Source organism: Phaseolus vulgaris, chromosome 9, assembly GCF_051622355.1.
Source record: "Phaseolus vulgaris cultivar YP4 chromosome 9, ASM5162235v1, whole genome shotgun sequence".
Classification (NCBI taxonomy): domain Eukaryota; kingdom Viridiplantae; phylum Streptophyta; class Magnoliopsida; order Fabales; family Fabaceae; genus Phaseolus; species Phaseolus vulgaris.
The window spans coordinates 16,922,803-16,979,021 of record NC_143506.1 but is presented as its reverse complement, the minus strand read 5'-3'; the positions used below and the strand labels follow the sequence as shown (position 1 = coordinate 16,979,021).

Genomic DNA, 56,219 nt, shown 5'->3' with positions numbered 1-56,219 from the left:
TTCCCATGCTAAACGACGTTGCCATAATTGTTGAGTAGCAAAGCAATTTTGGGGAAGGAAAAGGAGGGTGACTCAATATAATGAAAACCAAGATGAAAATAAAGAACACGGGGAAAGCAATTCTTATCAATGTCTACATTATGAATTTGTGTGATATGTGACGTCACTCACAAAATGCGCCATAAAATTTATGAAACTTTTTTTTTGTCAACAACAAATCTATATAATGGCTATAAGGATATATATTTAGGGTTTAGGGTTATAACAAAATCATAAAAGTTGTCCTTACGACACAAATTTCAAACCCACCTACATTATAGGAAATTCTTCTTGCACCTGATTTCTTCTTTCTACACCTTAATAGAAGAAGTAAAATGATAAAAAAAATCATTTTTTATTAAGCATCCTTCTTCCTTTTTTTAGTTGTAGCAACCCATTTTAACTTCCACCATTGCAGTAGTTCTCCACCTTCAGCACCACCATCCCAGTAGTTCTCACCTCCACCACAACACCTCCCACATTTAGCACCATCATCGCAACAGCCCCTCAAGTTCACCAGATAATTGTGTTTCGAATTCTCATTACATACAAATTATTATATATGAATAAAAATTTATATGTAAAGTCAATATTACATACAGATATTTGCATATGTATATAAGATATTTAACATTTAATTAAAAAATAGAAATTATTACATACAAATATAATTCGTATGTAATTTATTTTAAATTTAATTAAAAAAATAATAAAAATGTTACATATGAATTATATCTGCGTGTAATATATTAAAAAATTAATTAAAAAAAATTGTTACATACGAATTAAATTCTTATGTAACTTATTTAAATTTAATTAAAAAATAAAAAAGTGTTACATATAGATATAATTCGTATGTAATGTAAAATAAAGAAAACTGTTACATACGAATAAAATCCATATGTAACCTATGTAACTTATTTTAAATTTAATTAAAATATAACTAAAAAATTATTATATACGAATAAAATCCGTATGTAACTTATTTCAAATTTATTTAAAAAATAATTATTTATAATATTAATAATTTCATATTTTTTGTAGTTAATACAAATTAATGGATTTAATGTATTCTAGGTTCTAGAATTTTGAATACAAAATTTGTATTCCATATTCTAGAATTCGGAATACAATGTATTATGGATTCTACAATTCGATCCAAAATACATTGTATTATAAATTCTAGAATACAGAATACACTACATTCTAAATTTTATAATATGAATACAAACTAGAATTTATATTTTGTATTTTAGAATTCAAAATACAAATTTGGTGGTTGAATGAAGGGAAAACTTATGTAATTAATTTTTCCTAGGTTTATTTGGTGGTTGAGTTTGGTTCAATCTCTATTTTTTTGGGCTTCTCGAACCCTTTATTGGCTCAAACCTGACTTTGAAATTCACAAGAGTTCTTCCAATTGCGAATAGCCATGGTTTCAATGTTGTCACCATGTCATGGAGAGCCACCTATGAGTTGAGGTTTTCAATATTTAAGGCTACCCTTTTTAACCTCTCAATGAATAGCCTTAGTGACCTCCAACTCCTGTTGAATATTAACCAAGGTGATTGATGTCATGTGGTATGGTCACCTTGTTACAAATTGTGTTTTTGCTACCTAAGTCTCAAAAGAATCGATAGAGAATGGTGGAAGGTGGGTAAACCAGCTTAACGTTGTTCTTTTCGGGGATATAGGAGAAACACGATAGAGTACCACATCGTTTGAGGCGTAAGGGCCCATTTGGGTTGCATACACATCAACATGTTCATCGAAATTGGTTGTCCCGTCATATCAATCTATACTTAATTGTGTTTTTGCTACCTAGGTCTTAAAACAATCGATAGAGAATGGTGGAAGGTGGGTAAACCAGCTTAACGTTGTTCTTTTCGGGGATATCGGAGAAACACGATAGAGTACCACATCGTCTGAGGCGTAAGGGCCCATTTGGGTTGCATACACATCAACATGTTCATCGAAATCGGTTGTCCCGTCATATCAATCTATACTTAATAGTGTTTTTGCTACCTAGGTCTCAAAACAATCGATAGAAAATGGTGGAAGGTGGGTAAACCAGCTTAACGTTGTTCTTTTCGGGGATATAGGAGAAACACGATAGAGTACCACATTGTCTGAGGCATAAGGGCCCATTTGGGTTGCATACACATCAACATGTTCATCGGAATCGGTTGTCCCGTCATATCAATCTATACTTAATCTCTTTCAGTTGGGAGAGAGTTCGACAACCATTATTCTTTCAACAAAAGAGTGTTGTTATGCACTTTCCAATGTCATTGAAGTGTTCGATGATGTGTGAAGTTGCGATTCTACCTCCAATTTATGGGTTATTGTAACTACGGGTGTTAGGAGTCTAAGGTACATTGTTGTAATTTATTTTATCGGTTCTCGGTAATCTTCTTCTTGAGGTCGGGACAGGTGGATTCTTTCCAATCTTCTTTTCACTTTCTCATTTTCCTATAAGACAGATTTGTCAACATTTATTTACTTCATCTCGATCATCTCCTTATAAAGAACCAAAAGCAATGCCATGTGTTCAGTCTTGGTTGCTTTTGCGTCTGCTGACCTCTAATCATTAGTCATATTTCTTGTAAATATCATCAAAATTTTCAATATTGTTCCTTCACAGTCCCATGATATGTGCTAATTCTTCTTGTATGAACTAAAAATGGATATTCTTCTCTACCTTGCTAGTATTATTATTTATAGGTTACTTCTCAAGTCTTGATTGAAATGGAGGATATCTACTAAAAGTTATCCAACTCGAAGTCAATATTCAATAATTGAAATATTGAATGTTATTATATATATTAATATATATATATATATATATATATATATATATATATATAAAGCTTTCATGTTAGGCATCATTATGCAACTTGATATCTTAGCTAGACTGACGCCTCAAGTAACAACAATCATCTGCAATCACATGAAAAAAGTATTATTAAAAAAAGAAAAAAGAAAGAAAATGCAAAAAAAAATATGGGAGGACTAGATCAAAACCCATATGTTAACAAAAACGATATATAGGTAGACTATAACTATTCATAAAGAATTCTAAAAACAGACTAGATGAAAGCCTATTATACCAATGAAATGATTTTCTATGAATAAATCATAAATTAGTCAACTTATTAGCATACGCATCCCCTTCACGAAAAACATGAGTAACCCTAAACCTGATTTTCCTACAGTAATTAAGACAAGTATTCCATCAATTACGAAGCAACCACAAAACATTAGTCTTAGCCGTAAATGTAGCACAAACCAAGGCAGAATCACATTCAAGTCATACGTTAGTGAGCCACATCTTTTGAGTTTCTTCCATAGCATGTATAATTTCATAAAACTCTGGAACCATAATAGTCTGAACTTAAAAAAATGCAGAGAAAACACAAATAAACTCCTTTATACTCTCACTCTCACATAAATATTGAATATTATTTATTAACAACATACCTTTCAAGAGCTAACCTCAATCCTTTTTATAAAAACTTTTTATAAAAGCAAGTGAAATTAGTATTTATTCAATATAGAGTTGTATTATTACAATTTTTGATTTTTTTAAATTAATCTCATAGTATAAACTGATTAAAAAATTTAATTAATTTTAATTATTATTTACTTATTTATCGTTTTATGTGGCAATAAAAACTAGCAAGCGATATAAAATTTGATCGGGGACAAGTCATCTTCAATGACTCTAATATTTATATCGTCGTGTTAGTTTTTCTTTTCTTCTTTGAACTAATCTCATAGCGACAGAGCAGCAAAAAATGGAGAACGTGGAGCTTAGTCTACACTATGACGCAAAAAGCGACAAACAGCTAATTCAAAATGCAAGATGGTGGTTTTTTTTTTTTTTTGAGTAAGAGGTAGATGAACCATTTTAAATTTTAATGCAGTGGATTTTCGTCCTCATCAAATAGGCTAAAATTGAATATAGCTGGCAAGAAATAGCGACAGAAATTGTAGCAGGAGGTAGAAGAGCAATATTATAATACTCAAAGGTGTTAAAGGAGCCAAGAAGAACAAAACTTCGATGCCACAGACACTGAAACAGTATGTTGCAAGACAACATGCACCGATAGACCTTCTTCAAAATATCAGAGCAAAAGGCTGTTCCTGTTTACACTTCATAAGGGTAAATATGATGTTCAAATTGTATGGTACGAAGTATTTTACAGAGTAGTAAAAAACTGATTGAAGCTAGTTTAGTAAAAGAACAGGACAGACAAAGTGAATAAACCAGATAGAAGATAATAGCAAAAATGTGAAGATGGATGAACTGAGAGAAAGACAAGGAGTGTTTATTTTGGTTTATAAATTCTTACGTGAACCAGACTCAATCTCCTTTGGTGGTTGTTGAGCAGAGTGCGCTTTATTACCTGAACTGCTGCCAAAAAATAGGGACACCAGCAGTCACAGAAATTGGACACCAAAAATATGTAAAGTATATGATTTCTGTTAATCTTTTTTGGAACATCAAATGTATTTCATGGCATTGCGATCATCTGCTCAATCCTGTTTCGAGAAATAAAAAATTTACAAGTATCTTTATACAGACATCACGTTAAAGTTTTCTTAAAAAGTTGAGTTCGTGCATCTTAAATATCATGTTTTCCTTTTCCATAAAATGAAGTTTACTCAATTTGACGATGGCATTTACATCAGCTTGGATTTAATAAGTTGTTGATAATAAAGTTTTTTTCTCCGTCCACCCAAATCCATTAATTCTTTTTCCTTGTTCAATATGCTGGGAACGCAGGAGAGCCATGCTAAGCCAGCCTGAATAAGAAATAGAACTCTTTTTTTTGTTTATATTGACTTTCACGTCCACAGATTACGTCAACATCAAACACTGAATTAGTTAAATATTGTATACCAAAACGCCACTTATTCACACACATGGATTATTATAATTGAATTCGCTTTTGGGCTTTCTGTCGGTGAGTATCACGCTACGGAATCTTGTTGTGCAGCAAACGAAAGCAGAGCTAATATGCCACCAACTTGTGGTTGATAATGGTCATGATCACTAGCTTCGAGATAGTCACGCCCATAACACTAGATGAGTAGCTCAGTGTGTACCACTGAAATAAATTCATTGATGATACATGTGTTTTTTTCCATAAATGGTAAGTCAGCGTTAATGGCTACCAACCACTGTCTAGTAATTAATACACCTCTTCGGGGATATGAATGAGCATCTACTAGGCAAAAGTGAGGAAGTGTGTTGGATATTAGCAAACCAAAGAAAGCAGAGGAACATTGAGTGTTTTTATCCTAGTGTTTCAGCTGATACACACTTCAGTAAAAACAACAAAACTATGCACTTGCTTTCAGCTGTATCTCTCCCTTGGATAAAGAAACTCTTGAGTTACATTGTTGATCTTAGGTTTAAAACAAGCGGTGCTACATGTAACAGTTGTAGACAAGCAAAGGCAGACAATATCGTATACAAATAAAGGTATTTAACAGTTTGATCACTATTCACTGAAAAAGAAAAGCAGAAAAGTGTGTAGCCTTTTCCCGTTTGTAGGACAGAGAAATATCAATGAACATGCCATTTTCCCCATCTATCAAACAAGTACTGTAGCCATTCATCAAGCATTGAATATGCAGATTCCAACAAGGACTGAGTGCAACATATTAACGAGTTTTCAACATCAAAATCAATTTACAGAATACTAACGTCTTGAATCGTTCTTCATAAACAGATGAATTAAATTTCTATAACGATAATAGCATTAAAATATAACATCCAAGTGTTTCCGCCGCATCTGACCTAGTCCCTGGCTTCGATGTGGGGCAATACAAAGAACCACACAGTACAAGAGAAACAACCATAATTGCAAGAGATCAACAAGTCACTTCTACAAACACTCAACTATGAACAACACATCCAACCAAACATACTCATCAGTGTTAAATCACTGTCAGTTTCTCATCCGCTCGCAGTTAAGATAAATCCCAAATTCGCAATAGCAGAAGAAACATCACATAGTAGAAATGTACTAAGAATTAATAACCATGTAAACTCCATAAATCGAGTTCCTACAACAACAGAACACAACTAAACCACTGAAAATGCAAATGAGATAAAAAATTATAATAAAAAGATAGGAGACTCTGGCTCCAGTAACACATAACGTTCTCTAAGGAAAAAAAAAACAGGAATTTGAAATCGAAACCTACTGATTAACTACCCACGGCCACCATTAGCAACGAGAAGAGGATCTGTAAATAAACCCGAAGAAAAACCGTACCGAACCGGCAATTCGGACAGCGAGGATGATGCCATTGTGATTTCCATATTCGCCTCAAATCGAAACCTCCTGGTTTTATTTTCCTCGTACCGATTTTTTTTCTCTGGAATCTGTGTAAACAAAACAGGAAACGAATTAATGAATTAATCAATTAATTAAACCAATTAATTCTGCTGGTCGTTTCTCTTGCCCATTCCGTCGGCCTCTCTCTCCTCGAGCAACCTCCCTTCCTCCTCATCGGCCTGGGCGGTCTTCTTCTGCGCCTCCTTGGCCTTCAGCGCCTGCAACTTGGAGTGGTTGTAATACGCCACGCCAAGGAACGCGAGCCCGTACCCGAACAAATTAATCGGCGTCACAGTGTCCTTGATAACCGACCACGAGAAGGCAATCAGGAGCCAGTCCTTGACCACGCCGGCGACGTTCATGGTCAGCGCGGAGGTCTTCCCGACCAGGAGAAAGACGGCGAGGTTGAGCGCGAAGGCGCAGAAGGAGTTGGTCCCGAAGACCACGAAATCGAACTGGAAGGTGGAGGATTCTCGGAGGATAGGATACTCCACGAAGATCCAGGGGACGGAGAGGAAGACGAGGCAGCAGGGGGCGACGTAGTAGAGCGAGGTGATGGGGTTGAACGAGATCCCCTTGGAGGTGAGGAGGATTTGGATCATGACCAGGCGAGTGGCCTCGAAAGCGACCGCGCCCAGTTGCAGGAGGACGCCCCAGGTGTCGAAACGCGCCTCCCCGTAGGCGGCGACGCCGACTCCGAGGGAGATGGAGAGCATGTTGAACATGGTGTCGTTTTTGTAGGACTCTTTGCGGAGGAGGACGCCGATGGAGTAAACGGCGACGGGCATTAGAGCCTTCAACATCTGGATGAAGGAGACGGAGAGGTAGATGTAGGCGGAGTTGGAGAGCCACAGGGAGAGGGAGTAGAGGGCTCCGATGGGGACAACCGATGAGAGGTAGACATCGCGTGACATTGAGACTGGCTCAACGAGGCGGAAGACGCGGACGAGGAGGAAGGCGAGGGTGGCGCAGAAGGACATGTGGATCATGGTGAGGGAGACGGGGTAGGGCCAGTTGTACATCTTCTTGTCCAAGATGTACTTGTTGTACACGATTACCGTGAAGCTCAGGAAGATCCATATGGCAACGTAGGTGTACGATAGCACGATCTTCTTCACCACGCCATCGCTCAGAGATCCACCTTTTCCCATTCTTCCACACTCTCAGAGACAAAGAACGGGTCTGCTCAACGCGATACACAGATATATATATAGAGAGAGAGAAAGAAAACCGATGTGGGATGCACTGCCTCTTCCACACAACAACACTTTCTCTCACACTTTTTATGCTCTCACAACCTTAAATAAATAAATAAATCAAACTGTTATTAATTTACGTTAATCAATTCTATTTTCCCTTTCACCTTCCCAAAATTAATAACATACACTTTTATTTTATTTTATTTTATTTCTTTCATTTGTGAATGTGGTAAATTTCCCTCATAACATTCCACTCTATTAATAACATATAACATTTTCCCAATACTCAATCAGACCTATTACTTAATATTAGGGAGATAACCACCCATGCCAAGTCAACATTTGGTGTATAATTTATTTCTTTTTAAATCAAATATTTATAATAATGTAAATTGTCTATAACTTTCTAACTCTTTATGAATAGGTATTCAATAAAAATAAATACATTAAAGGTCTAAAGAAAATATTTATTCAGAAAAAGACAAAAGTTAAATTTATGTAGATGTATTCTTGTTTACGTTTTACCGTGGTAAGATAATTATTTATAGTTCTTACAAAATATATATATATAAAAAAAATAAAGAAAGAAAATGTTTGGTTCTGATGCATAACAAAAGCTAGGTCAATAAAGGAAGTCAACACCAAACCTATATTTCGTAGGATTCGGATATGTGATTTTAATGTTAGAGGAAAATCGATTACAACGACTTTTGGTGTGAGAGGTATGACACTTAATAATGTATGGTAAATCTCAATATTAGGAGACAGATCCATATTTTATTTTTTCTTTTACTGTAGTATCTTTCTAAGATATATGCTTTTATTTGATAATATTCATAATTTCCTCACTTTTTTTAGTTATATCTAAAGTGTTTTTAAGAATAATGAAATATAATATTTTTTTTATTTTAATAAGATAGTTGTACAAATTTATTTACTATGTAACATCCCGAAAATACATATAATTATTACAATACATGTTTTATATATTTCTATACAAGTTTAGAGTGTTTCAAAATATTTCTATTACAAGATTATAACTTATAAAAATACAAATATTAATAATATAAAATTCAAAACTACATCTTAAAACCCTTCAGACCCTCCGTCACCATATTTATACATGTTCATACAACATAAAATCAAACAATTTTATCAATTAACATCCTGCAAGAGAAATTGAAACTTGGGATCACGTTCCCTTCACATTTATGTCTTCTAGCCTAGGGTATTATTGAAAGTTAAAGTTAGTTTCTCTTACCTGAAATTCTACTGATGGAAATTCCAAAATTTAGGAACCTAAAGGAAGTTATCTAAACATTACCAAATTTTAGTATGAGCTTAATCAATAGAAACATTTTTCTCAACTGGTCCCATTAAGATTGATGGCTAAATCATAGAGAAAAACAGAGAATAAGGGGTCTTGATCTTTAGAGCAAAAATGAACTTGTTCTGTTTGAAAATTTGATCGGGTATTAATGTACTCTAATTTCTCAACTACAACGTGATCAAATTTTGAAAATAGATGATGTATGAGAGAGAAATTGAAGAGAAAAGAGAGAGGAAAAAAAATGGGAAAAAAGAAAGTGATAAGCACCTTGAAGAATTTGGTGTTATATATTGTCTATTTTTATTTATCTAACCCAATAAATACATATAAATTATTTAAAAAAAGTGTGAATACTAAAGGAATAATATAATAATAATAATAACAATAAATTTATTAGAAATTTAAAGAAATAAATCAAAAGAAACAAATTTTATTTTAAAATCGAGACAGATAAAAAAAGTAAAGGATATTTTCTTGTCATTTATGCATTTATCCTTTATCCAATCTTTAGCTAATATATATATATATATATATATATATATATATATATATATATATATATGTATGTGTGTGTGTGTGACGTACAAATAAAGAAGATAAAATATAAATAAAATTGAAATATTATTTTATTAAAGTCAAATTATTTTATTGCATTTTTAATTTAAAAAAAAAACTTAAATAACACTTACTCTTTACTTGCATCAAAGAGGGGGAAAGGGTAATGTTGTTTTCATTTATATGCATAATTGTGTTTAAAATTGAAATAATCTAACTCAATACCTAACAAATTTATAACCAGTGAAAAATCAAATTTAATGTATAGTGTTTTTTTCTAAACCACTTAGTTTGATTGCAATGTTTGTTTGAGTCCAAACGAAGTCTAAATCAAACTTCATAATAAGTCAAATTAATGCATGTTGTGTTTTTTTTTTTTCTACAAATGGTACAGTTTGAATTAATTGTTTATTTGGAGTTGAAAACCAACCTAAATCAAACTAACATAATGTATTATATCTACTTTTTCATTAAAATTTAATATTTTTAAGCTATGTTTATTTTTTAAAATTGAAAATAAAGTGTTGTTGAATTTAATTAAACTTAATTTGTTTAGATATAAATTTAAGTTAGTAATGTTTTGCTTGAAATTCATTATGGATAATAATTTGGTAAGATTTAATATTTTTAAGTTGAATGATTATCAAACAAATAATGCATATCAAAATTGATTTAAAATTACAAAAAATATATATAATCCAAAGAGCAAAATTTTGAGTTGCTTTGGATTATTTAATTAATTTTAACCGAACTACATTGCACTATATTATTATTTTTATTAGTTTGTGTGATTTTTAGTTTAGAACTATATCAAATTATAAAAAAGAAAAGTGGATGAATCAAGAAGGAAGAACGTGACAAATGTTCACACAGCATAAAGAAAAATAAAATAAGATTGATATAATGGATTACTTTGCAAATATTTTAATAATATCTATTTATTGTGTAACAAAATCAATTTTTTTTATCAACAAAATGAATTAATAAATATGAATCAATATCCAACCCTTAATAAATATAAATACTTATTATGTAACAAAATCATGTAATAAACATTTATGCTTTCCATTATAATTATTAAAAAAAATATTAAAATAAGAAGTAAAAGAAATAAAAATATTAATAATAATAAAATTATTTATTTTCCACTCATTTTTACACTTTTTCATTTAATTCAAACAATCTATTTTCATTTTTTTTTACTCTCTTTCTTTCTTTTATCTTTCTTCACTCTTTCCCCTTTCATAATTTAATCTAAATTAATAAAAAATTATATCAATAATAATATAATAAAAACAATTAATTGAAAAAATGAAATTTACTGTTTTTAGGTCCCCTCACCCACAAATTTGTACTTTAATAAGGTGCAATTTAAAATAATAATAATAATAATAATAATAAATATACTAATGGTATCCAGGCGTTGACAAAGTCAAGGTCAAAGTCAACGTCGGAGGTCAAAGTCAACATAAGGCGTCGCCTAGGTGAAGAGACGTCAAGTGCCAGCGTCGCCAAGAAGAAGCATCGCCAAGGTCAAGGCGTCGCCTAGTTAAGGCATCGTCCAACCAGGGCGTCGCCAGGGTCAAATCTCACAAAGGCAAGGCAATCACGGTGTGGCTCCCTGATACCCATGGGTAGGAAAGACCGTGGAGGGAGCGACGTCGTGGGAAGGCCTCAAGTCCCGATAATCCGGGGTAGTAATAAAGAGAAGAGAAAGGTGGCTTCAAGGCCATAGTAATAGCGCCAGTGTAGGGCAGCCTGACTCGCGAAGTGCCCCTGCCGCCCCAGAGACACCCTTGGGATAGATACGACTCAAGAGGAGGGTCACGCCCAGGGTAGCCAGGTGCGGGGCACGAGAGGAAGGCAGATACGCTCTCAAAGTGAGTGACTAGATGTTTGGGGGCATGAGTTGGCACCCAAAAAGTCACCTCTAGCGCAGATGCACTCCCAGGTAGAAGGACTCACACGAGGAGATACCCTCAGATGGGGTCACGGCGTTGTGAGGCCCTTCACGTGTACAGCAGCCAGGTCAGAATAGAAACGCAATTTTGTCAGGTACAAGGTAATTAAAGTTATTTAATACAGTTTCCGTTTCGAACGTTTAAGGTACTATAAATGCTCCCAAGCGTTTTGAACGTCTTAAATGCGCTACGTTTTATAATTAAATGCGCTTTAAGGCGCTTTGAATGCGGAAGTAGCTTAAATAGCGCTTTGAATGTTGGAAAGGGGGGCTTCGAACTTTTGGCAAATTTTCCAGAAACTCCTCTAGTTGCTTGCTCGAGCCTTGATGTTACGCACAAGGGACTAGGGAAAGATCTTTGCCAGAAGGAGAAAATATACACTAGACACAGTTTATTTAACCACCTTCAGAGTACCCTTCACGGTCCGAGACGAAGGTGCATAGTTTTTTGGTGTTTCTTGCTGGCTGACTTGAGCGTCGGAGTGCAAACGGCCGTTAGGGCGCCCCTTTGTCTTCTTTTGCAAGAATCCACAGGTAACCAGTGGGAAGGAGTCCCTAACTGACGGTTAAGGTCGCGTACAAAGACGTTTCAAGTAACCGAACGGAATAGGTCCAGTTTATTACACATATTTTTTTTGTTTGAATAATTCTCATTATTTTTAACACATTTACTTAAAATCGATGAGATTTTATTCATCTTAAAACGTCATAGAAATTTGATTGTATAGCTGTGGCTATGGATTAGTAGTGGGCATAAATGAATTACTGAATTCATGCGCAAAGCATAACACTGGATCTGTTTTGGGTAAAAGATAAATTTGTCATTTAGTAAATTAAAAATAATACATTTTGTAATGATATAATTAAAATAATATTCAAATATTTTATTATTGTATCCTAAAACCTAAACACTTTAACATTTTGTAATTATTTCGACAAAAACTTTGAAATTGTTTTAGGAATCAGATGGGTTAGCTGATGAGACTTAAATTTCTATATTTTTCTCAATCGAAAATAGAATAAAAATTCAAGTATTGTCTCAGCCCTATTTTCCCTCAAGACATTTTTGCTTAAAAAAAATAGTACTCCAATTAAATCTAATCCTTGTTTCAGTCTTATTTTCGCTTAAATGAATAAATTTTTCTCAAGCTAAAAAAAATTGTTTGTTGATTTTTTTTGTTGCTTTAATTGATATTTATATAAATTTTAATTTTTACATGTACATGAAACATTAATTTTATGCGAGTTTTTTTGATATTTTTTTAATTGTTTTTAAATTTGAATTTATATGTGATAGAAGGGTATGTTTATATGTGATGCGAACTATGAATTATATGGAGGTATGATAGAGAGCGTGAAGAAAATACTGTGTTAAAATTATTTATGATGTGCATTGAATTAAATATTCATTTAGAATGATATATTATGACTCTACTAATATATTAAAATCATATAGATAAAAATTATTAGGTGTTGAAAGCTGAAAAAAGGTTCATATGACCGAGTTTTCAATTGGAAAGATAACTTGTTTGGTAAGTCATATGAATTTACCTTGTCATAGGAGTTGACTTAGTTTATATGTCCATGTAGTTATGTGGAAAGATAGCACAAGGAAGATAGTATAACAAGTGCATTAGGATAAAGTTTTTGGAAAGTAAAGTATAAGTGTATGTATATGTGAGTAGATTTTTTTGTAGTTTTTTTATAATATGATAATAATATAAATAATATATATAGTGGATGGGGAAAAATACAACAAAAGAAGTTTTTTTTACAAAAGTATGCCCTATTTTAATTCGCCATTGAAGCGTATTAATGTTCTGCCGTTGTAATAATCAAATAGTACTATTAAACAAAAGATAATAATTATTTTATAATATTTAAAATATCATTCATTTAATAATTGCGAATATGCAATATTTATTATTAAAAAATGAAACTAAATTAAATAAGTCTTAACATTAAGTTTATCTTATAAGAATTTACAACACCCAATGGTATTGATTAAAAGTATAATGAACATAATTGTTAATAATCCTAGTAATAGATTAGTATTCAATCAACATAATCTTTAGTTTCTTAATTAAAATTAAATAAATTACCAAATGGTGAAATTGTTGCTGTTTTAACCTGATTTGTTTGTAATGTCCTTTTTCTTTGTTGATTTATACCTGATTTCTATCAAATATTTTTTATAGTTAAAACAAAGTTAATCATCTTGTAACATCCATGTTTTTACCACAACTATAAGAAGTGTCAAATGTAAAATAAATATTTAGATGTATATACATATATTCACAGTATTTTAAGTATTTTAAGATATATGATTCTTCATAGAGATTTTAATATATAAACATTATCAAATCAAAATACGTAAGAAAACTAAACATTTCATCTACTCATTGCGAAGCTCTTTCTCACCTGCAACATCATTTGTTCCAATGCACACAATCTCAATCTCATCGTATGACAAGGTTAATTCATATGACCTAATAAACTAGGTTTTTTTTTTTACATCCCAGACAGAATCATATGAATCTCTTTCGACTCTCACCACCTAATACTTATCATTTATATGATTCCAAAATACCATTAGAGTTAGGATCGTCCATTTTCAGAGTACATCACAAATCAATATATTCTCATAACAATCTCAACACAATATTTCCTTTATGAAAATAATATGTCTCAAACACATTTTCACATCATTACATACTTCATTTAACACCTAAATACACCATTAAATAACGTCAAAGTTTAAATTTATAAAGCAATTCAATATATACCACAAATTTCGCATAAATGCATAAATACTTATTTTTAATCACATTATTAAATAAAAATAAAATTGTGTACTCAATAATAATAAAAATATAATAAACCAAGCTTGCATAGGAAAAAGTAAAAAAATTTAAGTGTTTTTTTATTTTTTTAGCTTGAGCAAAAACGGATCCAAGAGCACCACAAATCTCATTCCATTTTTTCTTGAGCGAGATCACTTCTTGCTTAAGCGAAAATGAACTCAAAGACACCCTATTTTTTCACCTTATTATCGTTTGAGCGAGAATTTTCTCCCTTGAGCGAGATATGCAAAAAAAAAAAATCATAAAAAAAAATTAAAATATTTTATTTTGTTTATTTATTTTTATTTTACATTATTTTATTTATGAATTTTTATTTTACATTATTTTAATTAATTAAAATGTACATAAAATTAACTGATATTTCATTTTAAATTTTTATACAATGGTAAATTTGTTATCTTGCATTTTATATCATTAAAAATAATTCAAAACATCTTCGCAACCATATTTCAATAAATTTTCTTCACACATTCACTCTAACATACCTCAATCCAAATACAAACTTTCTTCATATTATCTTCTCAAATCTCTTCCACTCCCTCAAATCTTCACTCTTCAATCCAAACATAACATAAAAAATAAAAGATAGACTTAGTGCTTCCTCTACCTTCATTGAAGAGATAACATAAAAGATAAGGTCATTGCTTCTTTACCTCGTTGGAAGAGATGCCAGAAAAGCAAAATATATTTATATAAACCTTAAAATAATATATTATTTTATGTTAAATACATAATTTGTTGTGAAAATAAATTAATATTTTAATAAGTAATGAACCATTTAAGTTTTATTTTCGTTTTATTTTGAATCAAAATAATTAATATTTTCATTTAAATTGTTATCTATTTTTTCTAGCATAATTACTTTTGTTTCCTCAATTAGGGGTGGCAAAGCGGTCCAGCCCGCTTCGCACTGGCCCGCCCCGCGTTTGGCCCGCAAAAATGTGGGGCAGGCCAACCCGCCCCGCAAAGTTATTGCGGGCTATAATTCCCGACCCGCCTTGCATAAGAGCTAGCCCGTGGGTTTGCGGGCCAGCCTGCGTTTTTTTTTTTTCATTTTGTTCTTAAAAAATTGTCAAATTAAACCTATATATTTGTTACTATCAAACCTAATTTTTTTTTTCTTTTTCAAACATCAAAACATTAAACATTAAGATAAATATCAAATATCACTATTCTTCCATTTCCAAAACATTAAAAATACCTAATTCCAAAACATTAAACATAAACATAAACATTAATTCAAAAACATTATTGATATTATTTTATTTCAATAACATTGGATGTCACCTTAGAAAAACTTTCATCCATTTTTTTTTCTTGCGGGTCAGCGGGCCAGCCCGCCCCGCCCCACCCCGCTGCTGGCCCGCGCGGGTCGCGGACTAATGCGGGTTAGCGGGTTGAAAAAGTCAATCCACCCCACGTTTTTTACCAGCGGACCGCAGACCGACCCGCACGCCCGCCCCACTTTGCCATCCCTATCCTCAACTATGTCAAAATACATCTTTTAAAGCATTATGTGGTGATCTATTTTTTATTACAACAAAAATGATCGAGGTATTTTTTTTTATATTTTCTCACTTCGTCTAATATACTCTAATGGATGATACCATTTATTTAAGTTTATATAATCAAATTTAAATTAAATAAATATAATTTTATAAAATCATAAATATATTTAACATATTTTATTCTTCATTTATTATAAGATTTCATCTTTTTAAATCTATATTTTTTTCCTAAATTTATAGATTAGTAGTTTACCATTTTCACCATTATCATATCGTTAAGTAGATAGTTAAAAACAAGTCATAATATGTTCAATATGATCTCAATATCGGTAAGCTACTCATTTTCCTACAGTTTGTGTTTATCTATTTTTTACTCTCTTTTTTCACATTCGAAAAATTTATATCTTATTACCTAAATCAATTGAGAAATAGAAAACATTTAGTGGCTAAATAAGTTGAGGTATTGATTTTATAAGCTGGAGTTTTAAAAAATATGATAGGAAGTTTCTTAGAAAATCTATGCATTATAGGAGCAAAAGGTTGAAAATTTGGTAAGCACCAAACTACTTTTAGGTATGATGAGGTAACCTAAAATTGTGGATGATTTTTGGTTATATACTTAAAATGTGTTAAGTAATGTGAAATTGAATTGATTTTTCTATGAATTTAGAATATTGGAATTGTTGGTGATATTATTTTTCTCTTTTATGTTACTCTTGACTTAATTTAGACTTGATTTTTAAGTAGTCATAATTGACTTGAGTTAGTATATAGGTAATAATGTTTTAAGAAAAAAAATGTTGTTTTTTGTGTTAAAAAATTGATCAATGAATTGGAATTGATTTTATTTTGGATGATATATTTAAATGTAAACTATGTCATTTTGTGATTTTTGTATACATAAATTAAGTGTCAAAGTTGATCTTTCAAACACCGTTCAAATGATGACATTCATTGTTAAGACTGATTATTGTTGTTAAAACATTATTTTGATAACTTAATTGATAAAGCTTAATACTCAAATTAAAACTTATAATTTAAAAGTAAAGAAAATTTCAAGACAATTATTTACTTTTTAAAAATATTATAAAAAAAATAAATTATCACTTAAGAAATAAAATGTCAGAAACTTGAGAGTGACTTTTGTGACTTAAAAAAACAAGTCATGTTGCTCAAGTTATGATTTATTAGTTTAACAAGAGTTAATGTTTATTAATTTTTCATTCGAAATTGAATATTCAAGCGCTCAATTCACAGGTTTAGTAAAAAAATATCAATATTAACTTTTTTTCTATAAAGATATTGTTCCAGGGATATAACTCAATTAAATAATATTTCTTTATTTTTAAACGATGATTATTTTATAAAATTGTTTTAAATTATCAAAGCTTTATTTTTTAGTGGAAATTTTCCGAAAATATTTTCTTAAATAAACCTATTATATCTGACTCGACTTTGTCTCAAAAGCTTTTTATATTGTTTAAATGAAATTAGTTTGTGAAGTGAAGGACCAAATCTCCATGGTTCTGAGGCTATGTCTTCGCTTTGAGTTGTTCTTCTCACAAATCAAAGAACGAGTATAATAGAAAAGTCTCAATTGCAAATTTTATAATTAATTATTATAACGTGAAGGACCAAACTTCCATGATTCCAAAGCTTCTCACTACCACACTATTCTTGCTATTTTAATATTTTATGTTCTATCTTTTATTTATTGTCATTGCCAATTAGAATCTTACTTCATATATTTACGTAAAAAATATGTGAAATGAAATTCCAATGATTGCTTTTTTATTATATTAACTCAATACATTTAAAGTTATTTTAGTCTTATTATTATGAAATTTAATAAAAAAATAACTTTTTACTTTTATCCGCTTTAACATTTACTAGTTTGACAATAAAAATATAGGAAAAGGGATGAAAACTTTTAACAATTTTTGTATTATATTGACACCTAAGGGAAATTAAAAAAATATCTTCACTTTTTTCTACTATAACATTTTAAATGTTTGACAATATGAGTGTAATAAAAGTTGAAAGAGAAAGATTGAAGAGAAGCAATAAACATAAGTGAAAGAATAATACTAAAATCAATTTAAGAGGTAAGTAATAAATTAGGGGTGTTTAGATAAACTGTGTTTTTTTGTCATGTGTTTCTATAAAATGGTTCCATTATTTATTTAGTATATATTAAGCATATCATTTTTATGTATCGGATAAAAACAACATGTTTTTTTCCTTCATTTTATATTTATTTACATGTTTTTATAATCTGATTTTGTTATAGATATTATGCTAGTAAATTTTGTTGGCTATTAAATAAAATATACTTTTTCTTTTATTTTTATGTTTGTATAACCTAACTCTATTATCTATTGACATTATGTGATTTTTTTAAGTATTTTTATTTTGATAATACTTCTTTTCTTTATTTTGATTTTTATTGATATGTTAGCATTATTTAATTCTATTGTCTAGAATTTAGGTAATCACTTTTTTCTTTATTTTATTTTTTATTACCATGTTTTTATAATGTTAGATATTTCAATTGAAGAAAGAAAGACCAAAGCTTCTATAATCCGAACATGTTTCTTTTAGGTTTAGAAAATACACACTTTTCATTTTTTATTGGTTTATTTCTATAATATGATTTTGTTATATATAAATATCATGTGAGCAAATTTATTTATATATTAAATATAATATAATATCACTTTTGCTTACTTTTATTTTCCATATTTATAACCTAATTCTATTAGTTTTCGGCATCATTTGAACTGTTTTTCACGTGTGTAATTAAACATCTCTTCAGTTGAAAATATATTCATTTAATATGTTTCTAAAAATATTTACAATATCACATATGCTACAAAAACTATAATTACAAATATTACCTAAATATAACAAATAGCCAATGAACATATTAATTAGATGCTAATTTGTTATATTTTTAACAATTAAATAGTTTAGTTTGTTTTTCATACACGCGGATTCCAAAGTTAGAAAAATAGGTTGTAAGAGTTAGGTATTTGGGATTGGACCTGTGACAACCCTACTATTTTGTAGTATTTTTAATTAAACTTTACTTAAAAAAGAGTTTTTGAAATGTTATCTTACCTTTTTGCTGTATTTATTTCCTTTTTATTAATAAATTATTTATTAAATTTCAATGTAAGATTTTAATGTAAGAGTTTTTTATTATATGTATATTTTTTTACCTATACTAAAAAAATTATTAAATAGTAACTATATATAAAAACCAAAAATAATTATTTACTATATTAATTAAATTATATATTAATTTAAAGATTAAAAAATATTATTTTTAAATTAATTTCTATTATTAATAAAAATTTATAAAATAATTTTAAATTTTAAATTTAAATTAATTATCTAAATTTTAATGATTAATATTTTAAATTTTAAATTGATATCTAATATATTAATATAGACTAATTTAGAATATAATTAAAATAGTAATTGACTAATTTAGAATATAATTAAAATAGTAATTAACTAAAAAAATTGATAGTTAATGATTAAATAACAATTTAGAAACTATTTTATAAATTTTATTAATAATAAAAATTACTTTAGATATAAATAATTTTTTAATTTATAAAATTATATTTAATTTAATCAAATGATTAATTAATTTAGTTTTTAAATTAATTTCTATTTAATAATTTTTTTTTAGTACTATAAGATAAAATTTGATTATTTTTCATTTCACATATTTTTTTTATTACATAAGATATTCATAATGATTGATCACAATAACTTTTTTTATATTATATTATTTTACTCATTATAAAATGCTTTAAAATTGTTCACATTACATCCAAAATCTTTCCTTAATAATTGCGATTATTTTATTTAAGCAACCAAATCTTCATTTTTCATGACAAGTTTTTTAGTACATATAATAAAGAAGGTTGCTGAAACTTATCTTAACTATTGGACATGAACAACAGATTCTTATTCTACAAAGTACTGTTGGGCTAAACCAATTATTTATTGATTAGTTATATTATTATATTTAAACTTTGTGTCTAATAATTTGATACACGTCCATAGATGTCGGTAGCAAGGCACTGCTGAATTTTTTAATTATTTCTGGTGTATGAACAGAGTACAAATAATGGAACAAGTTCTTCAACAACTCTGTTCAATATACTAGTTAATTTCAAGTTAAAAAAAAAAAATCATTTTTCGTAAAATATTTTTCTATCATTTTTTTAAAATAAAAGTTTTTATGACATTTCACTACACTTCAAATAACAACAATCATTTATTATTATGAAAAAAATATTATTAAATTTTTTTTTAAAAAAATACAAAAATATAAAAAAACTAGACCAAAATTCATATGTTAACAAAATCGATAGGTAGACTATATTTATTCATAAAAATTTCTAATAAGAGACTAGATGGTAGCCTATTATACCAATAAAAGAATTTTCTATGAATAAATCTTAAATTAGCCAACTTATCACCACATGCATTTCTTTCCCGGATTTTTTCAAAGTAATTAAGACAAGTATTCTATCGATTACGAAACATTTAAGGAACATTGGTTCTAACAATAAACGCGACAACAAATCAAAACATAATCACATTCCAATCAGCCATTAGTAAGTCTTATTTTTCATTTTTTTTTCTATCATTGATTTTCATTTTTTTTATTAATTATTTATTTATTCTACTTGTATTTACGTTCAACTAACAAAGCAAAAGTAGATGCTAAGGCATGTGAAGTCGTGGACGTGATAAGTTTGTGGAAAGCCATCGTTGACTGGTTAATTCATTTTGCTATGAAAGTAAGTACGAAAGCTGCAGCGATGGTGAACGTGTTGGCCACTTCGAGTTCATTGGCGCAAATGTAGGGTTCAACCCAAGTGTCACCAAATAGTTTCTTTTTCCTTCTTTTTACAATAACATTGAAACAGATTAATTACGGTTAAAAATAATACTTAATTTGGTTTTAATATTATCAACTAATTTTAGAAGATTGAATTAAACTTAAAATTTTATGATACTAAAGTCGTATATTCTAGTGAGAATTTGATTTTTTTTTTATCGGCAATAAGAAATAAATAAATATGAATCACTTAAGGGGTGATTAACTCAACCATAACCTTCATCACAAGACTTACTTTAAAGTTGGCCTAAACAGAACTTTCATAGCTAACCTAGAGGAAGACATCTCGAAGAAACAGTCATTTAATACCTCATGAGATCATCCTCATACAAACCAACGAATTTATGCACCAATCAGAAAAGGAAAAATTCGCAAACTATGACTTGGATGTAACTCATGACCAAGCCTTTAATTGAACCAAAACAAAAGCTTGCAGTACACTCACTACTTCCCCTTTAAAATTTGATTTTGTACCCACTATTAGATTATCTATAAATATATAGTCACATGTAGAAGTTAACAAATTTCAGTATTTAGAGTTTATCATAGTGAGAGTTTATTTGACTTATAAGATCGTTCGCTATCATATCACATAAATATATAATATCACACACAACGAGAGAAATGTGTTTAAAATATTACATCAATTATAGATAATAATATTTCATAATATAAAATGAGTATATATCTAATCTTATAAATCGATTTTATAATCTATAATAAAATTGAATTAGATTTAAAGTATATTTTTTTAATTTAGTTACATAGTAAGTGGTATGAATAGTTGATTAATTAATATAAGGTGTGACAGCTTAGCTTATTAGCATTTGTCAACGGAGTTCTTAATTTGGGTCATTAATTGCAATACATCATGTTTACCTAAACCTAATGGTAGTGGTGGTTGCATCGAGAGCAGAGAAAAGTAAAATTAAGAGCAGTTATTCCATTTTTTTCTTTGCCAAACTTGGTGTGTAATTAAGTTTATGGTGAAATGTTTTGTTTTGTGGAGTGTGTTAGGCCAGTGAGAGTGGTCCACGCTTTCCGCTTCCACAAAAAAATTACCATTCTTTTTTAATCTTTAAGTTTTTTCATTCATTTATTAACATTCATGGTGTTTGGTTCAAAATTAAATCATTTTAGAAAATATATTTATTTTTATCTATTTTTATTTTTACTTCAGATGGTAAGTTTTTACCAACCCATTTAGCACTCTCTTCAATAATCCTCGAGGTTCAAAGATTCTGTGCTGATAAGCATTTCTTTTATTAGAGGAAAATAACTATCAGTAAATTAATTATTAGAGGAAAATAAGGTAATCGAGTTTCACTATACTTGTTTTCATCTCCATACGATAATACCTATCATTTTTTTAAATATTAATTAAATTAATTTTTATATAAATTATTATTAAATATTTAGTGTAAAAAACACGAATTTTTTTATATTTTTTAATTTCAAAAAATAAACTATAATTTTATAAATCATAAAATAAAATATTAAATAATAATTACAAAATTGAACACAATCAAATATTCTCAGATGATAAAACGTAACTAATAAATAAAAATATTAAAAATGAACATATGGTCAAATGTATGTCATACAAACAATTTAATTAAAAAAATTGAAGTTTTATGTTTCATAAAATATAATGCATCATTTAAATGAGACCCACCAAGAAAAAAAATGTATTTTTGAGACTTTGATAGGAGAAGGTAAATACTTTAGAAATCTAAATCAATTTAGTGAATATTGAACGAGTAAAATAGTTGAGATAAAAAAAATGTTAAAAAGGCTCTTTAAATGAAATAAATAAAAGATTAAAAAATAATGAAAATAAATTTGTTAAATTACGTAGTTTTAGTAATTTAAATAATAATGAGGAAGTAAAGAATATATACATTATTGTCACTCGTACTTATGCCATGAAACTTTATGTTAAAATCAGGACAAGTTAAAAAAATATTACAAATATATTTATTATCTATTAAAGAGATTTTGATTTAAATCTAATTATAATTTTAAGAGGAGTAAGTAATTATAAATTAAGACTTTAAACTTAACAAAAAAAAGTTAATCAACATTAAATGCTTTATTTTATGGTCTTCAATACATCTATACTTTTATCTATATTTTTTTTACCTAAACAATTTTTATTTATTTTAATTATTTGTTTAGTATTTCTCCTCACCTTCGAATAGGAGTTTCTCCCCTCCCAAATCGATTCGGCTTTTCTCATAGTAAGTTGAAATTATATTTTCTTCAAGTAATATTCCTCATCATTAAAATATGAGAAATGATGCTTTATTAATCCGTTATTAATCAGAGCATAACTTAAATCTTAAAATTTATTAATTTTTTTGCGAAACATGATTTTTTATATATCCTTTTTTTTTAAAGGGGTTAAAATTTATTTGATTAATTACAACTATTTCAGCAAATATTTACACTTGTTTTCCTGAGGAGTATATATTCCTATATTTGATTTCGAAAGAGTTTTCTCAGATGTATAAGTCAATTTTTTCCCTCAAATACCCTTTTAGTCAAATAACTTCATAGGTTAAACTGTTTAAATATTTTCTAGAATATTTTATTTATCATAAGAGAATACTTAATATTTAAAAAACAAATAAAACTTTTTTTAGAAATAATAAAAATTATGAAATATTTCGTAGTGTGTTCATTTACTAAAATATAATACTAAAATATGCATGCAATATCTAATTATATATATATATCAATTATATATTATTTCAAAATTATATCTTTTTCATAGGATTATTAATATATATATATATATATAATAAAACAAAAAATTATAGGAAATTAAAACACTTCATTTAATTTTTTATCCTATTTAATTTGATATTTTAAAAAAATAATTTAGTTATATTTTTTATATTATTAAAGTATACATAATTAATTTTGTTAAGAATTTAAAATAATTTAAATGTATTAAATGAAATTTATATTTAAAATATTTTTATATTCCTTTTAACCATTTTTTAATTATATATAAAAAAACATTTTTTTTAAAATAAGTTTTAATTTAAAATCATATTTTAGATATACAATTTTTTAAAATTAAATTTTTAAAAATTGATCTACATAAATCATTTTCTCCTACACTCGTATGTGATAAATATAGTTTTTATATAATTTTGTAAACTCGTATAGTGTAACACCCCATAATTTACATATAACTATTACAATAAAAGTTTTACCCGTTTCTATACAAACTTGAAGTTTTTCAAAACATTCCTAATACATGATTAGGATTTATAGAAATACAAATATTTACATATCCATAGGTCAAAATAAAACTCTGAAACCTCTAAGGCTCTCATGCACCTGTATGGTCATATGTTCATGTACATAGTACAGTCATCGCAGTTCAAACACAGCAAGAAAAGCAAGGGTAAGCTAGTGAAAATAGAATTTTATAATATACACACTTAAATCCAGAGAGAAAACCAAATTACATGATCAATTTATCAAATTATTCAATTTTCTTTAAATCTCAACAATAAAACAATCACATAGATCTCGCATGGATCTATTTTCAATCACAATAATTGGATTTCATTTCAATCCCACTTCATCTTCCGGAAGACTCATTAAGTATGCCCCTACCAGAGACTAATACTTGATCCAAAGATTACCAGCGAATCCAATAGAAAGGATCATGGTAAGTTCAAACATCCAATACCGAGTGTCTACAGTGGGACCCGGTGTGTATGAACTCCCTCTCGACTTCTCACCACCTGATATCTTAGTCTACATGACTTAAGATCATCAGTGAAGTCAGAGGATCTCCGTTAAACATAGGTTTTTCATACTTAATGTACCATTAAATAACAACTCGTACATTATCTCAAATGTATGACATCAATTTCATACAATTTTCATCATACAATATCATTCAAAACGCAAACCACAATATTCAAAATCTTATTTAAAAGAAAAAACGACACTTAAATACTAAACCATCAAAATCTAATATTTTTACTAGTTTAAATAATATATAAACAAACAACACAATATATAAACATACGACATCCCTGCAAGAGAAATTGAATATTGGGACCACGTCCCCTCCGCATTCAGATCTTCTATTTTAGGGTGCTATTAAAAATTAAATTTAGTTTCCCTTACCTTAATTGCTTGCTTTCCAAGCAACTTTTAGAATTTTATTCCCTACAGTCTGGATAAGTTTCAAGATTTACGGGCCTAATGCAAGTTATCCAAATATAACAAAAATTCATTATATAGTAGAATAAGTTGAGAGGGTTAAACTTCTCAACTGACCCCACCAATATTGATGACTAAACCCTAAGTAAAAACAGAAAACAAAGGATATTTAGAGTAAAAATGAACTTACTCTGTTTGAAAATCTGATCGGGTAGAAATGTTCCTTAACTCCTCAACTACAACGTGGTTCGATCAGATTCTAAATTAGATAAGGTATGGAGTGAGAAATTAAGAGAAAAGATAAAGAGATATGGAGGGAGAACGAAGAAAGAAAGAAAATGATGTGTGCAGGGTAAGGTTCTGTGCGCTTCTTTTCTTTTTAACACTATCACATATAGTACCATGACGATTTCTTTCAAATTAAATAGTATTTTAGATATACCATTTACTCAATTCTAAAAATAAAAAAAAAAATATATTTAAAAAATGACTTTAAATTCTACCAATTTGAGAAAAAAAAAACTCATTAAGTTTATTGATAGTTTTCATGGCTGAACAAACTTTTTTTTTTCTGTGAAATTCTCTTTGCTTATTCGATAAATTTTTCAGACTAAAAAAATTAAATAAAGAGTTTTCACTCAATAAATCATCCATATTCTAAAGAGTATATGATAAATGTGTAACAAAGTTCGACAATCCATAGAAAAATTGTGAAACTCACTAAGTATTTGTAATGTGTTTGTGCACTTAGACTCATATGGCAATGGCTCATGCAAGTCAATGATAAGGTGAAGTGGATTAACCTACACGAGGGAGATTAATTATTATAATTTTTTAGTAGTTTAAATAATTTTTTTTTATATTTTCTTGTTAAAAAATTAATTATAATATATTTATTTTATATAAATATTAATTCAAATTTTATTGTCAATGATAAATTCATTAAATACAATAAAAATGTGAAATAATTATTATTTTTGTAATATTTGCAATAATTTTATAACATAATCCGGTTATTTTTACTTTATTAAAAGAATACAGTAATTAATCATACGTGCAAAATAATCAATTTATATGAATGTATAATATGTGGGCACTTTGTTTACTTTAGCTTGGATTTTTAAACTGTTTTTTCTCCTTTCATCTCTATTAAACCAGCATTTTTTTCTCTCTCTGTCCAATTGTATTTTTTAATTTAGTTTCAACGTTAATTTTGATAGATAAAATAATAGATATTTTATTTCATCTACAGGTATATAAAGTGACTGCAAATATTGAGGATTTCAGATAATAATAACAGTTAACTTTTTTTATGTAAAAGTATTAATTTTATTTATGATATAGATAAAATATTTATTAATTCTAAGTATAACGTACACATTGATTCTTTAGTTTTGTCACTATGTTTATAACTTTCAATATTATAAAATTTTAATCACATAAAATAAAACGCTATTTAAAATAAAATAGTGATATGAAATGACCATTGGCCATAATGGTCATCTTTTAGCGGAAAAAATGTTACAGAATTGACATGTGATGTTACCTGTCAAAAATTTATTATATTTAATTAATAATGAAAAAAATACACACGTTTATATTTTTATTATATTAAAAAAGAGATAATATTTTAGGAACTCTCTTTTAATCTTTATTTAATCTTTATTGTGGATAGATAAATAAGTTTAAAACAAATTAAACAAGCAAAATTGTAACACCCCGAAAATACATCTAAGTATTTAAAGACATGTTCTACATATTTTTATACAAATTTAGAGTTTTTTTTAAAACATTCCTAATACATGATTAGGATTTATAAAAAAATACAAATATTTACATATTTATAGCTCAAAATAAAACTCTGAAACCTCTAAGGCTCTCCTGCACCTGTATGGTCATCTGCTCGTGTACATAGTCCAGTCACTGCAGTTCAAACACAACACGAAAAGTAAGGGTAAGCTAGTGCAAAGAAAATTCATAACATAATTCATGGAAATATAACCAATTTAGACTGATAATTTATAAACATTTCTTTAAATGATTTCATGTAAAATTTCAATACCAATTCCATCATTCATATAAACCACACATGGATCTATTTTCAATCATAATCATTGGATTTCATTTCAATCCCACTTCGTCTTCTGTAAGACTCATTAAGTATGCCCCTACCAGAGACTAACACCTGATCCAAAAATTACCAGCGAATCCAATAGGAAGGATCAGGTAAGTTCAAACATCCAATATCGAGTGTCTACAGTGGGACCTGCCCCGGTCCGTTCCTGCCCCGCGCCGCTACACCCACGAACTTGTGCCTTCATCGTCACCCTCGCGCCACTGCTCCTCCCACATCGTTGCTCATCTCGTGTCGTTGCTCGTCCCATGTCATCGCTCCTGTCGCACGCCTCTCCCCGCACCTCCGCGTGCCTCCATGCTTATCTCACAGACTCCGCGCACCTCCACACTTCTCTCATGGACTCCGCGCGCTCCTTGCTCCTCCGCGGCACCAGCGGCCAACTCCTCTCTTGCTCCTTGGAGCCATGCACAGGTGTCCCACTCACGGTTCATAAAGTCCGATTTTTGTTGTTTGTTGTTATTTGCTCTAATAAAGATGATTTTTTATATGTGTCGTTATAAACAGTCAATTTATAACAATACTCAAAATAACGATGGTTACTAAATTGTCTTTATATAATTTTTGTAATCATCGTTAAAGCACTTTTCTACACATTTTATAATTTTTTTTTTTTAATGATTCATGTGCATTAGTCACACAAATAAAATCCTTAACATTTTGACATCCATCTTTGTAATTGTAATGAATGATTTCATTTAATATAAATAAAACCCTTAATATTTTTACATCAATTCTTATAATAATGATGAATGATTTCATTTAACATCGATTAGAATATTAAATAAATTATAATAATTAATTTAATTTCTCATATAAAGTGGATAACTGCATAAACAATATGAAAAAAAGTTGTTAAATTTAATTTTATCGCATAACTAAATAACTGGTTCATCCAAAATTTTATCACTATTATTTTTAAAATTATAATGTGATCGAATTGTACTGTATCATTTTTTTATTTTTAAAATTATAAAAGTGTTCCGATATTATGTACTAAAACGTTTGAGTTATAACAAATAAAAATATACAAAGTAGAGAGTGATGAAAACAAGTTACTAAGGTGTGGATCTTCAATTCAATCCTCAATTGTAAAAAGGAAATCCTTTATTTAAAGACATAGAAATTAAAAAAAAAAAGACATTAAATAAATTCGTTGTAGGCCATAAATTTCATGCCCATAGTTTCAAAAACTATATCTTATAAAATCATGAGAACTTTTTAAGGAATGAGGAAGCAAACAATATATGACACCTAATCACAATGAAATTATGTTTTAATAAATCGCAACTACAAATAATGTCAAAAGCAAAATAGTAATAAGACATTTTTCAAAGTATAGTAAAGCATGTGATTTGGTACTTTAAATTACTTTTAATGCAAGACAAAAATATTACTTTTAATGAAAAATTAATTTCGTATAAAGTTAAAGTAAACAAGCATGCTTTTAGTACTTCAATTTAATAAGACCATTATGTAAAAAAAGTAACTTATTTTATATACATTTGTTGCACATTAGCATATAAGATGCAATCCTAAAATAACAAGAAGTTGCCAAATTTTAATGTATTTTTTCTCTTATCGTGTTTCATTTTTATTGAAACATAACAAAACAGTAATAATATAATTTGGTATTTCAAAGTTTGAGAGGAATAAAAATATGCACTAGAATATATAAGTAGTAAGGAAAACACCGAGTTGTCAACTTTTTTTTTTTTATAAAGTTTTCGTGTTAGGTATCACTATGCAACTTGACATCTCAGCTAAGCTGACACCTCAAGTAACAACAATCATCTGTCATCACATAAAAAAAAAATATTATTAAAAAAAAAGAAAAAAAAAATAAAAATACAAAAATATGGGGGGACTAGACCAAAACCCATATGTTAACACAAACGATACATAGGTAGATTATACCTATTCATAAAAAATTCTAAGAACAAACTAGCTGGGAGTCTATTATACCAATGAAATGATTCTCTATGAATAAATCCTAAATTAGCCAACTTATCAGCACACGCATTTCCTTCACGAAAAATATGAGTTACCCTAAACCTGATTGTCCCACAAAAATTAAGACAAGTATTCCATCGATTCTGAAGCATCCACGGAACATTAGTCCTAGCAGTAAACGCAGCACAAACCAAGGCAGAATCACATTCAAGCCAGACATTAGTAAGTCCCATTTTTTGAGCTTCCTCCATAGCATGTATAACTCCATAAAACTCAGCAACCAAAGCAGTTTGAACTTCAAGAAACGCTGAAAAAGCACCAATAAATTCTCCCATACTCCCACGAAAAATACCTCCACAAGTAGCAAGACCAGGATACCCCCTAGCAGCCCCATCAGTATTAGTTTTGACCCAGCCTGGTGAAGGAAATTCCCATCTAATAGGAAGAGGACGAAGAACTTTACCACTACGAGTCTTAATACCGAAAAACTTAATCACGTTGAAGTCCAACATATCATTCTTCATTGAAGCTTTAGACGAATTTCCCACTAGACAAGTTAAATCTTTAATTATCGAAATAGCCTTAGAAACCCCAATCTTATCCTGAAATCTAGCATAATTCCTCATACGCCATATCATCCATATAGAAAAGGTTATCACCGCAAGCTTAATCAATTTAACCAAAGGACTACCATCACTCTTAATAAAAGAAAGTAGATCATCCTTATTAGAGAAATGAGAAGTAAGAAAAATTTGTCGTACCCAACTCCAAATATGCAATGCGTTAGAACATTCAAAAAATAGATGTTGAATAGATTCTTCTTGCTTTTCACAAAGCGAACACATAGAACATATATGCAAACCCTTATTCTGAATATGTTGATTTGTAGGAAGTCGCCCATGAAAAAGTTTCCAGAGTACTAGAGTTTTAGAAGACGGAATAGATGAAGACCAAATGAATTTACCCCAACCACCTGGAACTCCTGGTTCCAAGAAAAAAATCCTAGCCGATTTAAGAGTGAAACGACCAGACTCATTTAGAATCCAATTAGGAATGTCCTGTTCCTCTCTAATCATGATATGATTAAAAAAATGAGGCATCTGCTGTAAAGAGAATGGAATATTCCAATCACAACCTGTCCAAAATTGAGAGACTGTATCCGGAATGCTAACACCATCAGATAACCCTGCAATATTTGCTAAAGAAGTAGTAGAGCACCATTTATCATTCCAGAAATTAATAAAAGAACCTGTACCAACAGTCCAAGAAGTATAGTCAAGTATGGTAGAATAAAATTGCTTAATTCTGGGCCAGAGAGAGGAAGATCTATAAACCGTTCTAAATTCATATTTTGATTTAAGAACCCTGGCTTTCAAGAGTAAAGACCAAGGTTTGTCGCTATAAGCAAAGTTCCAAGCAAGCTTAAGAAGATATGCATTATTTTCATGATGAAGATTAATAATATTCAAGCCTCCATCCTCAAGAGGTGAACAAATTTTCCCCCAATTAACGGTAGCAATACCTTTTTTCAGAATATCACCAGTCCAAATAAAATTCCGACACCACTGCTCAACTTGCTTAATAAGTGAAACAGGCCACTTATACATATTAAAACTATAAGCTAGAGATCCAGTAATCACTGTATTGACCAGCTGAATTCGACCCATCATGCTAAGAGATTTACCTTTCCAAGATGCTAGCTTCAATTTAACTTTATCAACCAAAGGTTGAAGAAACCGACACTTTGGAGCACCAACAAAGATAGGCACTCCTAAATAATTGAAAGGCAAACAACCATGACTACAGGAAAGAATATTTTGAATTTTGGTGACAAATCTTGGAGAATTATCCATGGTGAAGAAACTACTTTTAGAGTTATTAATATATTGACCAGAAAAATCACCATATGTTTTAAGAAAAGAACTCAAATTTCTAAGAGACTTAATATCCCCCTACAAAAAATAAATATGTCATCAGCATACAAAATATGAGAGGGAGTGAGATAACCTTGCGGACTGGCCATATTTAAAATCTTCTTATCATTCACAAGCTTAGAGAGACCTCTACTAAGAACTTCCTCTGCAAACCGAGTTGTCAACCTTTTACTCAAACTCTGTTAGAAAAACAAAGTCTATTGCTAAAAATATGTAATTTTTATAGAAAATAAAAAAAATATATATTAAAAGATGTCACATTTATTTGAAATACAATTATTTTATAATATATAAATTAATTTAAATTTTATTTTATTATTAAAAATTATAAAATTAAATTAAATTTAAAATTTAGCTTATTGTTCTTAAGCGAATATTCAGACTACTCAAATAGAATACTTAAATTCAATCATAATAAAACACCCAAGAAAATCATTATTAGAAACCAATTTTAGAAATAAAAAAATAATTAGACCTAGAGTTTATTTTAGAAACTAAAAAAAAAAATTATTTTTAAATTAGTTTGTATTATTGTTAAATAGTTTCTAAATTTGTATTTAATTAGCTATCAAGGTTTTTGCTACCAAATTTATAATCTAAATAATTGGTAGTTAAAACATTAGTAATTAATTAGATACCAATTTAGAAACCACTTAACAATAATAGAAACTAATTTAGAAACCAAAATTTTTTTAGTCTCTAATTTGGTCACTATAACAACTAATTATTTGTAGTCTCTTAAATTGGTTTCTATTTAATAATTTTCTTGTAGAAAAAAAAACAAAATATTACAAATAAAAATGTGCTTTAGTGAATGAGAACACAGAAGTTCTATACGCTTTTCAAAAGATATTAAAGAATGACTAGCATCTTTTTTTACTCACTGCCTTTAAAGCATGATAAAAGATATCACTACCAATAAAAAAAATTAATCTTATATGAATTTGGACCTAAAAAAAATGTTTTAGTACTAAAACCTAATAAGCTAATTCTATGAAAGAAAAGAGCTTGTTTTAGATAAAATGTATTGTGCATTAGCAAATAAAATGTGATTAATAAAAACTTAGGGAGTTGACAACTTTCAATGCATATTTTCCTTTGTCTGTGTTGGTTTCTTTTATAAAAACTTTGCAAAACAATAATAAGATAATTAGTTATTTCATTGTTAGAAAAGAATAAAAATGTGTATCATAGAAAAAAAGTGGTGAAAACAACTTACTATCAACCTTTAATTCATACCACATTAGCAAAACAAAATATCTTTTACTAGAAGAAATGGAAATTTTAAATAAACATGAAATAAATTGACTCTATCACATAACCACAAGAACATATTTTAAAGAAATAATATTTCATAAAGTCATAACTACTTTTTAGGGAGTGAGTGACTAAATGATGGTCCATTGCATAAAACATCAGTACATAACATCCAGAAAAGAACAAAAAGGCCTTTGCTAGAGGACATTGAAGTTTCAAAGAAAATAAGAGATATACAATGTCAAGGAAAACCACAATAAATAAAAATCTGGATATGAATGGGAAATTGAAAGGGAAAAAACCTTAATATATGTGTTTTGGTTTATTCTTCCATATTTTTGTATTTTTTTTAATAATATTTTTGTCATGCAATGACAAATGATTATTGTTATTTGAAGTGTCAACATAATTGAGATATCAAGTTGCATAGTGATATCTAACATGAAAGTTTTTATTTAAAAAAAAATCCTAAATTTCTAACAACAACTTAACAACAATAGGTAATGATATATTGACAATCCAAAAATTTTATACAGTCACATTACAACCCTCAATACTATTATTTTAATATTGCTTCATATTATTTAATTATAAATTTATCTTTTATTATATATATTTATATCTAAATCCATATTGTATATAACTAATATCCATGTTGTTTATTAAAGTGGGAAGAGGTATTGGTTAAGTTAACAAGAGTATGATTGAGATTGAATAAATTATATTCTCCTAGTTGTGATTAACATACATGAGGACAAAGGATTGATAACAAGTGAAGTTGAGGCTAAAAGAGACTTGTTTTTGTTTTTCTAAAGAGAGTGACAAAGAAAAGAGGTCACTCTTTATGGTTTGGGTAAGTGGAAGAAAATTTGATGACAAAGAGAAACCAACAAATATGTTTGGAATTTTGCAATCACATAAAAAGAGAGAGAAGAAGAAGAAAATAATTTTTTAGTCTTCAATAAAATAAAAGAAAAAATAATTAATGTAAGGAGAGGATTTTGAATGAGAGTGAAGATAGAAGAAAAGTTGACCCATTATCTAGATAATGTTTTGTTAGTCAACAACCAGAATGTCATGTAAACAATAGAAGAAATTAAAATAGATAAGTGACATGTGCATGGAAAAACATGTTTGAAAAAAGCACTACCAAATAATAGCATAGTTCAAATTTAAATATGGATTTTTTTTTGAGAAAAAAAGTGCATGGAAGATTATTTTTAACTACTTGATAATTTTAAATTTTTTTATTGAAAACATATTATTAAATAATTAAAATATTTTTTATTTTTTTTAAGTAGTCTATCGTTATGACATAACTTTTACTTAAATTTTTTTATTTCTATTGAAAAAAAAAGTTAATTAGCAATCTGGTAACTAAAAAAATAAAAAAGAACATGTAAAAAGTTAGTCACAGAATTTATATACAAAAACAAAAAGTATTTTAAAAACTCAATATGATAAAATATTTAAAAAAAAATAATTAAAAATAATTAAATTTATGAAATGTCCAAATATATATAAAAAAGTTTTTCTGCCTGAAAAAATTTGAGGTGTTAGCACTTAAGGGGTGAATCTATTTAGGAGAATTTTGCGGTGTCAAAGTAGCTACTTATCTATGTATTTAATTATAAACAAAATCCAAATTAAGTAGTTTATTAATCTTATTTTTATAATAAATGAGTTAACTATTCTATAGATGAAAAAATTAAATTACTATTTAATAATTTGATTGAATCAAGTTTAAGGATTTAGACTTATATGGACTTGAGAAGTTTCCAGATTTTAGAGAAAAAGAGACACCAATGAATCATGAACAATTTACGGCCAAATTAAACATTGTTTACTTTCTATAATTTATTTTAAAGGGCAAAATGATCATGATTAACCATTAATTAATACATTAAAATGTAGAAAATATTAATTTTTAAATGAAAAGTGTTGTTTGGGTGTGATTTGAGATGATATAAAGAGTTTGGTCAATTTCGTTAAGACTCCAATAATTGCCTATCTTCAACGCAGCCCCTTATAGTCAGAGAAAATAAAAAATAAAAAGAAAATTGAATAAAAAGAAAGAGGTGATTTAGTTGAAAAATAAATTAATAAATATGAGAAGATTTTTTTTTCATTAATTCGAAATAACTTTTTTTTCAGTAATCAAGTTTCAAACTGTTCATAGAGATTTTGTATTTTGTTTCTTGTGTGAGATGTGAAGTTTTGAAAAGTTATTGTCATTCTTATTAGGATTTTTCATTAAATAGGAGTGTTTTTAAAAGTTATTATTAAATTGATGGAAGAATTATTGACTTTTTTATAGAAAACATAATTAAACTTTTTAAAATATAAATAGCTCATGAAAGGCAGTGTAATCTATTTTATTTTGGCTCTATGTTTTTTAATGAATAATTTATAATAATTGTGCTTGGAATTATATTTTAAATGAACCAAAATAATTAAAAAATATTTATATCTGATCATTTTTAATATATACATATAAACTAAATTTAAAAAAAAAAAGTGAGTAAGCTAAAATCTTATGGAGATTTTAAAAAAATGGAAGTTAAACTACATCATCTTTTCTTCTCTTAGTATAAAAGAAACCATCTTATTTTTTATTCATTTGAGAATGCATTGAAATTGTAGAGAAAAATTTTACTTTTGTTTTTATTATTGGTAGTGAGATTATAAATTATATCAATCTCATTATTGTTATTATATAATACTAAATAACATTATATATATAAATATAAATAACATGTTTATAAATAACATGTATATAAATATTATACATGTTTATATTTATCGTTAGATATTATATATATTTAGTAGAAAAAATATTAAAAAAAAATCAATTTTGACAGCTCTTCTTGTAATTGTTCATGAAATCGATTTTATTTGCATTGTCATCTAATCTTATGTGAAAATAATAGCATAACAACCATAAATAAACATGATAAACTAGAATAAAAAAACTTAATCTAATATGGAATAAATGTAGAGAATCACGTGATTATTTAATAAAATTTCTCATATATATTTATTGTTTACAATAAACATAAATTACCATAAAAAAATAATAAGATTCATTGACTTATAGAATATTGTGTTGACTTTAAACATATAATACTAACATTTGTTATATTTTAAAGATTATTGATCTATTCTCATAGTTTTAATATAATTGGTAGTGAACATATGTCAAAGTAGTTACTCACACATTTATTAAATCAGAATGACTCTTCAATCCTAAATAAATAGTAGAAATATTTATTGATTTTACCACTCCATATTTTCATTTATATGAATAAATGTTGGAAACATTCATTAATTTTTCATCACTTCGTAAAATTTAAATCTTTTATAATTCAATAACTCAATACACATTATTATTGGATTAAACATGTATCACTAAATTGAAAGTTATAGTTGATAGTTTAGATACAAGTTTAAATGTTTATTCATCACATTCTAAAAAACACACATTAACAAACATAATTAATTTATGTGAAGTAAGACAACAATTTTTTTTACAATATTAAAAGCCTTAAAAACTAATTTTATAAAAAGATTAAATACTTTCTTGAGAATAAAAAAAATACAGTCTTCTTGCTTGAACAAGATTTTTTAATTAAAAAATCAATTTCTCTTTTGGTGGATCATCACTTGTGAAAAAAAATTTGCTTAAGCAAAGTGATTCAAATTTGAGGGTTGTCTCAACCAAATACCACCTAAGTAAATGATATGTGCAAATATAAAAAATCTTAAAGCATGAAAGTTTAACCAAACTATCAATTTTTTATACATAAAATTTGTAACATGTTAACTCTATAAAGGATAGACATAATAGAGTAATTAACACTTTTAGAAAAAAAATTGCATGGGCTATCAGACTTAAGCATGGTTATGATTTTATAAATATTTTCACAATTCGTTTTAGAAGAACAAAATCAATAAATAATACATAAGTAAGAATGTAGTATAATAATACAAAATTTTATATTTTGTTCACCTAAATTAATTATAGATTTCATTATTTAAAATAAAATTTAAGTATTATCATTGTTATTTTTAGCTTATAACAAGTACACTAAGTATTTTCTTTTACTATCCAAATATACCTTATTTTTTCAAGCTATCCGTTTAAACTCCCCTAAGTTTAAAAACAAGTTCACAATACTTTTTCAAGCAAAGTAAACAAAGTTTATCTAGATTATACAAAAAAAAAAATTATTGATTATTGTTTGATTACAAGATACTTAGTCTTAATAATGAATATAAAAAACATATGATTCCTTTATTTTACAAAAATAACTTTATATACATATGATGAATTTACAAATAAAATCTGAGTGTACATTAGTTATTTAAAAAAGGATCTACTATACTAACACTTACGACATGCATTGGGATGAATTTTGAGAAAAGAAAAAGATAATTATCTAAGACAAAGTTCAAAATTTCCTACACTCTTCCCTTGACTAGCTTGTAGATCAACTCTTACAAAAAGACTTAAGATTTTAATATTTGACTTTGAGGAGAGAAAAGGAAGTGAATGAGAAAACATTAATTTATTTGAACTAGAACAATAAGATTTCTTTCACCCAGTCATATATTAAACTCAACTTGTTTTGGCAATTTCTCTCTGCACCATATTATTTTTTATGTGCATCCAACACAACTTTTAAAACCCCATTTTGCCTTTATCTTTTGTTTTGAAAAAAAGGTGCATTTGAGGTGCATAGGAGGTGTTGTTGGTGTAGTGTTGGTATAATGATAAGCAAAACTTAAAGGACAACAAACACCAGCTATTCATTATGGTCAATAACAATCTTCATCAATAATTTTAAGAGGTCAAAATAATATATTTAAACTAAGTGTAATTTTAGTAGGTCAAAATAATATAATATATTTAAACTAAATGTAATTTTAATGTCTATTATCCATGGAAAATTACTAAAGTTAATGTCAAAGTAATGCAAAGTTACTAAAGTTAATGTCAAAGTAGTGTGAACGAATTTCTCTTCTTCCTATATGATTGCACCGCTCTTACCACGTGAAGAAATGATATAGAAGAGTATCCTTCTTAATCATCAACAATATTAGAAAAAGTTTTGGAAGCTGTGGACCCAACAAAAGGGTTGGGTCGCCCCATATAAGCTCTGCTAGTGCCTCCAAGAACACCTGTATTTCTTACTTTCCATTTTTAGGATGATAATGAAGGCAGGCTGAGAAGACTAGAAGGTGAGAAATCCGTCAACAAAGTGGCCACTTATCATCTTATTTGAAACTGGGAACTTACAAACTGGAAAATTTGTGGGACTGACCTTACATTTGATTTGCATATCTGAAAATTTTGGGATTGATTTGTATGAGATGTGCAGATATAAAAGCAAGTGTAAAAACTACAAATGAGATTTATAGATTAAAAACTACAAATGAGAAGGGAGGAAAAAAAAACGGAAAGGCATATTAGCGTCCCCGAAAATTACCTCCAAATGCATGGTGATACAAGGTGCACGTGACAAAACATGAAAGAGATTTGAGGAGATGCGAGAGAAAGAGGACTAAATAAAAAAAAATAGATTATGAAAATAACCTAAACGATAAGATTAAAAGGCAAAACATTCTTTCACTAACCTTGGGGTAGTCTTATAATTAAATATCAAACGACGAGTGTTAGAAATATAAGAAATTGCTTTTGTGAATACAAAAAATGGTTATGCATAAAGTGCAAAGGAACAAATGTGTAAAGACTGGAAGACAACCAAAAGACCAAATGTGTGACAAAAATTAAAACTCGTATCACTTAATCCGTCTAAAGACCAAACTGATAAGTAAAAGACCATATTATCGAATTCAACAACAGTCTTAAGTCGCAGTAACACTAACTCAAAACAACAAGTTCATGAAAACAGCGTAGCTGCCACACAAAATACAGCAAGTGAAACCCCATAAATACATAAGCCATTATACTGCTACATCTAATACCCGTAAAATGGCCTAGTCTGTAAACAGACTCTGCTATCTATCAGCACAGTTAATCATCCGCTGCACCGTTCATATTATCCTGCGTCACCATTACTCATGACCCAAGCAGTTAACCTTCCTCCCAAAATAAAAATTTACTACGATGGCACTGCAGATATTACAGGGAAATCAAGTCAGAAAAATGCTAACAGAGCCACAAAATTATATAAAATGAAACATAAAACCCAAGAGGAAGGAAACAAAAGACAATTAAATAACTTACAAGATTTTAAAACTGATAAAAAAAATTCTCACAAAACAAATACAACAGCAGAATAGTAATATTTCAATTTGGAAGAGAAAACGTCGGTACTTTCATAGACTACAAACAAAATAAATTTGTCTTCTTGACGACATGAAAATACAATGCAATTGAGAAATGAGTTACTGGAAGGAAAAACAATTAATACAGTGCAAATATTGATCAAAACATTATGCTTCAGAAAATATAACTCAATGAAAAACAATTAAGCATTTTGGAATATTGAGTAAAAATCTCTTTTAAGAAAATTCCACAATGCATATACGTAAGACTATGATTTTTTTAAAAATAGCATGAAAACAGAAGTATGTGTAGTAACTCTATAAAACACTAACGAATAATTTATTGAACTAAAATACGTTTATCATACAATACCATGGGCTCAATCATGCAAGGTGAAGCATGAAGCTCAAATAACCACTTACAACCTACTAATTTTTCGAAGCCACTTCAAAATAACAATCGAGATTTAACAATAAAACTTTACTAAATGACTAGGGTAAGCTTATACGCAAGTAACAACGTAAAGAAACTGCCAATTCAACCTCCAGGAACTGCCATGTATTCAACTAATCTATTGAACATTCACTAAATCATTTTTAAATTGTTATTTGAAAACTAAATAGATTTTCAACATGAACGACAAATATTTTAATAATGTCTCTAGAACATTTGTATTCAACAAAATATTAGTTATAGTAAATGCCCTAAGCCCACAACACAAATATAAAATTTATGGTTCAATCTTGAATTCAGTTTCAATTTTGAAATATTTGGACTAAAAAATATAATTCTGAATTATAATTATTAAAATTCAATCGTCTAAGTGACCATTATATGAACTAAAATCAACGGATGAAAAACACATACTATAAGTTGAGGTATCAATCTGCTCAGGCAGCTGTTTTATATCCACCTCAAACCTTGACTGAACCTGTAATTTACACCAAACACAGATTAGAAATCTAAAGGATATATATATATATATATATAGTAGACACACACATATACATCACATTGAATAAAAATTGACGAAAGAAGTTCCCTACATTGTTGAGAACATCAACATCAGTAGAACAAGAAACAAATGTAATTGCAAGGCCTTTGGTGCCAAATCTTCCAGCTCGACCAACCTGTTCAAAATCCAGCCAAAAACAATGAGTCAACCTTGTACTAGATTTTAGTGGCATAAAATAGCTAACTCGGAAAAAAAAAACAGATCTTATAATCATACCCTGTGCAAGTATGTGTCTGCAGAATCAGGCATGTCATAGTTTATAACAATGTTGACACGTTCAATGTCAATCCCTCTTCCAACCAAATCTGTTGCAACAAGAATCCTTGTATGGCCCTCTTTGAAACCTTTATAACGCTTTAACCTATGAATAACATAAGCAAAGATCATATATAAATGTCTACAACTCATCCACTAACATCACTGAAGTATATATAAAAAGTGAAACCAAAATACAAAGAAAGTAAAGCAGCTTATAGCAGAAGTATGGCAGAGAGAGAGTATGATTGCAGAAATAAAATTGCAATACATAGGTAGAGCCAGACAGACAAAAAGCTCAAGTGGAGAGAGAAGCATCAGAGTGCTGAGCCAAAGGCACAAGAAACTGGGTGCGGGAATGAGGTCAAAAGAACAGTGGAGTTGATTGTTACATTGCCGCTTGTGACTTGTACTGATAGCGAGGAGGGAAAAGATGAATTGTCTGGGGTTTTACTTCTTAGATGGGTGATTTTATTTTTAATGTGGGGCTGGGTAGGGTCAACCCAACAAATCAGATTTCCACCACTCGCCTCTTTTTTCCATCTATATCTTCAATTACACCATGGCAACTACAAGAAAGGAGGTCATAAAACCTAGCACGCCACTTCTGCCATAGAACAGCAGCCAGTGAGAAATCCACTGAAATCCACGGAGCTGAATGCAGTCCCTCAGAGACCAATTTATTTAATTTTTTTCTGGATTAAACCAGTAAAATGCGTTACAGCAGATGTCAGGAGGAGAAAGGGACACGTGACAAATTCATCAGGAAGTTAGATACGCATAAGAGATAGGAACAAGTGACTGTAAAACGCTTAAAGAACTCATAAAAAGCCCTATAGTTACTAAATGCACATATAAGCTGTGCTGTTCATGTAACTGAACTATACATAAACCAACTATCCCAAAGATTTCCACGCTGGTTTCTTCTAGTCCGTTCCAGTATAATTCTAAACACTAAGATGTAGAAAGAGAATCCCAGCACCATTAATTGTATTATAAAAAATATATTTCAACATTCATAAAACAGTAGAGTAAAATAAAATCTAATGTCTCGAGAGATATTTATCTTACACTCCCTTTCTCTTATAATTTGTTTCCCCAACTTGGTTAATAGATAGTTTTGAACACCAATTTTTAACTGTGACCTCAAAAAAACAACTAAGATTTAACTTGAAATTTCAAAGATGACAACAAGAGGAATTTAAAAACTTTATTAGTTGTTGGTAACGATAAATTGCAAAGGGAGACAATATCATTGGGATGTGCTTCCATAATAAATCACCACTGTTAAGAGGTTTGTATTATTGAAAAATAAAAATGCAACTCATTCTCTCACAAGGAAAAGGGGTACACAATTCAAAATAAGAGGGGGGAGAAGGAGAAATGTAATTTAGGCAACTCCCAGAAGTTTAACTTCCTCAAGGAAAAAACGTCAGCTACATAACATCCTTATTCTCGGAAGAATATAGACTTGCAATGCAATTTTAATTGCATAATGCACATGGAAGATGCCACTCATTGTTAACTTCTATTTAACATTCCTCGGTCAAAAGCAAGACCATATCAAATATTGTTAAAAATCCACACCGTATCTCACAAGAAAAAAACATAATATCATAACATCCTTATTCTTGATAGATTATAGATGTGCAACGCACTTAATTATATAATGCATGCCCTCATAATTAACTTCTATTTGACATTCCTCAAAAACCAAAACCATATCAAATATTGTTAAAATTCACATTGTATCTCACATGGAAAAAACATAGTTTCCCATAGTGAGATTTGAAGTTTAAATCAAACAACAAAATAATGAATGGAAACAAACTTCTTCAACATCCATTCACATCTATAAAACAAACCTTTCTTCCTGGGACATGCCAGAGTGGATGCATATAGAAGGAAAGTTGCACTCCACAAGTAGTTTGTCCAGCTCGGCTGCTCTACTAACACTTTTAACAAAGATAACAACTTGATTAAAGTCCAGTGCATCAAGAAGATCATTCAACTTCCGGTTTTTCTCCTCCTCTTTCAATTTGATGTAGTGCTGCCATGTCAGTCATCAATTTAATTACAAATAACACATTAACTTAAAGAAAGGAAATAATAATTCAAGAACAAAAAGCTAACCTGCACAAGTCCGTGAAGTGTCAACTTGGCCTCATCATCAACATAAATTTCCATAGGCTGAAAGGAACAAATTTCACAGTAAATCATATTAGGGTCCTTCCTCAAGCTAATGGAATCCACAACGAAATTAATGATGGATGCAGATCCCTTGAATGACAGTTCTTGTCCCTCTGTTTTGTCTCCTTGCAGAAACTTTTTTTAGTCACGCCAAGCAAGTGCCACGGACACTTGACACCCACCCTAAGAAAACTGGCAGAAACAAAACCAAAATACCCTAATAATACCATTTCCCCTTTTAAAAGAAAAGGAATACCAAGCCTAACATGAATCAAGCTACGTACCATAGATGAGTCAAACTTCTAACATGAACCAATGGACAAAAGAAGTACAAACAGGATCACTCCTAAAATATCCCATCCAAAACTTTTTCCTAACCCAATCTCAGGTCACCAGCCCACTAGACTCCCCCTACCAGCTGAGTGTTTCAGTAAAAGTAGTATGAATAAAAGACACTACAAGAAAAACCTGTAGGAAGGAAAACGATGAAACTACAGCATTCTAAATATCTTGAAAACTCTCAGGGATTGTGAGCAGTATGTAAAAGAGACTTCTAATTCAAGTAGTACTGGCCATGAGACATTACATCTTGCATAAATTTCTTGCAGACTGGGCGAATTTCCTTGCTGAGTGTTGCGGAAAACATCATAACTTGCTTATCATGGGGAGTCATCTTGAAAATGTCTTGAACATCTTTCCTCATATCTGCAGAGCATAAAAGGAACAATAAAAACCATTCAAAACCTTTTTATCATCGCCACTCTTAGAACATGTTTAAGTGAAGTGTCTAATTCAATAAATATTTGTTGGATATCTGACAATTCTAAAACAGTTCCAACGCACAATTTTAAAAAAGACAAATACATTAATTTCAAAAAACTCAAACTAATTATATAAATTTTTATTATGATTATAAAAATAAGGAACAAATATTTTTTAATCAGCCATGAGAAACATCTATTTGACACATAAAAAATTGAAACATAATTGTATGTATAAATATTTTTTGTCAATTTATATAATCCATAATTATATATATAATTATAGATTTGTGTTCCTGTATTCTATATTTTGGATATTATACTTGTTGAGGTGTCGATGTCGTGTCAGTGTGCTAGTGTCTATGTTACATAGTTCAAAACAGTAGAGTGGTCATTCAGCAATGAAACATACCCAGTGATTCCAGCATCTTGTCGCATTCATCTAATATGAAATGTCTCACATTCTTCAAAGAAAGATCCTTATCCCTTGTCAATGCTAGTATTCTTCCAGGTGTTCCGACAACAATATGAGGGCACTCATTTTTCAGCAGATCCTTGTGAACTTTGATGTTGACCCCACCATAAAAGACAGCAACCTTGAGATCGGGTAAATAGGTACTGAACCTCTCAAACTCATGGCATATCTGCATGAACGAGGTTGCAAATCTTAAATTGGATACAACTAGAATACCATGTTCGATCATTTTGATGCATCAAGTCGCCCATGAGTACCTGGTATGCTAATTCTCTTGTATGACACAGAACAAGAGCAGAAACTTGGCCAGGAACGGGATCAATCTGCTGCAGAGTCGAGAGAACAAAGACAGCAGTCTTTCCCATTCCAGATTTCGCTTGGCAAATTACATCCATTCCTAGAATTGCTTGAGGGATGCACTCATGTTGCACTGATGATGAAGCAAATAAAACAGGGCCGAAGGAACCGAGTGTAAGTAAAATAAACCTTTTCTGACGCTTTTAATTTCATTTGATAGCTTTACCAAAGCAAGTTAGTTCTCCAAAACAAGATTGTGAAACAATTATTACCTGAGAAAAACAAAAATAAATTCACATAAGGATGATACACTCGACACGTATGTAACATGTACTTAACTATCTTGTTCAAAGCAAAAGCCCCAAAATCCAAAATTTCAAGATAACGGTGAGGAGAAAAAAACAAAGGTGGTCGTCCAAACAATTTCATGATAAAAAAAAGGCCAGAATATTTGTCATGACAATAGCTATAATAACCATTACGAGTCTAAAATCCCCAAAATCATCCCAATACTACAGCCACAGCCACAACATAGAACAAAAATAACTGTAAATGAAAGATAAAGATAGTTCGATGGTTTGCCTTCAGAAGGATGCTCAAATCCCGAGTCCACAATAGCCCGAAGAAGCTCTGGCTTCAGAAGAAAGTCTCTGAATCCTGAACTGTGAATTCCAACATAGCCCCTGCAAGAGAAAATTAAAAAAAAATTATCAATACCCAAAAAAAGGTAATCGTAGATTTATATGTCTTAACTCAATAAATCGTGCACTTACTTCTTGGTAGCTTCGCCGTTGACTTTAGCTCCGACGGAGTCGGGAGCCTTGTCTTCTTCCTCCTCGTAGTCAATAAGCTCTTCCTCGTATGTTTCGTCCTTGGTTTCTCCCATTATCTGCGAATCACGGAGTCAATTAAATCATAACCTGAAACGGAATATGATGCAAATCGAATGTGTAAATTGAGCTAGGGTTTTGCCCTATATAGCGATTTGTAGGGTTTTGGGAGAGGGAAATACCTGCGAGATGAAGGATGAAAAGGAAGGTTGGAAGGTTGGGGTTAGGGTTAGAGATAGGGTTGAGAGAGAGAGTCTGCAAAGTAAATTGTTAGATGAAAAACAATTTGGGGAAAAGAAACTGAGAGAGCGAAACCTCCACGGGATGAGCGAGTCGCAGTTAGTGGATGAGCAAGTGACAATAGGGTTAAAGGGCACCACCTTTTTTATAGAAAGCCGTCACCGCCTTGTTTATTATATTAGCCCCTGTTTTTTAAGATAGGATATATAATTTTTTTTTTATATAAATTTTTTATTTTGAATTCGTGATAATAATTTATGTTATAATTCAGATTACTCTAATTATTTAAGATGAAAATGACATATTCAAACATTATAAAATAAAATTTATTCATTTATATATTATAAAATATCTTCCTTCGTTGATATGAAATATTTCATTCATATTCTATTGTTTTGAAACTTTTTAATTCGTACATGTATTTTTTAACTTGTTATTTTATAGTAATATTAGCAACTTATATATGTTCAAAACTCACAAAATAACAATTTTAACCATTTTTTATCTTTTAAAAAATATTTTATCAATATTCCGATAATTTTTTGTATGGCATAAAAGATAGTTATTGTATTGGTAGGCTAAAACCGAAATGTTCATGCCGAGAACTACATAGTATAACAACTAAAATGTTAGGTTAAAACCGAGAGGTTTAGACCGAAAGCGAAGAAGACAAGAATAAAACAAAAATATAAATATTATAAAAGCCCAATTAGATAAAAACTTGCAAGAGGGGTGCACAAATAATAAAAAAGGTGCAGAAAGAAAGCCCAAGAATAAAGGGGAAAGCCCATTAGAGAAACTCTATAAATAGGAGTTCAGAGATAGAAAGAGGTAAGAGTGATTTTATCTTATAAATATTAAACCTTTTCTGACTTTGGCATCGGAACAACTTGCAGGTACCCCCACCTGTTGTGAGGAGAAGCCGAGAGCACCAGCCTAGAGGAAAAGCCGAGAGCACCAACCTAGAGGAAAAGCCGAGAGCACCAGCCGAGAGGAGAAGCCAAGAGTTCCCATCAAGGAGAGAAATTAAGTACCCAGCCAAAGATAGTATTCAGCCCAAGATTGAAGGATTTGTCTTGTTAACCTATTTCGAGTGTTATTGATCCCTGTTGTAAGAACAGTTATTACTAGAACCATTAAAACTCATAAGACCAACTTTATTTTGGGTCATGTTAGATTATAAAAAAAAAACAAACTTAATCTAGTTATATTAATAAAATTATAAGGATATTTAGTAAGTAATTATTAGTTTCTACATTATCCTATCTAAAGGTAATTTTTTGAGTACCTTCGTAATTTTTTTTCATCCTATAAGGACTATTTTATCTTTAATAAAAATAACAAGTAATTATAAGTTCGTATACCCTTCATCTTATTTACCTATTAAGTAACGACACCTCCAAACACTAGGAAGAAAATCATGAACCCAATCACAATTACTGACCATAACTCTAACTCAAATTTTGAATTTCAAATAACATTCCATAATGTATTTATAAATTTTAAAATAATCCATAATATAAAGTTAGTGGACGATCCAATTCATAACATATTTAAAGATATAAAAATATGTTTTTTAATTATGAATTAGAATATAACTTTATATTTCACATTATCTAATAAAAAAATATATATCCAAATTCATAGATATGTTTCAAGACAATATTAAATACATAAAATTCATATTATTATATTTAAGATTATATAATCTAAAAATATTTAGATTACACAATCTGTCTTCAAAACAAAAAATTAAATAAAAACAAAAACTAGCAACCTATCACCACCACCATGAATGACCACCTCTCACTACTACCACCACGACGGACCATAAGAACAACAAACATTTTAAGCTTCACCACTAACCTCTTTCACCTAAAAAAAAACATAACCTACACTATTTACATAAGTATATGTTGGGTATGAAGTCATGACCAACTGGGTTGGATTGACAAGACACCATGTACACAGTTGAAGCGCAGGTGAACATTGTTTTGTGACTTCAAGTGGGAGATTGTTGGGTATGAAGTCATGACCAATTGGGTTAGGTTGAGTAGACAACATGTTTTAGTAAGTGGGCTTAATCATTGTGTCCCTTTATTATCTATATTTATCTCTATTTAAAGAGATCATTGTACTTGTAATCGGTGTGCAACAGGAAATAAAACCTAATAGTTGCTCGTGTAGATGTAGGTTGTAGTTGGCGACTGAACCACGTTAAATCTTGTGTTGTTTATTTTTCTGATTTGTGATTGTGTGTCTTGCTTCCGCGTGCATTTTTCTCATCAAGTGGTATCAAGAGCTTTGGTTCGTTTACACACTAGAGATCCGATCAGCAAAAATTAATCGACGAGACGTGAAAATCGTGGTTGCAGTAGCGTCCCAAAGTTAGGGTTTCGCAAAGGCGACAACAGTGTTCCAAAGTTAGGGTTTCGCAGAGGCGGCAGCAGCATCCCAAAGCTAGGGTTTCGCAAGGGCTGCAACAGCGTCCTAAGGCTTAGGGTCACAGCGGTGCTAGGAGAGGCTCCCAGATCTGCTTCACAATAGCGGTGATCAGCGATGGTGGTGGTGCGGAGCGCCAGTGCAGTGGGGACTACGACCAGGTCTGTTGGTGAGTGATTTTGGGTGGTGCAATTTTTGTGGTCTTGATTTAAAAAAAAAAAAGGATTGCCAAGATCTGAAATTAGTTGTACCGAGTATCTCGTATAGTCATTTGAGATGGCAGAAGAAGGGAAGTTCCGAATTGAAAATTCGATGGTACAAATTTCAGTTGGTGGAAAATGCAAATTGAGGATTTGCGAGTTCAGTTACTAAGCACATCAATAAAACGAATTCGATCTTAGCCAGACTTATGTCAGTGGGCATTAAGTTCGATGATGATGTTCAAGCTTTACTACTGCTATTATCTTTGTCTGACAGTTGGTTCGGAATGGTTACAGTAGTTACCAGTTCAGCGGGATCCGATGGATTCACTTTTGAGAAAATTCGTGATCTTATTCTTGGCAAGGATGTCCGAATAAGGAGTTCTGGGGAATTATCTAGTGAATCGCTATATTTCATTAGAGGTAAGAAAAATATCAGAGATAGTGAGAGCAAGAATAAACGAAGGAATCAGTCAAAGACTCGGGATTGCTCAAGTGTAATATGTTGGAACTGCAAGGAGGTAAGGCATTTCAGGAATCAATGCCCAAATGATAAATAAGTCAACATTGCAGAAGATTTTGCGGATGAGGATTTTTTAGTCTGTTGCGCGGATAGTAGTGTGGATTCTTGGGTCATGGATTCTGAAGCATTGCAGAATCTAGTTATTGGAGACTTTGGAAAGGTAAGACTAGCAGACAACGTAACTCTTGATGTTACGGGCATGAGTGACATAGTGTTGAAGACACCAGTTGGTATGGACTTTGAAGGATGTCAGAGTTGTTCCAAGCTTGAGGAAAATTTTGATTTCTGTTAGGCAGTTGGACGAACAGGGACATGAAGTGAAGTTCGAAAATCAACAGTGGAATGTCGTCAAGGGAAATCTTGTCATGGCCTGCGGAAGAAAGAGAGGTTTGTTGTATATAGTCGGATTACCGTGTCTGAGGGAGTGACCATCCCAGTTCAGAAGATAAACAAAGTTCGGTTCACAGAATCTCGTGGGCAAAAGAGGGTTGTCTTTGGAAAGGTTCAGGTAAACCAGTCAGAGGTACTTGTGGCAGTGGGAGCACGAGTTGTGCTTCAGCTAAGGTTCCTAGACGATAATGGATTAGGAGAACCAGTATTCCAACAGTTGAAACTTCTCCAGGAAAATTCTTGTTGAATATGGAGAGTGTTTGTTCTTAGGTTGTTCTAGGATCCGACAGTTCCTGTAAGTGGGAGTCGGTAGGAACAAAGAACGGGTCAGTGATTGATGTGTTGAAACTCAATGAAGTCTTCAAAATGATTAAGAAGGCTGGTGGCAACTAGAGGTGGAACATTGAGTTTCGTCGACAGATTACAGAAGTACATGTACACAGTTGAAGCGCAGGTGAACATTGTTCCGTGACTTTAAGTGGGAGATTGTTGGGTATGAAGTCATGACCAATTGGGTTGGGCTGAGTAGACACCTTGTTTTAGTGAGTGAGCTTAATCATTGTGTTCCTTTATTATCTCTATTTATCTTTATTTAAAGAGATCATTGTACTTGTAATTAGTGTGCAACAGGATATAATGTAAACCTAATAGTTGCCCGTGTGGATGTAATTTGCAGTTGGCGACCGAACCACGTTAAATCTGGTGTTGTTTATTTTTCTGCAGTTGATTTATGATTGTGTGTATTGCTTCCGCGTGCATTTTTCCCATCAGTATATTTATAAATTAAAAAAATCATGAAGGTACGGAAAGAAACCATGGAATTAAAAAAAATACTTCAAAGACTTTAAAGATATTGATTAACAATGACAACAATTATTTAATGAAAAAATACTTTATATTCGAAGCTGATATTTGGAATTTTTTTTAAAATTATGTCCAACCTATTTTGTAATCTGTTTATATATATTTTTTGATATTCAATGTTTAGACTTGTCACTTGTTTATTTACCTAGATATCTGTTAACACTATTTTATAATTTGTTTAGCCATTTGCTTTTTATTTGTTTGAGTATTTTTTTTAAGTTTATTGTATTGATAATAGTGTTCCGTTGTTTATTGAAATGGGAAAAAGTAAAGGTCACGAATATACTTTTATCATGAGAAGTCACGAGTCCCATTATTTTTCTTTTTTTTTGGAATTTTTTCAAGGTTTCAAATATAATTGGTAACATTTTAAAAATAACATTTAACTATTACAATACAAATTATACTGTTTTTATACAAAATTGGAGTATTTCAAAACATTCATATTACAAAATCACCTTTATAGAAATACAAACATTTATAATATAAAGTTTAAAGTATTTTAAAGTCCTCCATTGGGATGGAGCAATCATCAGCGGAAGCAGAATAATCAACTCGCATGTATTATACTGACTCATGAGGTGAGGTTTGCACCCACTTATATACAATAAAATGTCATAATTTCTAGTCAATGTGGGATCTCCAACATTTTGAGTCCGGATAAGCTTCCAAATTTAAGGGCAAGTTATCCAAACATAACAAAAATTCAATATATAGTAGAATAAGTTGTGAGGATTAATCTTCTCGACTGACCCCACAAATATTTATGACTAAATCCTGAGGAAAAACAGAGAATAAAGAAAATGATCTATAAAGCAAAAATGAGCTTACTGTGTTTAAAATTCTGATCGGTATAAATGTTCTTTAACTTCTTAATTACAGTGTGGTGCGATGAGATCCTAAAATAAATGATGTATGAAGTGAGAAATGAAGAGAGTAAAGAAAGAGTGTGAGAGAGATGGAGAGAGAAGAAAGAAATAAAAAGAATGTTGCGTGAGTGGAAGGTTTCTCTTGGTTTTAAAAAGAAGCGGGGTTACATAATTTGTATAATTTATAATTTGTATGTTTGTTTATTTTCCTCCCTACCATTTCATTTTCTCAAATTTAACTCCAATCCTGTTTTTTTCATAGTTAGATCATATATATGGTACAAAATAGCAAATTAAGAAACATTTCTATCTGAATAGTTTTTGAAATATAATAAGTTTAAGTTTTTTATAATTTCTTTGATTTTCACAATTTATATTAGTTTTAGTAATTGAAATCTTTGATTCTTTTATCTAACTTCTATAACTTATTTTGATTGGTGTTTTAGTTATTCTTTAAATTCATCTGGTTACTTTAATTCTGTAATTTATTTTGATTGGTGTTTTAGTTATTCTTGAAATTCATTTATTTACTTTAAGTTAGTTGATTAGAAATTACCTGCTAATTACTCTAACTAAGACGAGAATAGAAAAAATATTTATGAATTTTTTATCATTGATTGTAGATCTTATTGTTAATAATTGGATTGAATTCGTATCTGATTGGATTGTTTTGAATTATAGTAATGTTATATTTTTCATGGCGTTGGAAGTAATTATTTTGAATATAATAGAGATGTTGTGAATTGATATTTTGGTGTTAAATTATGTTTTAAATTTATTAGTAATTCTATTTTTAACTTAAAAATACAAACTCGCACCTACGCATACTGTGGGTCTTACAATAATCCACATATTTTTGTTTAAGTATTTAACGGTTGAGATTTTAAGTTATGTAGATTGTGACCTGAAGTATCTGGATAAGTTGCATTAAACTCACCTTAATTATTGATTCTTAAAATTTGATGTTAATTTTGGATTAAGTCAAATATTTGATTACGATGTAGCATATTTAATACGATTTTTTTTAAGTTATTTGTCTATTGTTATTTTTATATTTGTCTATTTATGGCTAAATTTGTTATAAATATATAGGACATGAAGATTAATTGAAATATAATCTATTTAATACCAGATGTATGATGTTTGCACATACCATAATAAATATATATTTTTTAATTTAACTATAGTTAGCTTGTGTGATTGTTTCTACTTAGGTATTTTTAGATTACAGTAAAAATATTAGATAAATTTAGGTTTATGTAAAAAGAATTTTAGGTTTATGTACAAAGAAACGTGGAAATTAACCTTAAACCTTAAACTTGATGTCTTTTTACATTATTTTTTTATGAAAATGTCTTTTTACATTATCTTTTATAAAGTTATCTCCTCGGTGAAAATAAGTCTCCATATATAAATTTTAAAATTTATTTTCTTGTTCAAACTTTTATTTTCACGAGGACATAATATATGTAAAAGAATATTTATTTTTGGGTTTAGGTTTAGGGTTAGAAGAAAAATAATATATAGATTGATAATTTAGTTGAAATCGTATTTACTTAATAATTAGATATATATATTTTAAATTTTGTCAATATTAATTTTTTATAAAACATAATATTTTATTATTTGTAAAGTGAAAGTGTGAGAGAAAAAATCAATGTAAATAAACCTTTTCCATGAAATACATCAAATAAAACATTTTATAAATTTGGTTAAATTTATTGCTTGATTGTAAAACATATTCGTTTGCATTTTAAAAACAGTGTTTTTTTTTATTAAATATAGAAATTTAGGGATTTAATAATGTTTTTTTTATAACAAAATTTTTTTACAAATGGGTATGCGTTACGTATTTTAAACATTTATCTTCAGTAACATTAAATGATTGTGTTTAAACTCGTTTGTTATTTTTTTTCATTTTTAATTTGTATACATGATTTTAAACATTTAAAATTAATTTAAAAACAGGTTCTACTTAATAAGGTGTAATTGGCATACATGTAAAATACTACAGCTTAAAAAATTAATAAAAAAATACTAACAAAATCATTTTAAATTAAATATAAATATGATAATCCATATTTAAAATTGAGATATATTTATATTATATTATTAAAAACGTAATAATCGCTAGTTCGTCTGTTCGACACTTGGCCTGCAAAATACGAGTCGGATTGGTCCATCTTGCATAGAATATGTGAGTTGATTTTTCTAGCCCGTCTCGCATAAGGATTGTCCCACGGATCTACGGTCAGCCTACAAAAGAAATATTTTGTTAAATTTTTATTTTTTTTTTAATTTGTAAGTTATACAGGTCATGCGAGTCAGCCCGCGGGGTTGCTGGTTATGCGGGACGGGCCTAAGCGAGCCAACGGGTTGGAATAGACAACCCGTCCTGCGTTTTTCTCAGTGGATCGCGGGCCGGCCTGCACGCACCGCCCCACTTTGGCATCCCTAAGGAAAATTGAATATATTACCAAAAAAAATAAAAAAATACACTTTCTATGACGATTATTGCTAAACATGTCACTGATTTACCTTTAACTAGTATAGAAAGTAACACATACTATGATGATTAAAATATTATTTGTCATAAAAAATAACACATTCTATGACGGTTAAGATACTTTCTGTTAAAAAATAACATATTTTATGACGGTTAAAACACTATATGTTATCAAAATAAAATTTTTATGATGGTTGTACAACCATCATAGAAAGTACAAACTTTATATTTCGTTTGTATCTATAACACATCTAAAACTAACAAAGAGGTATGTTTTAACCATCATAAAAAGTGTTTAGTGTATTAGTGAATTTAGTCATGAATTAAATTCTATGTTGTTATTTTTTCCTATATTTAAAATTAAATAAAAAAATATCACTGACATCATGGGATAAGTTACTAATACTGAATGAAAACTGGAAAGCTTGTCTCTAATTGCATTTATTCAAGTTGTATTCCTCATGTTTTAGTTTGGACATATTATCAAACACCCTGCACTCATAGCAACACAGTATTCAAGTAAAAAAATAGAGGGGGATGCTTCTTGACTTGGCCTTTCATTCTTTTTGGTATGTTTACAGTGGAGCAATTATAAATATTTTTTGTAGACAGTACAAAGAACCTATCAGATTAGAAATGTACTTGTCACTAAATTGTCTTCTCAATAATACAAATTACAAGCCCGTAATAAAAACCCGTGTCTGAATCTCGATAGAAGCCGATTCACAAAGTCACCAATCATCCTATAAATGTTTTAAAATTCGTTTTATCGATATCCAACTTTTTCTTAAGGAACTGACTATGTTATAAAGGTTTAATATATAATAAAATTTCATTATAAAAATTAATTTTATATTATTCACAATGAGAATGATATATAGAGATAATCATCTAAATTTCTTCTTACATGACAATGAGTTAATTTGATTGAAACATATAAGGTGAATATGACATATGTTATATTATTATAATTACGTACATTAGTGGACACATATGCACATTTTTCTTTTTTACTCAATTTTCTTGATGATAAAAATTAACATACATGCAATACATACAAAATTAATTTTGGATGAGTAAAAAATGAAAAACAAAAAATAACATGTAAAAGAAAGATTAAACAACCTATTTTTTTTTCTTCTCCAGTTTTAGTTTATATTCTTCTTTAATTTTTTTCTCTTCTTCCATTAGTAGTTTTTGGGATCATAAAGTGAGATGTTGTTCATGTTAGAGTTAAGATTGGCTTGATGTAGATATAAAAGAACAATGATTTTACCGAAAAAATATAATTGTTTGAAATGGAATGAAGGGAGTGATTGAAAACAAAGGTTATTTTATTTGATATGTGAGATTTGGTGTAGAAATGTGTAAAAATATGCTATATCTTTCTTTAGGTTGTTGTTGCCTTAAAATAAGGAAGTAAGAAAAGAGTGAAGGAGTCAGTTTGCCTATAAAAACTGTACATTAATATTAAATTAAAAATGAGATATATTAAATAAAAATAAAATGAAAAAAATTTGTGTAAAAAAAACGGTTATAATGAAGAATTCCCTTTTATATATATAGGTATAGATTACAAACAAATAAGTTACAATTTTCTACATAATATATTTTATCTATCAAATATATATTTATTATTTATAATTTTATATTAATTTATTTTAATAATAATTATTAAAGAAAATACATTTGTACACTATGGACAAATTATCATTTAATAAAATATCAAATTTTGCTTATTAATAAGAAAATAGACCCAAATTTACATATTCCAAATAAAAATCTTTTAAATTTTTTTTTCTTAACATTCATTATTTACTCTAACAAATATTTTAACTGTAATTAAACTTTTTTTTAGCCTAACAAATGGAAATGAAAATGATAAATTGGAGAGTGCAATGTGGGAGATGAATGGAAAAGAAACAGCAGCAGAAGACAAAAGACACTCACTCACAGAATATTTATGTATGTTAATAATGCAAACTCTTGAGGAAGGTAACAGAAACAGAATCAGAGCACACTTGACCCATCAAACTGCAATTCCACACCTTCAAACACAGACAGGTAAAATGCTTTCTATCTTCATCTTCCACTTCCCTTTTTCAAATATGCATATATGAACCTGAATTTATCAACCATTTCTTTAAACAAAAGGGTGTTATTGTGAGTCAGACTCAGCTGTTTCTTGATTTGAAAACAGCTGTGTCTTGAGTTTAGTTTTGTTTGTGCTTAAGCTTTTGGCATTAATGGGCCGTGTTTCCTTCTTTTTGTCTGCAGATTTTCTTTTTAACATTACATTTGGAATTTGATTGTGTTTTGAATTGTGCGTGTCAGAATTATGATAGGAGATGCATTTTACAGCCATTTTATGTGGCCACAACCTCAAAGAACAGTAACGAGTACCAACACAGAAACTAATTAGAATGATAAAAGATGCAGAATGAGAGATAATGTGCTATATTTAAAGAACTTATTAGAGAGTCTAACAGTCCAACTAACCAATTTTCAACTAAATGAAAACCAAATTAACTACTTAATTTTCAATTAATATGCAGTAAGTATTCCAAAAGAGTGATCGTTGTCAAAATTCCTTGTTAAGTAACTGTTAAATTGGGTTTTATATACTCAGGGAAGCTTGTTAATTCTTGTAATTTTACTTAAATTCAGTAGGTGAGTCAGAGTTTGAAATCAAATGTTTATTTCTGTTTATTTCCGGGGTTTCCTTCTTTTGAATTATACTCAAACTGCGTCCATAGTGACTTCAAAAATCTCAGGTTTCTGGCCATTCTGGGCAGATTTTTAAAACCTTGCTTCAAAATCATTTTTTCGGAAGGTCATCAAAACACATAACGCCTCTGATTTGTAATTTTTTTAATCTACCTCTATCTGAATAGTGTTTTTCTGATTTATTATCAAATTCTTCTTGATTTGAGTCAAATTGTTTCTTTCTTCTGCTGCACTATAAACTGTTGAGTGGGAAATTTGTTCTAATATCTTAGTCCAGCCGTGATGGCCTGTTCAAGGTGCAGTTTGTTTCTGAAAAGGTTATTTGTTTTAGTGCATATTTTTATGGAACAAGGAAATAATGTAGAAGTGGTGAGCAAGGATATGTGGTGACCGTGCTTTTGTAATTGGATGAATCATATCCAATAGTTCTATGCTAATGTATCAATAATCTCAATGCTATGAACTTGATTATTTTTTCACCTGGTATAGTTGGATCCTGTTTAACTTTGACTCAGTAAGGCACAGCTTGGATGATGTTTTTTATTCTGATATGTTCAGCAACAGTGGAACACATAAACTAGTCCCACATCGGTCAATGCTATAATAGAGAATTAAACTAGGACCTATAAGTTTTTAAACTTTTATGATTTGAAGTATGATCCTTCAGGTTTATTGGATGTGATGAGTGGTAAAGACTTGCATACAATATGCAAGAGGGGTGTCCGCCCCAGCCTTGTTACGACTGGGGGCACTCAATCTTTAGACCAATCTGATCCTTAATAATTATAAGTATTAATTAGATAGAATAGGTTAAATAGTCTGATCCTTAATAATTATAAGTATTAATTAGATAGAATAGGTTAAATAGTGATAACTGGTCGCCTTAATGTAGTTATTTAGTAATGTTGTTTTGATAATTTGTTTTTTGTTTTATTTAGGAGAAATAATTGTTAAGGTGTCTTTAAAGTCTAAAAATAATTCAATCCTAATGTATAATTTAACCTAAGAATGAGGGAGTATACTAGAAATAACTTAACCCTAAAAATATTAATGTTTCTAGAGTCTTAAAAATAAATTAACCCTAAAATAATATTAATGAGAAAGATTCAAAATAATTAAAGATTTATATAGAACTCTAAATC

General features: G+C 29.4%; 2 protein-coding genes and 1 non-coding gene across 6 annotated transcripts; 1 reads left to right on the top strand and 2 right to left on the bottom strand.

The window, feature by feature from the left end:
• Positions 1-6,064: 6,064 nt before the first annotated feature.
• On the bottom strand, positions 6,065-7,665 carry LOC137821349 (Nucleotide-sugar transporter family protein). The gene is made up of 2 exons (XM_068625899.1): positions 6,520-7,665; positions 6,065-6,439 (listed from the first exon to the last, which is right to left on the bottom strand). The coding sequence occupies exons 1-2, from the start codon at positions 7,541-7,543 to the stop codon at positions 6,405-6,407; spliced, it is 1,059 nt and encodes a 352-aa protein (XP_068482000.1). The 5' UTR covers positions 7,544-7,665; the 3' UTR covers positions 6,065-6,404.
• A 30,315-nt stretch (positions 7,666-37,980) lies between these two features.
• Positions 37,981-44,750, bottom strand: LOC137822718 (DEAD-box ATP-dependent RNA helicase 15). 4 transcript variants are annotated; one of them, XM_068627666.1, is made up of 12 exons: positions 44,499-44,750; positions 44,260-44,375; positions 44,069-44,169; positions 43,447-43,619; positions 43,127-43,358; positions 42,540-42,658; positions 41,897-41,953; positions 41,629-41,813; positions 39,725-39,869; positions 39,540-39,623; positions 39,361-39,424; positions 37,981-38,337 (listed from the first exon to the last, which is right to left on the bottom strand). In XM_068627666.1, exons 2-12 carry the CDS (start codon positions 44,370-44,372, stop codon positions 38,327-38,329), a joined length of 1,284 nt encoding a protein of 427 aa, XP_068483767.1. In that variant the 5' UTR covers positions 44,373-44,375; positions 44,499-44,750; the 3' UTR covers positions 37,981-38,326. The 4 variants fall into 4 exon arrangements, with proteins under 4 accessions (XP_068483767.1, XP_068483769.1, XP_068483770.1 ...); XM_068627668.1 differs by having other exon boundaries at positions 43,447-43,758; positions 44,499-44,719; XM_068627669.2 differs by having other exon boundaries at positions 43,447-43,758; positions 44,260-44,406; positions 44,499-44,705.
• An 11,000-nt stretch (positions 44,751-55,750) lies between these two features.
• On the top strand, positions 55,751-55,854 carry LOC137823238 (small nucleolar RNA Z279/snoR105/snoR108). The gene has a single exon (XR_011083091.1). It is a non-coding gene; the product is annotated as a small nucleolar RNA Z279/snoR105/snoR108 (small nucleolar RNA).
• Positions 55,855-56,219: the final 365 nt, after the last annotated feature.

Coding starts and splice junctions, on each gene's coding strand:
- LOC137821349 (XM_068625899.1), bottom strand. CDS start 7,543: ATGGGAAAAGGTGGATCTCTGAGCGATGGCGTGGTGAAGAAGATCGTG. Junction 6,440..6,519: donor GAGAGAGGCCGACGGAATGG/GCAAGAGAAACG, acceptor TTGTTTACACAG/ATTCCAGAGAAAAAAAATCG.
- LOC137822718 (XM_068627666.1), bottom strand. CDS start 44,372: ATGGGAGAAACCAAGGACGAAACATACGAGGAAGAGCTTATTGACTAC. Junction 44,170..44,259: donor AACGGCGAAGCTACCAAGAA/GTAAGTGCACGA, acceptor TTTCTCTTGCAG/GGGCTATGTTGGAATTCACA. Junction 42,659..43,126: donor CAAGATGCTGGAATCACTGG/GTATGTTTCATT, acceptor TATGCTCTGCAG/ATATGAGGAAAGATGTTCAA.